At 37.1% G+C, this 72,089-nt stretch overlaps 4 protein-coding genes and 1 pseudogene across 8 annotated transcripts; all 5 read right to left on the bottom strand.

The window, feature by feature from the left end:
- Positions 1-24,831: 24,831 nt before the first annotated feature.
- On the bottom strand, positions 24,832-28,297 carry LOC132273337 (tryptophan aminotransferase-related protein 3-like; annotated as a pseudogene).
- A 3,196-nt stretch (positions 28,298-31,493) lies between these two features.
- Positions 31,494-37,647, bottom strand: LOC132274290 (tryptophan aminotransferase-related protein 4-like). Its single transcript, XM_059775541.1, has 5 exons — positions 37,344-37,647; positions 34,284-34,578; positions 33,906-34,198; positions 33,426-33,706; positions 31,494-32,130 (listed from the first exon to the last, which is right to left on the bottom strand). Exons 1-5 carry the CDS (start codon positions 37,634-37,636, stop codon positions 31,916-31,918), a joined length of 1,377 nt encoding a protein of 458 aa, XP_059631524.1. The 5' UTR covers positions 37,637-37,647; the 3' UTR covers positions 31,494-31,915.
- Positions 37,648-41,609: 3,962 nt separating this feature from the next.
- LOC132274289 (tryptophan aminotransferase-related protein 4-like) lies at positions 41,610-45,217 on the bottom strand. 2 transcript variants are annotated; one of them, XM_059775538.1, is made up of 5 exons: positions 44,701-45,217; positions 43,700-43,994; positions 43,324-43,616; positions 42,935-43,215; positions 41,610-41,995 (listed from the first exon to the last, which is right to left on the bottom strand). In XM_059775538.1, exons 1-5 carry the CDS (start codon positions 44,988-44,990, stop codon positions 41,784-41,786), a joined length of 1,371 nt encoding a protein of 456 aa, XP_059631521.1. In that variant the 5' UTR covers positions 44,991-45,217; the 3' UTR covers positions 41,610-41,783. The 2 variants fall into 2 exon arrangements, with proteins under 2 accessions (XP_059631521.1, XP_059631523.1); XM_059775540.1 differs by having other exon boundaries at positions 44,705-44,849.
- A 4,009-nt stretch (positions 45,218-49,226) lies between these two features.
- On the bottom strand, positions 49,227-53,423 carry LOC132274288 (uncharacterized). Of its 2 annotated transcripts, XM_059775536.1 has the most exons (5): positions 53,046-53,423; positions 51,125-52,085; positions 50,192-51,001; positions 49,955-50,073; positions 49,227-49,855 (listed from the first exon to the last, which is right to left on the bottom strand). In XM_059775536.1, the coding sequence occupies exons 2-5, from the start codon at positions 52,068-52,070 to the stop codon at positions 49,394-49,396; spliced, it is 2,337 nt and encodes a 778-aa protein (XP_059631519.1). In that variant the 5' UTR covers positions 52,071-52,085; positions 53,046-53,423; the 3' UTR covers positions 49,227-49,393. The 2 variants fall into 2 exon arrangements, with proteins under 2 accessions (XP_059631519.1, XP_059631520.1); XM_059775537.1 differs by lacking the exon at positions 53,046-53,423 and having other exon boundaries at positions 51,125-52,712.
- A 5,729-nt stretch (positions 53,424-59,152) lies between these two features.
- On the bottom strand, positions 59,153-70,945 carry LOC132274286 (S-adenosylmethionine carrier 1, chloroplastic/mitochondrial-like). Of its 3 annotated transcripts, XM_059775534.1 has the most exons (15): positions 70,881-70,945; positions 70,550-70,587; positions 70,024-70,070; positions 69,310-69,417; positions 67,779-67,865; positions 65,564-65,636; positions 64,149-64,239; positions 63,513-63,566; positions 63,326-63,421; positions 63,018-63,107; positions 62,182-62,233; positions 60,645-60,706; positions 60,456-60,536; positions 59,890-59,954; positions 59,153-59,720 (listed from the first exon to the last, which is right to left on the bottom strand). In XM_059775534.1, exons 2-15 carry the CDS (start codon positions 70,564-70,566, stop codon positions 59,693-59,695), a joined length of 951 nt encoding a protein of 316 aa, XP_059631517.1. In that variant the 5' UTR covers positions 70,567-70,587; positions 70,881-70,945; the 3' UTR covers positions 59,153-59,692. The 3 variants fall into 3 exon arrangements, with proteins under 3 accessions (XP_059631517.1, XP_059631516.1, XP_059631518.1); XM_059775533.1 differs by lacking the exon at positions 59,890-59,954; XM_059775535.1 differs by lacking the exons at positions 59,890-59,954; positions 70,024-70,070 and having other exon boundaries at positions 70,881-70,928.
- Between the last annotated feature and the right edge of the window lie 1,144 nt (positions 70,946-72,089).

Below are 72,089 nucleotides of genomic sequence, written 5' to 3'. Positions count from 1 at the left end.
GTGGCATACTAGGGACGGTTTAGCTCAAAATGCTAATACCTAACCTATCGGATGAAAGGGATGGATTGTAAAATATTGAATCCTAAACCTTGTTTAGTCAGATCGACTGATTAAGTTGAAAGACTATCTGGATTAATTATGTTTGTGTGTAGTCGGATCGACTGATTAAGTTGAATGACTACCTGGATTAAATGTTGGTTGTGTTTAAGTCAGATCGACTGATTAAGTTGAATGACTAAACTGGATTAAAATTCTTATGTCAATTCAATAAACAATAAAATGGCATACCTTGGGTTAGACGGACTTTATATATATGTTATGGCACCACGATATGGGCATCAGTCTCAGAGTCGTTGGTTAGGGAGCGTATATGCATTGGGATGCATAGCTGGATATGATGGTTGAGGTGTACCCTGTTAGGTCTAGGTATTCATGCCCACCTTTGGGTACGTTTTTGCATGTTGCCTTCTACTCAGGTTGAGACCCCATTATAGTCCAGTGAAGGTCCTCTAGTGTGGATATATTTGTGTATGGACTAGATAGATATTATGAGGTATTTAGGTATATCTGCGTATCGGGTCACTGTATGGATTGCAGTTAGATTAGAACTTGTTCGTGGGCCTGACCCACTCTTATTTTTCAGGTATCGGACGGTTCCAGTCTTAGGCTTGATCGTGCTATGCAGGGATTATCATTCATTCTACCGACGACGTAGGATGTCCTTCCATATTTTAGTATTTGGTTTTATGTCAGTTGTTTACGTTTCAGTTGAGATTTTTATTTAGGGGTCCACTAGATGGATTCCCGAGTTGTAATTTATGGAAGTTTTGGAAGTTGGATTTTATTAAGTTTTATCAGGCTATTGAGGATTTTATATTAGTATTCTGTTCAGCTTTTAATAGTTATTCTTATTTCATTTTTTCATCTGTGTTCGTTTTAAAATACTTTAATTGTTTGATTTCCCTCGGGTTTGGGCCTTGGCCTGATCAACCCATGTCTCAGATCCGAGGGGTATCACAAGTTGTTAGCTGAAGGAACAATTAAATGTTCCTTGTACCTCAATCCTCCATCCGTACCCATGGAATAAAAAGAAACATCTTCTGAAGCTAACTCCAAAACACGAATAATACACTGTTGATCAGTGAGTTGAGCTTTAATGACCTGGTGAATGATAGAAGGAGTTACTACCACACATGCCATAAAAGCTTCTGTTAACTCATCAGCAGCCTTCAAAGCATCCCACTCTGTTGTAAACAAAGCTGAAAGGCTGACATAGGGTCGGCGGTTGAGTGCATCTACTACTACATTCGCTTTCCCTGGATGATATTGAATAGAGAAGTGATAATCTTTCACGAACTCTAACCATCTGCACTGTCTCATATTCAGTTCCCTCTGTGTGAACAAATATTATAAACTCTTATGATCACTAAACAATCGAAAAGTCTCCCCTAAAAGATAATGCCTCCATGTACGCAAGGCAAAAACCACTGCTGCTAACTCCAAATCGTGAGTTGGGTAATTAAGCTCATAAGGCTTAAGCTTCCAGGATCCATAAGAAACTGGTCACTCTTCTTGCATCAACACACAACCCAAACCCTTCAGAGAAGCGTCGGTATATACTAAATCCTCGATTCCGCTCTGAGGTGTGACTAAGACAGGTGCAGAAGTTAACTTACTCTTCAATTCAGTAAAAGCAGACTGACAAGAATTATCCCACACAAATGGTACATTCTTCTTGGTCAAATGAGTAAGTGGACCCGCAATTTTGGAAAATCCCTGGATGAACCTGCGGTAATACCCCGCCAATCCCAGAAAACTGCGAATCTCTGTCGCTGAAGTAGGCTGTCCCCATTCCATAACTGCCGCAACCTTGGCTGGATCTACTGTTAATCCTTCTTCTGATACTACATGGCCTAGAAATTTGACCTCTTTCTGCCAAAATTCACACTTCTCAAACTTTGCAAACAACTGATGTTTGCGAAGTGTCTGCAAGACGGTGCGTAAATGTCTGGCATGGTCCTTCTCCGACTTAGAGTAAACCAGAATATCATCGATGAACACAATGACAAACTGATCAAAGTACTTTCTGAATACTCTGTTCATCAGGTCCATAAAGACAGCTGGGGCATTAGTTAAGCCGAAAGGCATAACACAAAACTCATAAGATCCGTACCTTGTGAGAAATGCTGTCTTTGGAACATCTTATTCTCTGACTCGTAGCTGATGATAACCAGATCTCAAATCGATCTTCGAGAAGTAAGTAGCTCCCTTCAACTGATCAAACAGGTCATCAATTCTGGGCAACGAGTACTTGTTGCGAATAGTGACCTTGTTCAGTTCTCTGTAATCAATATAAAGACGAAGAGATCCATCCTTCTTTTTAACAAACAATACTGGTGCTCCCCATGGTGAAGTACTTCTGCGAATAAATCCCTGGCTGAGCAACTACTGAATTTGATCTTTCAACTCTCGCATCTCCACTGGTGCCATTCTATATGGCGCCTTAGCAATAGGCATAGTGCCTAGAGCTAAATCAATGACGAAGTCTATCTCCCGACTCGGTGGCAAGTCTGGAATTTCCTGGAATACATCCTAAAATTCCTGCACTACCGGAATACTATCAAGAGATACCGCAGTCTCTTCCTGTGAGTCTTCCTCAATAAAGAATAAATAAGTGCTAGGCTCTCTATCAGATTGTGGTACAACAATAAGATATATCTCCTGTCCTGGTATAGCAAATACAATAGACTTTTCGTAACAGTTAACCTGAGCATGGTACTGAGATAACCAGTCCATCCCAAGTATAACATCACAAAAATGCATATCCAACAATAACAAATTTGCAAGAAATCAAAGGTGGCCCATATCTATGAGGATATCACCGCTACACTCTCGTAAAATTGCACCAACTCCCAATGGTGTATAAATATTGAGAGGTTGGTCACAAAACTGAGTCGCCATACCAGATAAGATAACAAAAGATCTAGACACAAAAGAATGTGATGCACCAGTGTCAAACAGTATACGAGCAGATCTACCATGTATAGAAAACATACCCTCAATAGCCTGAGGAGACTGCACATTATATGGCATGACGTTATATACCCTGCCATGCTGCAACTGTTGTGGAGGTTGTCCCTGAGGAAGTGGTGGTGTTGGACGTGTCGGAAAATTCTGAACTTGGCCACGTGGTATTTGTGGGGCTGGTAAAGGAAATGGCTGATTAGGTCTCGGCTGCCCATACTGTCCCTACTTAGCTTTGGGACACATCTTGGCTGGATGCCCAATCTCGCGACAGTGATAACAACGTCCCTGAAAAGGACCTGTCTGCCTCCTCTATTGATTTCCCGAAAACTGTTCCTGTCTCGTCTGAGGTACCCCAACTTGCCTACCCTGATTAGGAACCCCATCTCTCTGCACCTCTATGTTTCCTTTGTTTTTCTTCCAAGGTTGATGTCCTTGAACTCTGCCCCGGTCATTAAACTTGGTACCACTACTGCTTCCCTTCTCCACTGTCTGGTGAGTGAAGTCTCGATCAGCCCGCTTTTCTCCCTTGGATTTCCGGTAATCACTCCTTATCTGGCAGTGCTGTAAAGCGGCATTAACCACCTGTATATAAGTAGTATATGCAGGATTACCTACGATTACCATTTTAATTGGCCATATTAACCCCTTAACAAAATGGTCTCTCTTCTTTTCTTCAATATTCACCTCCTCTGGTGCGAATAAAGACAAATTGATGAACTTTTGTTCATATTCGGCCACGGTCATATCCCCCTGCTGTAGATCCAGAAATTCGGTCTTCATTGCTAATCTTACTGACAAGGGAAAATACTTGCTATCAAAACGAGTCTGAAATTCAGCATATGTCAATCTGGTCCTCTCTTTAATGGTGGTGATAGACTCCCACCACTGCAACGCATTGCCTATCAACATAAAAGTAGCTAGCATCTGTTTCTGTACTTTGGTACAGACTACCATCCGAAGATGACGTTCGCTCTCCTGTTTCCACTGATATACTAACATGACATATGTGGACCCTGCAAATGATGGTGGATTCCCTCTGATGAACGAGTGATGAGTTTTGTCCCATGACATTGGCTGTACTACCGGTTCAGGAGCAGGTGCCATCTGAGGAGGTTGCTGGTTTCGTAGAGCAGATGTTACTCCTACTGCTACAGCTCATGCAATGATATCAGCAACTTGCGGAGAAAATTCCCGATTCTCATCTTGATTTAGGGAAATACTGCGATTTCTGTTCGCATTCCTTGTCCCACGTCTAACCATTTTTCTGTCGAACTAGAAAAATCTAACGTCAGTACATTATAATGGACCGAGTAAAAGAGTACAAAAAACCCTAATACTTAGGCTCTAATTATCAGAATACACAACGCGGAAGTATAGTAACCACAGATCCCTAAAACACTCGAATCTGGAATGCTCTGATACCAACTGTGATACCCCCACATTTTCTACGCATAAGTTGAACAGGCTTATACACAAAAAATGAGAGATATCAAAAACAATTGGTAATATACAAGCATATAATACAAAATGAAATGTCCATCCATCATTTATTTAATACAATACTCCTTTATACATACTTGGAAATCCTATATCAAGGATTCCTCAATACAAACCCGAAAGATCAACATCTGAAGTAAATAAAACTGAAATCAAAATAGTACATAAAACTTCTACCCTGAACAAGACCGTAAGAGTAGATGAGTTCGGATGGTGGTCCCACACTGCTAAGCCTCAACCTTGAAACGGGTACTGACCGTGTCCTGAAATATCAAGAATGATGGGTTAACCCCACGAGCAAGTCCTCTCTACTATGACCCAAATCAGATAATCAAATAAATTAATAATTAGGGTGTATACATGTATACACCCTAATGAAACTACACCATGTATTATATGACCTCAACCAGAATAGACGGTGATCACTTAGACTCACACGAGGTGGTTAAGTGTCTCCTTTCCCTATCTGGGAAATCAGCTATTAATACAGGGTGCACGGTACTGACAACATAGACTATAAGTCCTACACAGTGGTAACACATCTCAAGGTACTAATGAAGATACTGAGCATATCACTTAGGTAGCACATGCCAATAATATTAAACCACATACCCCGACAGCCACACATCTGTCTATGGCAACGAATGCATAAGGTATAAATGAGTCTCAACTTATTAGTCAGCTCACATGGTTCTATATGGCAACACATCCATATAATATAAATGCGACATAATTTATTTTGCAGTCCATTTACCTCTTGAAATGCACACAGCATAATAATAATGATTTGTATATCATTAACAACATAAATAATCCTGTAATGTATAACGGACAATTTATATGAATCAAATCATGTAATCATTTCATTTAACATTAAATAATAACACAATTAATATTCAAATATGTCATTACATTAATTACAACTATACCATAGCGATCCAAACTGTAAACGATATACTTAATGTTTAGAAATATTAATCAGACATCATAATAATTAACGGGTAATAAAATAATAATTTAATGTCCCGTTAATCCCAAAAATATCAACGCGAGGCCCAAAAATGCAAGTTGAAGGTTCTAGAAATTACAAATCAGTCCCTAAGGGTATTCTGGACTTTTCCAGCTGCTGCAGAGACCCTACACTCGCCCTCACGTGCCTCCCAGAGCTTCTCACACGCGCCGCTACCTTCTTCACACGCGCACGCGCTTACACGCACCCCTACGCGCGTCTGGCAACTGCCACGCACGTGCACGCGCTGCCACGCGCGCACTAATGGTTCCTGCTGACGTGGCGCGTTCTGGTTGGTTGGTTGTACCACATCTCTGCGGGCGTGCTACACTGGATTGATCCAATGATCATCATTTAATCCAACGGTTACTGATCCGGATGTATTGCAGTAACATGGACTACGATGCACCGGATCAATCTGATTCTCCCAATGGCCAGGATGCGCGCGCACACTAACCTACATCCGTGTGAGAATTCAGAGCAGTCAGGACCACCATAGCAGGTGTTGCACTCACAAACTGGTTTTCCATCAACAACCAAGCCATCCAAGTAGGCTCTTCCATGGCCTGAGCATGACACTGATGCCACTGCCTCAGCTTCTGCTGCAGCTCCTTGGCTCCAACTCAGCTGCTACTTCCACTTGCCACCCACATACAGATTTGTGATGAACAACACATTCAGAATCACAGAAAACACTAGAAACACAGAATTTTTGGAGCTTTGGGTTTTATCCATTTTAGATTCTCTCTATTACCTACCAGAAACGGCCTTTGTTTTTAGTACTTAAGATACATAAAACCGAGCTTGGGGTAATGGGTGTCAGGTGATGTTTTCTTGCCAAATGGCCCAGGTTCGATTTCCCATCCTATATATGTCAGTTGCTTTAACTTTAAAAAAAAAATGATTTGCCAGCCACAGTTGTACCCCCTTTTGAATTTTTTTTTTTAGCTTGTGGATGCTTTGCTTTGTTTTGTTAATTTGTCAGCAGTGACATCAATATACTGGTTTTTTGGTCAATCAGATCTGTGGTAGGATGCGTGTTAAGGTCTTAATCCAGCTATTAAAGGCCTATAGATTAAGTATTAAACAATGTTTAGTTGATAGCACACCTTGAATTATATATTGGTGACTTTTATCTATATTAATAAAGTCAGTCTGTTTTTTTTCCGTTGAATAAGTCCAAGTTCAATAGCTCATTAATGACACATAATAAAAGAAAATGTTACTTGAAACAAGAAAAACTAGATATTTTTTTACAAGGAGAATAAAGAAAATGATTGAAAATAAAGAAGTACGATTCTCCAAAGACATAAAGTAATGACAATAAAAATACAGAAAATGATTGAAAATAGGTTCCTCCTGTCCTCCATATGAGTATCTCAAAATAATTTCCATATCCACATCATCTTCTATTTTTGGCATTCTCTTATGTGTGTAATATTCAAGAGTGAACCAATAATTCGTGAATTCGCGAATTTGATTCGATCCAATTCGATTTGTGCCGATTGAATTGAATTACTGCACCCACAGATTAGTAACAGATTCAAAAAATTCAAATCCGTAACTCACGAATTGGGTTATTAAAAATCCGATCCGATTCAATGCGTGAAATATATATATATATATATATATATATATATATATATATTCAAAGAATATATTAGTTAATTTATTTAGTTAATGATAATTTAATAGACTCTCAAGATGTATTAGTTAATAATTATTTGTATATATAAATTAATATTAATAAGTTTAAATTTTATTTATTGGGTTATGGTTAAAAGATAAATAAATAATAAATAATATTAATAATAATGGATAATTTAGATAAAACTCCATCCGCATATCCTATCTGATCCGATTCGTGGGATAACAAATTAGTAGTGAATTAAGATTTATCTAATCCGTTAAGAACTAATCGAATAAAGATTGATGCCAAATTCGATTCGATCTGTGACCACCCCTAATATCTCAATTTATTAACATCCACATGCCTTTATGGCAAGGTTTTGCTTTCTTTTGCACATGTCACAACACAACAATTTGCCAACTGAAACAATAAACGAGTGTAGATAATTTGACACGAGATGAGACCTTGTAGCTACAATAAACCAGGTTAACAAACAACTTATTACGTCAATTAAATCATAATTGTATGATCAACATATAATCAACATATGTTGATTATCATTATATTACATGATCTTCACATAATTTTAATGTTGTCACCTTCCTGTATATGACTAATATAATCAACACAATGTTAATTATATGATCTTCACATAATTTTAGTAACATAATTGTATGTGAAGTCTCTTGATGAGGCTGAGGCGCACATACCGACTCTCAGCACCATATTGCTTACCATTGCGGCCAATTATACCGGCTGCTCGGAGGACTGAAGCACAATCTTCATCCTCAGGCCTCTCACATTTCAACCATGCATAAGCTGCAATGAGTATAAAGTGGTTAAAATCGAAATTTTGGCATATATATAAATATATATATATATAGATAGATAGAAAATATTCAACATTTTATCTTATGTTTATATATAAACTAAAATAATTTGATTCCAAATGAAAAAAGGAAATAATAACTCCAAATGTAAGTGAGATTACAAGTTACTTCCTCTCCATTTTTGGATAGATAATGAAAAGCAAGAGATTATAAAACTTCAATTTATGATTTTTTTTTTTATTTTTTTATTTTGAGTTTTAATATGTTACTGAAATTGAATGTTACTTGGATCATTCTAATACTAATTTCATTTTGAATTTGTGACTACGAAACCCAATGCCAATCCTCTGTTTTAGTCCTGTCTGCCTTTCACTATAAAGTTGTTCAAATTGGAAGTTTGGCATATAAAAGACTAGCTTGCTTATAAATAGCATGCTTCTTTCAAGCAGGAAGTATTCAATTTCTCATATATATATATATATATATATATACATGTATCAACTAAATCTTATTTGGTTGCAAAAGAAAGAAAGAACCAGAAAAGAAAAAGGAATGCAAATTTCACAGCCATCCCAAATCCAAATAGTAGCAAGATAACAAATTCATTCCTTTATTCTCTTGACCACGAAACTGAAGAGCTACTGTAATACTCCTAATTTTCAAAAGATAGTCTCGGTATTTTAATTATTGTTTTCTTGTATTTTGTGTGCCTATTTGTTTATTTGATTAAGTGTTTAATTGTTTTACTTTTTTAATTGAGTTAATTGTGATTTAATTGTTTAATTGTGGAAATTAAATTGCATTAATTGTTTCTTGTGTTCTTTAATTGAATTGTTTTGTTTTATTTAAAATGTCTTTGGTATTTTCTTTAATTGGATTAAGTTATTTATTATTAATTTTAATGTAACTAAGTTAATTGAGTTTTAGGTTACGTTAATAAATTATTTAGGATTTCTGTTAGAAGTCCACTTAGCAGACAAGGGTTATAATGTGGGTTTTATATTATGGGCCGATTAGGGTTTAACTTGGATTAGGATTTCTGTCTTGGATTACCATTAAAATTAGGTTATATTTGTGCTTATATATACACGGTTATAGTCTGTAGGAAGGGTTGGAAAAACCCTATTCACGTATCAAAGCTACAGAGAGATACAGAGTGAGGTTTTGAGAGAATAGAGCATGTTCAGTGAGGGATTCTGTAACGACCCAAATGGATACCAAAATAATAATAAAAATCTATAAAAATTTCGACATGACCTCCGCAGAAAATGTTTCTAAACAACCTGTTGAAATACAAAAAATAAATACAATGGCCTCACTGGGCCTTAAATCCAACATATCCTGTCCCAACGCAATATACATATATTATATCACATCTCCAAAGTGACTACATACATACAAAATCCCATTCCTCCATCTCATCCAACAAGGAACATACTTTGGTTACATCAAGTTACAGTCCAAAAAGCGTGGTTAGAATTTAAAAGTCCATGGCTTACAACATTATACTAATTAAACTAAAGTTTTACGAGTTAATTAATATTACATTTACAAAATATTAGAGAGTTTTAATACAAAAGATAGCAAAAAATAAAATAAAATAGGTCTCCGTGCTCGTCTAAAATCGTGGTGGATCGTCGTCCGCCACTCTTTTCCATATCCTGAAAAATGTTAGAAATAATGGGGTGAACATAAACTCAGTAGGAAGTGTCTAAGACACACTTCTTATATCCCCGTGAATCCATACAATGAATAGATAAAAAAGTGAAAGGGATCATGCTATAAGGAAACACACACTCTCAAATACAATAACAAGTATGTAACAAATACCACCCAATCACAAGTTTACCACAATGTCATGAAGTGCAATATGCAAATGTTACTCCCCATTTTCCGAAACATTTCCGTTTCAACTTCCAAAACTGTTAGTGTAATCCGACCCAAGGCACCTCCAAGGCGTCACGAATGGAGGGTTGACTAACTATCCACGACCACAAGGCACCTCCAAAGCGTCGCATCCGGCCTAGTTAGCTCAACCATGATCCCTTCTAGACTACACTAACACCACGGACCGCTAAGCGCCTCCTAGGCGTCCGGTTTTCGCAAACTCCTTTAAAAAAATATTTTCTCCAAAATAATTTCGTTTGTTCAAAAAAAACATTTTTTTTTCCCCCTTTCTCTTTCCCAATGAATGCATGAATGCGCATGCTTCAATTAATCAATTCAACCATAGGCTTTCATACATTCCATTTACATCATCATCACAATTTAATAGAAATTTATAAGCATTCATTTCTTTTATTTATTGACCATAGCATCATTTTCTTTCAAAGTAATAAATAAATAAATAAATACATAATCTTAGGACATACAACATGTCAACACCAAACATGCTCAATCACCGTAATAAATCTAGTCATATATATGAATTCAAATAATACATGGAACACATTTAGCATTTTAGATAAACATGCTTCAACCACAAACTAGATAATCAAAATTAGCATGCTTAGGATCAAATTTAAGGGGCAAAATTCACAAAAAGAGCTAAGAAGTTGTAGATTAGAACACCCCTACCTCAAATTGATGAAAACCCCCAATTTGAGCCCAAGAACCCTAGAATTTTGAACTCCCCAGAGTGCACCAAATGATGATTGGCTCCTATCAAATTAACGGGCTCGACGAGGTCAACAACTTTGCTTCACAATGTTCTACCAAAATCCAATTGGTGAAGATGAGATCAAAGCTTAAAATTATAAAAAGTGAAAAAGAAAAGAGATGCCGAGAGAAGGCCGGAAGCAGAGAGAGAGAGAGAAATATATGTCTGCATAATGGCCTTATGGCCTTTAGTCATGTTTTTAAGTTATTGGTAGGGCCCACCTACTTTTGAAAAAAAATCTTAACTTTAATATATATACATATACATATATATAAGCATAACTATTACATTTTCCCTAACTTTAAAAGATTTCGTCCCCGAAATCAAGTCATACCAGAGGAAGAAAACAATTCTGGATACTTGGAGCGAACCTCCTGTTCAAGCTCCCAAGTAGCCTCCTCAACTCCATGATGCCTCCAAAGAACCTTTACCAATGGTATCGTCTTTTTCCTCAACACCTTCTGCTGTGTGTCAAGGATCTGAACTGGTCCCTCCTCATAAGAAACATCCTCATCAATGTCTACATCAACCCAACTCAAAATGTGAGACGGATCAGGCTCGTACTTCCGTAGCATTGATACATGAAAGACATTATGAACTTTGTCCATCTGCGGTGGCAAAGCAAGTCTGTAGGCAACCTCTCCTACACGGTCCAAGATCTCAAAAGGCCCAATGAATCGTGGCGACAACTTGCCACTCTTTTCGAACCTTATCAACCCTTTCTGTGGAGAAACCCGAAGAAAAACGTGATCTCCCACCTCGAAGGATAACGGTCACCTCCGCCTATCTGCATAGCTCTTCTGTCGGCTCTGAGCCGTGAGCAGCCTCTGTCTAATCAACTTAATTTTCTCGGTAGTCTCGAGTACAATGTCGGGTCCTAAGGCGGCTGTCTCGCCCACCTCAGTCCAACAGACAAGAGACTTACAAGGTCTACCATACAACACCTCAAATGGAGCCATCTGAATACTTGCCTGATAACTGCTGTTGTAGGCAAACTCAATAAGTGAAAGGTGATCCTCCCAACTACCACCCAAGTCAAGTACACAGGCCCGAAGCATATCCTCCAAGATCTGGATAGTACGCTCCGACTGGCCGTCTGTCTGTGGATGGAATGCCGTGCTAAGGTACAACGCTGAGCCAAACGCTGCTTGAAGTCCTTCCCAGAACTTCGAGGTGAACTTGGCATCTCTATCCGACACAATAGTCACTGGAACTCCGTGCAATCTCACAATCTCCTTCACATAAAGTACACCAAGTGCCTCTGCATCATTTGTTGCCTTAATAGGAAAAAAGTGAGCAGTCTTGGTCAACCTATCAATAATGACCCATACGGCTTCATTTCCCCTCCGTGACCTAGGAAGACCTGTCACAAAATCCATGGCAATCTCCTCCCATTTCCACTGCGCTACCGGCAATGGTTGTAATGAACCAGCTGGTCTTTGGTGCTCGGCCTTCACCTGCTGACAGGTAAGGCACTTAGCCACAAATTGTGCAACATCCTTCTTCATTCCACTCCACCAATACTGACGTCTTAGATTGTGATACATTTTGGTACCACCCGGATGAACTGCAAAGCGGGAAGTATGAAACTCCCGTAAGACGTCCTCAAGACAAACTGTAGGAACAACCAACAAACCCCTAAACCGTAGACCTCCATCTGCATGTAAGGTCCAATCCTTCACGATCTCGCCACTGGAGATCAAAGTGTAAATGGCATCCAAATCTGAATCCTGTCTCTGTGACTCAATCACCCATCTAACAAGAGTGGGTTAAGCCACGAGACTAAACAAGAATGCTGACTCACTGCCATCATCATCATCATCAAAACAATACAATCCCATTTCAGCCAAATTTTCCAGCATTTTCCATTTCCAGATGGCTAAACTAGCCAAAGTCCCACGAGATTTCCGGCTTAAAGCATCAGCTACCACATTTGCCTTGCCAAGATGATACTGCAAATCAAAGTTATAGTCTTCTAAAAATTCAACCCATCACCTCTGTCTGTTGTTCAAGTCCTTTTGGGAGAAAAGGTACTTGAGACTCTTGTGGTCCAAGAACACCTCAAATCTCTCACCATACAAATAGTGTCTCCAACACTTCAAAGCAAATACAACTGCCGCTAACTCTAAGTCATGAGTAGGGTAGTTAAGCTCATGAGTCTTCAACTGTCGAAACCCATAAGCCACTACTCTATCATCTTGCATCAGTACACAACCCAAACCATCACGTGAGGCGTCACAATAGATCACATAACCCAAGCCACGCTCAGGTATCACCAACACCGAAGCCGTAGTCAACCTTATTTTCAACTCTTGAAAGGATGACTCACAGGCCTCATTCCATGCAAACTTGATCCCTTTCCTGGTCAATCTGGTCATAGGAGCTGCCAAACGGGAAAAATCCTTCACAAATCTCCGATAATAACCCGCTAGGCCAAGGAAACTCCGGATCTCAAAGACATTCTTGGGTTGCTCCCAACTCAAAACTGCCTCTATTTTTGAAGGATCAAATGAAACCCCACCTTCCGAGACAACATGTCCCAAAAATTTCACCTCTTGTAGCCAAAACTCACACTTTTCATACTTGGCGTACAAACGGTGCTCCCGTAGAATCTGCAACACTATACCCAAATGGACCTCGTGCTCTTCCCGAGTCCGTGAATACACAAGAATATCATCCACAAAAACTACCATAAACTGATCCAAGTAATCGTGGAAGACATGGTTCATTAAATCCATGAATGCCACCGGCGCATTGGTTAAACCAAAAGGCATAACAAGAAACTCGTAATGTCCATACAGCGTACGAAACGCGGTCTTTGGAATATCCTCCTCTCTAACCCGTAACTGATAATAGCCTAACCTCAAGTCAATCTTCGAAAAACAACTGGCTCCCCTCACTTGATCAAATAAATCATCTATCCTTGGTAAATGATACTTGTTCTTGATGGTGGCATGATTCAACTTTCGGTAATTAATGCACAACCTCAAAGAACCATCTTTCTTCTTAGCGAACAAGACCGGTGCACCCCACGGTGACACACTCGATCGAATAAAGCCTTTCATCCTCAAATCATCAAGTTGCTTCTTCAATTCTTCTAATTCAATCGGTGCCATACGATACGGTGCCATAGAGATTGGTGCGGTACCAGGCATCAAATCAATAGCAAATTCCACCTCTCGGTGTGGAGGCAACTCAGTCAAGTCCTACGGAAACACATCCAGAAAATCACGCACAACTGCTGGATAATCAACCCCATAAAACTCAACGTTATCATCGGCGAAAAGACTAGCCAAGAAGAATGTCTGCCAATCTCGACCCCTAACACCATAAAATGAATGAGTGAGAGGATCACACCGATCTCCCACAAAATAGAAACAATCCCCATCCGGGGTACACACTGAAACTCTGCCCCTGAAACAATCAATGACAGCTCTGAAGGATGACAACCAGTCTATCCCAAGAATGACATCAAATCCCGTCATCTCGAGAAGGATAAGATCGAACTCAAGAACACGTCCAGCAATTGTGATGGAACAACTCCTACAAACTCTACTAAGAGCAACTGAACCCCCGATAAGCGTGTCAACACAAAGCGGTCTGTCTAACTGACTGACCTCTAAACCCAATGCCGGTGCAAATGATGAAGCAATGAATGAATAAGAAGCACCAGAATCAAACAATACACGAGCTCAAGAATGGGACACAAGAAACATACCCCTAACAACTGAAGGACTGAATGGTGACTCGACTGGAGTGAGTGCAAACATGCGACCCTGGTTCCTCTGCCCCTGGGAACTACCTGCCTGATAGCCAGACTGCTGAGTAGGTGCACTCGAAGAAGCTCCCCTACCAGGTCGAGAACTCTGGGCTGACATAGCTGGCTGAGACGGCTGAGGTGGTGGTAGTGGTCGAAACCCTGACTGAACTGTGGCAGACTGCATCTGCCTCTACTGTGAACCTCCATCTCTGCCCAAACCACTGCCCCGCTGTGGACAATTTTTCACCCTATGGCCCTGCTGGCCACACCCGAAACATCCACCAGACGCCACCTGAATCTGAGTACACTGGGACTTGTGATACCCTGGCTGCCCACACTTGAAACAAATCATCCAAGCTATCTGTGTCTGAGTGCATTGGGACTTGTAATGTCCCAACTGCCCGCATCTGAAACAAGTAACATTCGGTCTAGAAGACCCCATGGACACTGAAGCTGTGGGTGCATATCTAACTGGCTGCCGTCCCCTGAACCCTGACTGCTCATGCTTCTGCTTCTTACTTGATTGACCTTCGGAGAAAGTACTCATACCCCTGTTATGCTTATAGGACTCCCTGATAGCCTTGTTGTCCTTACTCTCAGCCTCAACCACTAAAGCCTTTCGCACTGCTTTTGCATACTCTGTCGGTTCTGAAGCAGCTACAATTGGCCTAATGGTAAGATCAAGGCCATCAACAAATTTCGCTATCTTTCCTTCTTCATCATTAGCAATTCCCGGTGCAAACCTCAAAAGTGATGTAAACTTGTTTTCATACTCTGTAACTGTCATACTTCCTTGCTTTAACCCATCAAACTCCTTCTTTAGTTCCCTCCGCTTAGGCGCTGGAAAGTACTTCTCATAATACAACTTCTTGAATGTAGCATATGTCATAGTATCCAGATTATAGGTGTGAGAAACGGTCTTCCACCAAATCTCAGCATCGCCCACAAAATTGTAAGTCGCCAATGTGATCTTCAACTTGTCCGTTGCCAAATTCATGGCATTAATATGCTTCTCCACCCTATCCAGGAAACCGTCCGCAACAAGCGGATCTGGACCACCCTCAAACAAGGTTGGCATCAACTTCACGAACCTGGCAATGTGAGAAAGAGTATCATCTAGCTCATTTGTCTTCGAAGGTGGTGGTGGTGGAGCCGGTGGTGGCACAAACTGTGACGATGACGCACCTATTGGTCGATATGCATCAAAAATAGCCTCTTGAATGGCTAACCTAATTTGTTCCCTATTCATCTGAAAAGGTGGATCAACAGTCCCCCTCGCTTGTCCCCCTCTTGGTGGGACCAAATCACGCAATAAGATATCTTCCTCAACTTGCTCCTGATCCCTTTCCACGGGATTGGAGCTAGAGCTTTCCCCGGGATCCCTTCGTGTTGCCATGACGCTATAAGAAAAAGGAAACAGATCAAAAACGATGACACTAAAATACGCACGAGAATGAAGTCCTCACACGAATGACTTGACAAGAATGGAAACACATAAGCACCTTTCATAGTCCCAGAATACCCAACTAATGATAAACATGATCATGCTAATCATATACAACAACATTAAACACTTAGCACGTAGTCATATAAGCAGTTAAACAAATAAGCACGTCTTTCAAATAATTAAGCACCTTAACACATAAGCATATAAGCATGCCATCACGTAAACAATTAAGCAAGTAAGCAAATAACTCAACTCCCCATGCAATCCTAGGTAAGCCTCTACCCGTCGTCCTAATGGTATTCGAACCATGGCTCTGATACCAAATTTGTAACGACCCAAATGGATACCAAAATAATAATAAAAATCTATAAAAATTTCGGCATGACCTCCGTAGAAAATGTCTCTAAACAACCTGTTGAAATACAAAAAATAAATACAATGGCCTCACTGGGCCTTAAATCTAACATATCCTGTCCCAACGCAATATACATATATTATATCACATCTCCAAAGTGACTACATACATACAAAATCCCATTCCTCCATCTCATCCAACAAGGAACATACTTTGATTACATCAAGTTACAGTCCAAAAAGCGTGGTTAGAATTTAAAAGTCCATGGCTTACAACATTATACTAATTAAACTAAAGTTTTACGAGTTAGTTAATATTACATTTACAAAATATTAGAGAGTTTTAATACAAAAGATAGCAAAAAATAAAAATAAAAAAATAGGTCTCCGTGCTCGTCTAAAATCGTGGTGGATCGTCGTCCGCCACCTCTTTTCCATGTCCTGAAAAATGTTAGAAATAATGGGGTGAGCATAAGCTCAATAGGAAGTGTCTAAGACACACTTCTTATATCCCCATGAATCCATACAATGAATAGATAAAAAAGTGAAAGGGATCATGCTATAAGGAAACACACACTCCCAAATACAATAACAAGTATGTAACAAATACCACCCAATCACAAGTTTACCACAATGTCATGAAGTGCAATATGCAAATGTTACTCCCCATTTTCCGAAACATTTCCGTTTCAACTTCCAAAACCGTTAGTGTAATCCAACCCAAGGCACCTCCAAGGCGTCACGAATGGAGGGTTGACTAACTATCCACGACCACAAGGCACCTCCAAGGCGTCGCATCTGGCCTAGTTAGCTCAACCATGATCCCTTCTAGACTACACTAACACCACGGACCACTAGGCGCCTCCTAGGTGTCCGGTTTTCGCAAACTCCTTTAAAAAAATATTTTCTCCAAAATAATTTCGTTTGTTCAAAAAAAACATTTTTTTTTCCCCCTTTCTCTTTCCCAATGAATGCATGAATGCGCATGCTTCAATTAATCAATTCAACCATAGGCTTTCATACATTCCATTTACATCATCATCACAATTTAATAGAAATTTATAAGCATTCATTTCTTTTATTTATTGACCATAGCATCATTTTCTTTCAAAGCAATAAATAAATAAATAAATACATAATCTTAGGACATACAACATGTCAACACCAAACATGCTCAATCACCGTAATAAATCTAGTCATATATATGAATTCAAATAATACATGGAACACATTTAGCATTTTAGATAAATATGCTTCAACCACAAACTAGATAATCAAAATTAGCATGCTTAGGATCAAATTTAAGGGGTAAAATTCACAAAAAGAGCTAAGAAGTTGTAGATTAGAACACCTCTACCTCAAATTGATGAAAACCCCCAATTTGAGCCCAAGAACTCTAGAATTTTGAACTCCCCAGAGTGCACCAAATGATGATTGGCTCCTATCAAATTAACGGGCTCAACGAGCTCAATAACTTTGCTTCACAATGTTCTACCAAAATCCAATTGGTGAATATGAGATCAAAGCTTAAAATTACAAAAAGAGAAAAAGAAAAAAGATGCCGAGAGAAGGCCGGAAGCAGAGAGAGAGAGAGAAATATATGTCTGCATAATGGCCTTATGGCCTTTAGTCATGTTTTTAAGTTATTGGTGGGGCCCACCTACTTTTGAAAAAAAATCTTAACTTTAATATATATACATATACATATATATAAGCATAACTATTACAGATTCGACTGAGGCTTCAAGGTCGGACCAAGGAGAAGGGAAGAGCACAAGTAAGAGGAGGCTAGACAGTAGCTCAGTGTTGCCGAAATAGTGGACACGACGCCGAGATTTCATAACTGAAATCACAGGCAAGTTCTTTTCTTCCTCCTTCCCGTTGGCCTGTGTTCTGTGCACCTAGATAGTCTCTAGGGTTTAATTAATCATTAACTGAGTGTTATATGTATATTAGATGCTATATTGATGATCTGTATGTGTTGAAATCTGTTCAATTATAGTTCGTGCATGTCTGATTTCAGTAGTGTTCTTAAAGCATGATTAGTTTGTAGAACTTGTAGTCTCTGTATTTGATTTCAACTGCTGTAAACACACCATGGGGATTATACTGGACACAGTTAGGACTCTTAGGAACAATTTAAAACCAAATAAACAGGTTGGGAGCGACCGGAGAAGAACCAGAAGGTCGCAAAAGTTGCAGAGGTTGAAGACGGCTCTCAGAGGAGGTTAGAGCCGGCGCCATAGAAGTGGGAGCTGGCTCCCATGCATATAGAGCCAGCCCCAAAGTCCTTAGAGCCGGCTCCAGGCTTAATAGAGCTTGCTCCCAAAGTCATGGAGCAGGCTCTCTCTCAAATTTGATTTCTGATGGTTTTTTTGACGCACTGTTTTGAACTGTGCGAGGCTTAAACTGTTCTAATGGTTTTGGGACTTTACAGAGGACTTAAGAAGATGGTTTTAGGTATCATTAAGACCTTAAATTGATTAAAATTGAATTCTAAGTACATGGGACAAACAGTATCTGATTTGTGTAATTGTGTTAAACTGTTACCGGAAGAAAGGGATTAATTGCTTAAACTAAATTTTAGCAATTTAATGGGAAACAACATGATTATAAAACTTGTTCCAAGTGCATTATTGGGTCAGTGATGTATTGAATTTGATCTATGCATGCTTTGGAGGCTAATTGTTGAAATATTAAATCTTTTTCTACAATTACATGGATTAGTGTTTGGATTTAAATTGCTAGAATATTATATATTGTTTTGCAATTAGTTGGATAATGGTTTAGACTGTAAGTTGCTAAAATGTTATTTAATTGTTGTAATTTACATGGATATGGAGGTTTGTATGCACCGGTATGGGACGGTGGCATACTAGGGACGGTTTAGCTTCAAAACGCTAAGACCTAACCTATTTAATTGTGTTTAAGTCAGATAAACTGACTAAGTTGAGTGACTTCCTGGATTTGTTGGTTGTAGTTAAGTCATATCAGCTGAATAAGTTGAGTGACTATCTGGACTGCATTTTGTATGTCTCCTTAATGAAAAATTGAATGACATACTCTGGATTTGGACGGACTTTAGATATATGGTTATGATACCTCGAGATGAGCTTGAGTCTCAGGCTCGTTGGTTAGGGTGCGTATATGCAGTGTTGCGTAGTTGGATATAGTAAGAAGGTGTACCCTGTTAGGTCTAGGTACTCATGCCCACCTTTGGGTGCGTTTTCGCATGTTGTCTTTTATTCAAGTTGAGACCCCTATTACAGTCCAGTGAATGTCCTTAGTGTGGATATATATATGTATGGACTAAATAGATATTGTAAGGTATCTAGGGTGTATCTGCGTATCGGGTCACTGTATGGATTACAGTTATAGGTATAGGACGGTTCCAGCCTTAGAGCTTAATCGTGCTGTTCGAGGACAATTTCCCATTTATCAGATTACGTAGGACTTCTCTCGATGTTTTAATTTAATTTACTTTCAATTATTTCAGTTCAGTTGGGATTTATAGGGGTCCACTAGATGGATTCCCGAGTTGTACTCTTGGAGGTTTTGGAGATGTGGATTCGCTTTATTCATGATGCTTTTAAAGGATTTGATAATGGATATTGTTGATAGCTTTATTCTATTCCTTATTTCATTTAATACTTTGTGTTCGCTTTAAAATACTTTAATTGTTTGATATTTCCCTCGGGTTTGGGCCTAGACCTGATCAACCTGTGTTTCGGATCCGAGGGGTATCACAGTTGGTATCAGAGCACTCCAGGTTCAAGTGTCTCTAGGATGTTTCGTATTCAGACTTCCGCGTAGCGTTTTCTCTTGATTAGAGCTTAAGTTTAGGATTCATTGTATTCTTTTACAGTTCTTTTAAACTCGTACTGATATCTGTCTTTCTTTGTTAACAGCATAGTTAACGCTAGAAGAGGACAGATGAACATTCGACAGAGGAGAGTGGCACGTGGCTAACAAGAACGCCTGTGGCGTCAGGAAGAGCATCATTTGCCAGAGTTTCAGGATGATGGTCAGTTCCATGAAGAGCATGAGGACGTTCAGCAGACTCGGGATCATGGAGGAGATCTAGAGTATCCTCCTTACATCAACAACCTCATTGCTCGGGCTATAGAAGCAGGGGTAACAACTGCACTTCAGAATCAGCCTCAGGTATAGCCAACACCATTACCAGCACCGGTTGTTCAGACTGATACTTGGGAGAAGGCAAGGAGTTCTTTCACAAAGGGGAGCCCACCTGAGTTCACCGGCTCCACCGATGCGAAAGCAGCTCATCAGTGGAAACAGGACATCGAGCGACATCTTCGCTTAGTTCATTGCACGGAGGTTCAGAAGCAGATGCTTGCTACCTTCAAGCTAGTTGGGGATGCACTACAATGGTGAGAGTCAGTTACCACCACAGAGGAGAGGATGGCATTGACTTATAATCAGTTCAGTGCACGCTTTAAAGAGAAATATTTTCCTTATGCAGTCATAAGCAGCAGTTCACGCGCTTAGCTCTTTTTGCACCGGAGGAGGTGGATACAGAAGAGAAGAAGCGCAACAGTTTTGTTAAGGGACTGATGTGGTCTATCAAGAGAGCTATTACAGACAGTCCAGCTTATATACATATGCTCAGGTGGTAGACGCTGCTCTACAGCAATATCAATTGACCGTGGACTTCAGACAGGCCAAGGGTGAGAAGCGGGGTGACAGAGACACTGCTAATCAGTCAGCTGAGAAAGGGAATGAGAACGGACACCGACAGAATGACAAGGGCAAGTTCCAGGGACAGCAGCCTTGGAAGAAGCACAAGGGTGGTTCAGATGCTCCTAGGGATGTGGCACCTATTCAACGACAGCAGAATTAGGGACCACAGGCAGGACAGGGTCAGCTACAGGCTAACCGACAGAGGAGGCCATTTGGTACTTTCCAGGGTAGTTGTTACACTTGTGGAGAGTATAGTCATACTTTCAGGCAGTGTCCTAAAGCAAGACAGGGACAGCATGTGCAGCAGGGGCAGAGGGCGCCAGTGCATTTACCAGCTCCACAAGTTCCACGAATTCAGGGACAGGCGTATCCAGCTTTACCGGCACCGACGCAGCCTCAGGGACAGGCACCGCAGTAGTTACATTATGGCAGGGTGTACAACCCCATGCCACAGGATATGCATGCACCTCAGGCTGTTGAGGGTAAGTTTCCTATTCATGGTTTACATGGACACGTTTTTTTGATATGGTTGCTACACACTCATTTGTAGCTAAATCTTTTGTTGCTTTGTCTGGGATAACGACTCAGGTATGCAGTAGACCACAGGGTATTTCTACACCGTTAGGTAATATAGCCATTCTTCATGAGAGTGATGGGCCTGTGACACTAGATATTGGTAGACTTAGATTTCTAGCCAATTTTTTGGTCCTGGACATGCACACTTATAATGTGATATTTGGGATGGATTGGTTATCGCATTACCATGCCCAAATTGATTGTTATGATAGGTCTGTTGTTTTCACCATACCTGGTCAGGATATATACGTCGTCGCTATGCCGTGTTCTAGCGGGGTCACTAGCACCTATTTGTTCCATGTGGAGGAGGAAATGGAGGAGGGGACTACTGTAGCATTAGATAACATACCAATTGTACAAGATTTCCCGGATGTATTTCAGGAGATTCCAGGGTTGCCACCTAGTCGCGAGATCGACTTTGTGATAGACTTAGCTTCAAGCACTACGCCTATTGCTAGGGCATCATATAGGATGGCACCAGTGGAGATGCGAGAGCTGAGGGATCAGATTCAGCAGCTATAGAGCCAGGGTTTTATATGCAGGAGTACTTCACCCTGGGGAGCACCGATTTTGTTTGTAAAGAAGAAGGACGATTCACTTCAGCTATGTATAGATTACAGGGAGTTGAACAAAGTTACTATTTGTAACAAGTATCCATTACCCATGATTGATGATCAGTTGAAGGGAGCTACCTATTTCTCTAAGATGATCTGCGGTCTAGATATCATCAACTTCGGGTTTGGGAGCAGGATGTTTTGAAGACGATGTTTCTCACAAGATACGGATCTTATGAGTTTCGAGTGATGCCGTTTGGGTTGACTAATGCACCAGAAGTCTTTATGGATTTAATGAACAGGGTCTTCAGGGCCTATTTGGATCAGTTTGTCATTATTTTCATTGATGATATCCTAATCTATTCTAGGTCAGAGGATGATCATGCTAGACATCTACGGATTGTGTTACAGACGTGGCGTGAACACTAGTTATATGCCAAGTTTGAGAAATGTGAATTTTGGCAACAGGAGGAGAAGTTTCTGGGTCACATTGTGTTAGAAAGAGGAATAGTGGTGGATCCAGCCAAAGTGTCAACAGTGGTTGAGTGAGGATAGCCTACTTCACCTATCGAGATTCGGAGTTTTCTCAGATTGGCAGGATATTACAGGAGGTTATCCAGAAGTTCTGAAAGATAGCGGGACCACTCACTCATCTGACTAAAAAGGGTGTACGGTTCGTGTGGGATAAACATTGTCAGAAAACTTTTGATGAGCTGAAGACTAAGTTGACTTCTACACCGGTTTTTTCTACCCCATAGAGCAGGATAAAGTATCTTGTCTACATGGATGCTTCTTTGCAGGGTCATGGATGTGTTTTGATGCAGGAGGAGCGACCGATTTCGTATGGATCTCGGAAGCTTAAGCCTCATGAGCTTAATTACCCAACACATGATTTGGAGTTGGCAGCTATGGTTTTTGCTTTACGTATCTGGAGGCATTATCTGTTGGGTGAGTCCTTAGGTTATTTAGCGATCACAAGAGCCTACAATATTTGTTCACTCAGTGGGAGCTGAACATGAGACAGCGCAAATGGTTGGAGTTTGTGAAAAACTATCATTTTTCTATACAGTACCATCCAGGGAAAGCGAATATGGTGGCGGATGCACTGAGTCACCGACCTGTTGGTAGTCTTTCCGCTCTATTCACTACTGAGTGGAATGCTATGAAGAAGGTGGATGAATTGTCGGATGCTTTCATGGCTTGCATGGTGGTTACACCTTATATCATTCACAAGGTTTTGAAGGCATAACTCACAGATCAACAGTGCATTGACAAAGTTGCAGAGATAGCTTCCGGGGAGGTTCCATTCTACTATGTTGCGGCTGATGAAGGTTTGTGGTACAAGGGACGGTTAGTGGTACCTTCTGCTGATGAGTTGAGGAAGGATGTGATGACTGAGACTCACCACTCTGAGTTTTCTGTCCATCCAAGAGGAGACAAGATGTATCAGGATATGAAGCGGCAGTTTTGGTAAGCAGGTATGAAGAAAAACATTGCTATTTTTGTCTCTCGGTGTAGTACTTATCAGATGGTCAAGATTGATCATCAGAGGCCGCCAGGAGCTCTACAGCCACTGCCGATACCGGAGTGGAAATGGGAGAGCATTTCTATGGATTTTGTGGAAGGGTTTCCAAATTCCTTCAAAGATCACAATTCCAATTGGGTCATCGTGGACAGATTGACGAAATTAGCTCATTTATTGCCTATTCGCACTGACTTCACTTCAGAGCAGTTGGCGAGACTTTATATTTCCGAGATTGTAAAGCTGCATAGAATTTCATTATCTATTCTATCGGACAGGGATTCAAGTTTTGTGTCCGGATTCTGGAAGAGTTTTTAGCAGGCTTTGGGTACTGAATTACACCTTAGTACTGCTTATCATCCTCAGACTGATGGGCAGATTGAGAAGGTTAATCAGATTATGGAGGATATGTTTCGGTCCTGTGTTCTTGATTTCAAGGGCCACTGGGAGGATTACCTACCGCTTGTGAAGTTTACTTGTAACAATAGTTTCCAGAAGACTATTGGGATGGCACCATTTGAGGTTTTATACGGCCGACTGTGTCGATCACCTGTTTGTTGGATGGAGGTTAGTGAGAGCAGATTCTTGGGTCCTGAGTTTATCAAAGATATTTCTGAGAAGATAGCTCTTATTAGGGATCGCATAAGACTGCCCAGAGTAGGCAGAAAAGTTATACGGATCGTCGTACACGTGCTTTGGAGTTTCAGGTTGGGGATCAGGTTCTACTCAAAGTGTCACCTATGAAGGGAGTAATGCGCTTTGGAAAGAAATAGAAGTTGTCACCGCGGTTTGTCGGTTCCGTTCATAATTACGGATCGAGTTGGAGCTGTCGCTTATCGGTTAGCACTTCCGGATAATTTGGATCGCGTCCACAACATGTTCCATGTTTCCATGTTGCAGAAATTTCGGCAACATGAGGATCAGTATCAGCATATCGATGTTGGGAAGATTGACTTTGACTAATTCATAAATTTATACGAGCCTACACAAGCTTATGTTTACGGATGTGTTTCTGAGCTTATGCTCATGAACGCAGACATAAGCTTATACAAGTCAACCCTAACATTGGAATTGGCTTATTTACCAAAGAAGGTTAAAAAATGAGCTTAAATTTGGTTCGTTTACTTAATGAACGAGTCTGAATTAAAAATTAAAAACAAACATAAACAATTCGTTTCATTTGCAGCGTTAGAATTCGTGAAGAGGCTTCAATTATCAGAAGAAAATGTGCATCACATGTTGTCAAACTCAGTTAAATGCTAACTCACAAATTCAAAATAAATAAATAAAAATAAAAAAGTGAACAGATTTTTGGAGAAACTTGCAACATTATGCTTGTATAAAAAATTTACAGGTGAGGATAATTAGATATGGTTTTTGAGAGTTAAAATGTAACATGAACTCTTCTTATGATGTCGATAATCATTGGCTAAAATATGACTACATAGTCATATATACCGGCCAATCTTAGTTATAATCAATAGATGATTGATTATAACAACCTTCACATAGTTTCAATTCCATCATCTTCTTCAGAGACTAATTTGTTTATCCAATGCAGCAGTAAGTCGAATTCGTCGTTGCTCTTGAGGAGGCTGAGTCGTGCATACCGATTTTCTGCAGTAAACATGCTACATTCGCGGCTAATTATGTTAGCTGCTCGGAGAACTGCAGTGCAATCTTTATCTTCTTCACGCTCACATTTCAACCATACATAGGCTGCAACGAAAATGAATAATGTTAGCATTGAAATGTTGGCCTATTAATAGTATCTTACTTTTTAATAGCTTCTTTGTCACTATAGTTAGAAGTGAATGAGCAATAAAATGAGAATCACTTGGAGAAGGTTTTCGGACTTTTTGGAAAAATTTGCAGTATTGAGGTTCAAGATCCTGGATGGAAAAACGTTTCGACATTGATAAGGTCTAGCTCAATCTTTCCCAACGGTCCTACATTGTTTCGTATGCAAAATCAAATATTTCCTGTCCATCTCCTCCTAAAATTACTTTCAGAAGTTTCAGAGCTCTTAACTGAGTATCGCGTGAGATGCCCAATTCTGAAATCATTATATAAGTTACCATTCTTTGGTATACAACCTCATCCTTTACCAATGCCCACTTGGAGAAGGAACAACAATGTGATGACTTGAAAAATATACTAGAATTATTATTATTATTATTATTATTTTAAAATTTGAACACATTGAAGAACATCAATAACTAAACATAGCACCAACTGTGTGTTTTGATAATCAAATATTGCATAAGCATGTAATGAAAAATTTCTTACCCGAATCTACTGCCAGCATGACCGGTAAGCTTAGAAATTGTAAAAATCATCAAATCTTAATCTGCCGGAGCCGGGATTGGTGTAAAATGTGGCCAGTAATAAGCATGATCATGAATTGCCTTAGCAGAAGGGCCTTGAAGAACCGCCTTCTTCAAATGACCATCAGGATTGTTCAGTGAAGTTATGAATTCAATTACATTTGTGGGGTTATATGAAGTGTTCTTCCACAATGATGTATCTCCAAAAAACTCAAAATCGACTGATCTGAAGAAGTCTGTTTGCATTTTGTAAACCTGTGAAAAATTTAGTTTCAAACTTGTACATATATATCTGATTATAAATTTGAAGAAAAAAAACAAAAATTAGATACTAGGACTAGCTGGATAATACGGGATTGATGCAACAACTCTTGCAGGTGACGATGAATTTTCCAGGGAAAGGGCATGAACTGCAGCATTAAGGAAATGGGTTAAGCCAGCACCAAAAACAATGTATCTTCCAGCAGTAACTGCATTTTTGGCTATGGCGTGTACTTTGCGTAAATGCTTCTCGAGCTCTTGTGAGATTAAAGATTTGTCACTAAATCTATAGCTCATTCGATGCCACCCTGCAACTACGAGTGCACTACTAGCTGCATGTTGCATCCAGAAAGGCTCTAAGAATAATGGATCACCACTGCATTTGATAAACAATATATGAATAACACTTGGTAGTGACAATGAAGCAAATTGTGATAATTAATTAAGTTGACATTACTGATGATCTGATGATAATTAAATTAAACATACTACTCGGACTTTGAAAAAACTGTTTTCATCTCTTGATTAGTCCCAATTGTTCATCCCAATTCCAAGAACACTTGTATGCCCGATACAATTATGGTTGCATACCAATGGGAGAAAAGTAATTGAGTGCCAAAAGGGAGTAGTTGTTTACTCAAACTTGCAGAGGGAATGACATCTTGTACCATGTAGAAATAGATTAAAACAAGTGTCTAACTTTAGGTTGTTTGAGATCAAGGTTATTCAGAAAAACATTAAAAATTCGGCAAAGACAATTTTTAATAGTCGAAAAAATATATACAAAAAATGACCATTGAACTTCGACAGTTCAAAACATCACTGTTTTTATTTATTTATTTATTTTTAATTTGTCGAACAATGTGATTTGGTAGAAACATGATGCCCGGGTTCAAACTTGAAAAGTTTAATATTCATGATCTCCATACTAATAATTATGTTTTGGAAAGTAGTCTTGAGATCAACATGCTTTTACGTTTCCTTCACCTACTATTTTCCAGGTCTACAAATGACACCTCGGAGAATTCAAGTTCTAATATTTTTTAGTGAACCCCAAATTTTTATTTTTATTTTTATTTTTCCCTCTCTCGTGTGTTGAACTAGACAAATTAATTATAATTTCATCCTATCTTGTGTTTTGAACTGATTAATTAATAATAATCGCACCATCTCCCATGTTTTGGACCGACTAATTAATTATAATTTCGAAAGTTCGTGCTAGTCCTGCACATAGAAGTGGATGTCACATAAATAATTAACAATTGAAAACCTATACTCAATCAACAATTCAAGATCTAGTTAGTGCATTAGGTTTAGCAGTTGTGTGAACTTATGCATCCATTCAATATGGTTCAAATTGTTTGCTTACATCTATTGTTATGCATACTTATCAATAACAATTGCACGTAAATCACACATATCATTTAAATACAGGTGTTTTTGCATCAATTGAGAGTCAGAACAAAAAAGTCCGAGTTTAGTGTTTGTTTTAAAAAATTGATCAAACAACTGTACAAATATTAGTGGCATTTCGGAACTATATATACTAAATTCGAAGTATCTAGTAATACCCTTGAGATCTTGCTTGCTGACCTCTAAATTGGACCTACTTTCACAATCTTTACCTACCAAATGAAAAAAAAAAAAAAAAAAAAAAAAAAAAACCTCTAAACTTTATGCAAATTACCAATACTTGAGTTTCACTTCAGCAATGCAATTTTGCCGTATTTTTGGGATCAAATGAAATGAAAGTTCTTAAATGGAATCCCCAGTCTTGGGTTGTCTGTGTGTGTGTGTGTGTGAGAGAGAGGGGGCAAACCTATCTGCATCAGCAGGACATCCATGTGAGAATTGAGAACAGTCAGGACCACCATAGCAGGTGTTGCACTCACAAACTGGTTTTCCATCAAGAACCAAACCATTCAAGTAGGCTCTTCCATGACTTGAGCATGACACTGATGCCACTGCCTCAGCTTCTGCTGCAGCTCCTTGGCTCCAACTCAGCCGCTGCTTCCACTTGCCACCCACAAACAGATTTATGATGAACAACACATTCAGAATCACAGAAAACACCAGAAACACCCAATTTTTGGAGCTTTGGGTTTTAACCATTTTAGACACACTCTCTCTCATCTCTATTACTAGAAATTATAACCTCTCTTTTAAGTACACAAGGTATATAAAAACAAAACATATCATAAAGCTTAAGGTATCAGGAGATGTTTACGAGCAATGCTTGGATCCTGCCCTATCAGGACAAGCTTTGTCCTCCATATGATGTGACCCTACAAAAACTTGACACCTGTTTAAATATTGTATAATATTAAAAATAAAAGTATTGCTAAAGCTTTGGCTTATCCTCACTAACCAACACGCAGAGTCCTCTCCATGTACCATCCCTCTCCTCTGCCACAAGTGGTGCTGCCTTTCCACCCTCCACCCCAAAATTGCGTCACCGCCGTCAAAGTATTTCCTTCATCGCGCTTGGCCACCGGAAAATCGCTGTCAACCGTGCTCGCCGTTCGTTGTAGCCGGCAAATTCAGTGCACTGACAACCTTGCTTCCGCCGGTGTTTTACTGGGTTTGACTCTATTTAGCTTCAACGAAACATTTTAGGAACCTGGGTCTATGTTTTTGGGTTCAAAGCCCTTATTATGATTATGATGAAGAAGAAGAGTAATTACAGACCTGCACAGTGCATATCACATGGATTTCGGCTCAATTTACAAATTGGCAAAGAAGTAATGACAAATTCCTCTAGTTCTTCCATTTGTGGAAGAGAAAAAAAATAAATAAATTGCTAAAAAAAAAAAAAAAAAAAGACCCAGTTGTAGCTCTGCGTTGGGGGATATATATATATATATTGTATACGTATATGTATACGTATCTGTACTTTCATGGGTTCTGTAATTGTTGTATAAAAATCGAGAATGAATTTGTCACGACCCTAACTGATGCCAAAAATTTTAAAAAAAATTCGGCATAACCTCCCTTAAAACTGGTCCTTCAACAACCTGTCCCAATACACAAAATACATAGTATAATCCAGCATCCCATTCATCCGTTCATTATACCTCAACATAGTTTCTCTCATGGTGGAACATCCACACACCAGTTAATTTAACTTATCATAATTACAGTCCCAAAATACATGGTTAAGATCTAAAGTCCCTGTCTTAAAACGTCTTAAAACGTTACATGATACAATTGCATGGAAATATATACCACAAGTCCATTAGTTTCATTTACATCAAACAAAAGATAAATTCGTTCTTAAGTTATAAGGCCATGAATACTAACTTAGTTACATTTCCACAACTATGACTATACATAGAATGGTCAAAATACAAAATAGCAAACAACCTTCTAACAACTTTCAAGCTTGAGGTGGATTGTCGTCCACCGGTTCATTTCCAAGACCTGAAAAAAATAATATAAATAGTAGGGTGAGCAAATATGCTCAGTAGGTAACGCCTAAGACGCACCTCTTGAAACCCCGTGAATCCAAACAAAGCATAGACCAATGGGGATAGGGATCATACAACGTAGGGGAAGGATACAACATGGTTACCAATCTCAACACAAATGACAAGATGCAATGGAGATGCAAATGCATGTCGATGTCGCTCCCTATTTTCAAATTCAAGATCATCACTTTCAAACTGTTAATACAGCCCACCCTTTGGTGACCCCACAGCGACACGAGAGGAGGATTGGCTAGTGTCCCTGACCCTTGGTAACCCCGCAGCGTCATTATGGGGCCCAGCTAGCTCAACCACACTAGGGCGACTACCTAGTCCCCTCTAGGCTATATTAACCTCCAGCTCGTTGGTAACCTCGCAGTGACCGGGTTTGCATAAAACCATTTCATCAAAAACACATTCCCAAAATTCCCCGTTTCTATTTCAAAACATTTTTCCATCATGCAACCCCATGATTCACATGTATAGCTCATGCCTTTAATGTTAAATCAATGAGGGATTATCATAAAACACACTAGAGCATGCTTTCCTACATCATTTATAGCATAAGAACATTACAATACGCATAAACTCATGGTACAACATGTTTCTCATATAACAACATTAAAACAAGCTTCCACATATTCACATAGGTACTAATCATGACATTCAAAACAACAACTAACACAATTAAGCATGCTATATCACATATAAAGTAGAAAACTCACAAGGGTGTAAGAAAAATGTGAATTAGGAAGCCCCTACCTCAAGATTGCACAAAACCCTTGAAATGGGTCTTGAATTTCGAAATCCAAAGGGTGCACAAAAACTGAAATTGACGGTATGGATGCGTAGAGCTCGTCGTGGGCTTCGTTTTGCCTCAAACAACACCTTAATCCGATAAGAGATGAGGGATTAATCAAGACTTGAATTTGTAAACTAAAAAAAAAAAAACAAAAAGCCGAGAGAGATACAGACAGAGACGGGAGATGAGAGAATGAGATTACAGAGCTTTCAAAAACGTGGTCTTATGACCACTTAAACATTGGTGGGTCCCACCTTTTTTTTTTTTTCTTTTCTCTTTTTCTTTTTCTTTTAAATTACAGACATTATAGAATTTTGGTGGGATTTGTGGGTATGTTTGGATTGATGGAATCGTGAGGTTTGAAGTTGGGGTCACTGCAATTATTGTTTACATATTAGTACTTTTGCCGCAGTTGGAGCTTTTGGCACCTGCAATTTAATGTTTGGTGTTGGACGCTGAACAACAGCGAGCATGGATGACTGCGATTTTCCGGTAGCGATGCGCGATGAAGGAAATACTTTGACGGCAGTGACATGATGTTGTGTTTGGTTTCAATGTTTCTCTTTTTGGCCTTAGAAGTAAGTAGCGAAGAAGAGAGAGGAAGAACTGAAGGAGAGAGAAAATGGGTTTGTCTGATGGATTTCTACCCGGTAACCAATTTGATCCAATATTGAAGAAGAGACAGGTGTCAAGTTTTTATAGGGCCACATCAAGACGGAGGACAAAACTTGTCCTGATAAGGCAGGATCCAATCATTGCTCCATGTTTATTATGGTGTGATTCCACTAATATAATAATTTATAATTATTGTTTCCACCTTGGGATGTCACCACTCAGCCACTCACCAGTGACATCAACAATGCTACGGCAGGATGGTTGTCAAGGCCTTAATCCACCTATTAAAGGGGTCCTAAACATAGTTTAGTAAATGGCCCACCTTGAATTATTTATTAATTTTATCTATAAATTAAAAATCCAAGTACAATAGTTTAGTTAAGGGCTTTTTATTTTATTTTATTTTTATTTTCCTTTCCTATCAAATAAATAAATTGTATTGATTCAAGAAATTTATCAGCAGCAGCCATGACAGAAATAAGTGCATACTCTTGTCTTTATATTATATAATCAAATGGAGAGAATGCAACTCTCAATAAATTGCTGAGATCACAATAAATAAAATGAGATTATTTGGTCTATTCTCTTCCTTCAAATATACCACAGTATGGTTTTTCTCAATTTTATGACCTATGTTAATATATATATATTACACAAATTTGCAGAAACTTCCAGCAGTATGCTGCCTAAGCTGTTTACAGCTGAGGATAATTAAGCATGGGACCTTATAGGTACAAGTAATGAATCCAGTGACAGTTCTTTACTACTTGAGAGGTTAATATATATTAACCCTTCTTAGGATGTTTACAATTATTACATTGGATAAAGAATGTCTTCATGCCCATCTTAGTAATGATCAGCAGATGATTGATTATAATCTTCACATAGTTTCAATTCCAGTATCTTCTTCAGAGACTAACTTGTTTATCCAATGCAGCAATAAGTCGAAGTCGTCATTGCTCTTGAGAAGGCTGAGACGTGCATAGCGATTTTCTGCTGTAAACATGCTACCTTCGCGGCTAATTATGTTAGCTGCTCGGAGAACTGCAGTGCAATCTTTGTCTTCTTCACGCTCACATTTCAACCATACATAGGCTGCAATGAAAATGAATAATGTTAGCATATAAATTTTGGCCTATGAATAGAATCTTACTTTTTAATAGCTTCTTTGTCACTATATTTTGGAACTTACTAGTCTGTTCGAATTTTAGAAATAGAAACATAACAAGAATTAAAAGTTTGAAATTTTACAATTTTTTCCTACTCCAGATAGTTATTAAAAATGGAGAAATTAAGCATTTTAGTCATTTAGCATCGACGTAGATAGCTATTTTTTTCTTGAATTAATCATTAATAACAAAACTTAATGTTTCTTCTTAACATTGCCAGTGCTAATTAGAGACCCCACAATAGCTTCTTGTCAATTAAACTAGTAGTTTTAGCACCTCCACACTTCCTACCAACTTATAATTTTGTGATGTAGACTCATAATACTATTTAAGGTAAAGAATCTAGTAATCTGAAATAACTATAACTTTGTTGTTTGAAATAGTGACCATATTGTCCATTTAGGTGTTACCAGTTGTACAAATAAAACCATTTGAATATCTGGTATGAGGACGGAAAATTAACGAATTAAGAGTAAGAAGGTGAATTTAAGAGGACAAATCATGCCTTCTTCAAGTGATAAAATTGAAGGAACAACATATGACCTACGCATTAAGGTTTTGTGAAAGTACGTTTTTTTTAGAAATATATATAATACTGAGAAATTAATCTGGTGCACCAGAAGAGATGTGATGGAAGGAGTCCTTTGATTCAAGGAATGGAGACATGAAGAAACTGCTAATGGACGTTTAGTTATATGCCAGAGAGGGAGGGCAAGAATAATTTTTAATCTTGAAATATTTGAAATCTAAAGTTCGAAGAGGAGAAAAGATATTCATACAAATTCCAAGAACTTTGAAGCAATTTGAGGTTCCAAGAGAATTGATTTGATGGTTTGGAGAAAGAAATGGGACCAAAACACCGAACTATAAATGGAATTTGAGTAAAGGGATTTTATCATTCCCAAAGGGGTTCAAAACAAATTAGACACATTACTGAATAGGGGCAGCATCTATGGACAGTCGCGATTATCCAAAGCATTCCTCAGGGGAATAATTAATCAACAATGATGACGATGATGGTGAAAATTGTCAATACTAATCAACAAATGATGGTTCTTTATACTTCTTATGTATCTATAATTTCAACTATAATGCAAATTTTCTTTTCAATACTATCATTCAGCTACCATACTTGATTGACTATTAATACCATAATCAAATCATGAAAAGAAGCATAAATTTCATATTTAGAAATGAATGAGCATTAAAAATGAGGACCACCTGGAGAAAGTTTTCTGACTTTTTGGAAAAAGTTGCAGTATTGAGGTGCAAGATCCTGGATGGAAAAACGTTTTGACTTTGATAAGGTCTGGATCAACCTTTCCCAACGGTCCCTCATTGTTTCATATGCAAAATCAAATATTTCCCTTCCATCTCTTGATGAAATTACTTTCAGAAGTTTCAGAGCTCTTAACTGAGTATCACGTGAGACGCCCATTTCTGAAAAGGTCATATAAGTTACCATTCTTTGGTATACAGCCTCATCCTTTACCAATACCCACCTGGAGAAGGAACAACAATGTGGTGACTTGAAAAATATACTTAAATTTTATTTTATTTATTATTATTTTTTTAAATTTGAACACATTGAAAACATCAATCACTATACATAGCACCAAGTTGAATTCTTGAAAAATATACTAGAAAATCTATGTTTTGATAGTTAAATATGGCATAAGCATGTGATGAATTTTTTCTTACCCGAATCTACTGCCAGCATGACCGGTAAGCTTAGAAATTGTAAAAATCATCAGATCTTCATCTGCTGGAGCTGGGATTGGTGTAAAATGTGGCCAGTAATAAGCATGATCATGAATTGCCTTAACAGAAGGGCCTTGAAGAACTGCCTTCTTCAATTGACCATCAGGATTGTTTGGTGAAGTTACGAATTCAATTACATTTGTGGCGTTATCTGAGGTGTTCTTCCACAATGATGTATCTCCAATAAACTCAAAATCGACTGATCTGAAGAAGTCTGTTTGCATTTTATACACCTGTCAAAAATTTAGTATCAAACTTCTACCTCTAGATACATATATAAATTTGAACAAAAACCAAAAACTAGGTACTAGGACTAACCGGGTAATAAGGGATTGAAGCAACAACTCTTGCAGGTGAGGATGAATTTTCCGGGGAAAGGGCATGAACTGCAGCATTAAGGAGTTGGGTTGAGCCAGCACCAAAAACAATGTATTTTCCAGCAGTAACTGCATTTTTGGTTATGGCGTGTACTTTGCGTATATGCTTCTCGAGCTCTTGTGAGATGAAAGATTTGTCACCAAATATATAGCTCATTCGATGCCACCCTGCTACTACGATTGCACTACTAGCTGCATGTTGCATCCAGAAGGGCTCCAAGAATAATGGATCCCCACTGCATGTGATAAGCAATATATGAATAACACTTGGTAGGAATAATGAAGCAAATTTTTATAATTAAATTGACATTATTGATGATCTGATGATGGAGTATGGATTGAGGAGAGTTATGTGTTTATACTTCAGATTGATTTTAGCTATAAGTGTCACGTCGCACTTATTTGCACGCAGGCGAGGGCTCAGAAGGACTCTGCATATATGGCATGAGTAGTGTGAAATTCTAAAGTCTTCCAGATTGATGTGGAGATTTTGGAGTATGGCATAGAGTTATAAGATTCTAGAATGTTGGAAAGGTTTTTGATCTGTGTAGAGAGTGGAGATATTTTTAGAAGATTAGTAGGTTTTATAGAATTGTTGATAGAGAGTTTGAGAGTGTAGATATGATGCCTATAAATAAAGTGAGGGTGTCATTTGCATCCAACAAGGTACTAGAGTGAGAAGCAAGTTGTGTAATCTCTAACTCGTAATAGAAGTGTTATTTTCTTACCAAGCAAGAGGCTAAGTGTGTGTGAGTGTGCAGACTGAGTGAGTGAGAGGGACACTACAACACTAGCAGACTACTCGAACATTGAAATTACTGTTTTTCTATCTAGGATAGTCGCCAATTATTTCAATACAGTTATGGTGAAGGAATAGATGATTTGTAACTGTTATTCGAGTACCATTTTATAAAGCTAATTAACAAATGCTCGTTGTTTACCTTTGATTTGAAATTAGGTTTTGAATTGAAAATTTGGCAAATAAATTTTTAAAATTATGAAAGAAATAATGAATATTTACATTTAATTCAAAATATAACTGTTAAATGGTGAAATGTATATAATATTCGAATTTGTCAAACAATGTGTTTTGGAAGGAACATTATGTTCAAGTTCAAAGTTGAAAATCTTGATATTTATGATTTATTCTAATGATTTTGCTGAGATAACATAGTTTTACTTTTCCAAGTCTACAAACAACTTACAAATCATGAAAGAAATATTTTTTTTTTAAAGAAACAAAAAAAATGACTATTAAACTTTGACAATTCAAGACATCTTCATCTTTAATTCAAAACATCACGTGCAGTTAAATGTTAATTGGTGAAATATATGTAAGTTTTTTGTTTTTTCCTTCAATAATTCAAATATATGTAAGCTTTAAATTTGTCAAACAATCTGATTTAGTAGTAGCATGATCTCAAATTTCAAACTTCACAACTTTATATTCAAGATCTCTATACTAATAATTTTGTCTTGAAAAATTAGTCTTGAAATAACATTCTTTAACTTTTCCTTCACCCACTCCTTTCCAAAGACCACAATTTTTTTCCTATCTCGTTGTTTTGAAAAGTAGTTTTGGAGATAACATACTTGTTTTTTTTCTTCACCCACTCTTTTCCAACTCTACAAATAACACTGTTCTGGGAAATTAAGTTCTAATACCTTTCAGTTAACTCTAATTTTTTTTTTTTTTTTTTCCTATCTTGTGTTTTGAACTGACTAGTAGTTACTTATGGTTTCACAAGTTGGTGCTGGTCCTACAAGGAAAAGTCGATGGTATATATCCTGGATTTTTCTCTGATAGTGATCTCAAGAATGGGATGTAAGATTATACTAAAAACAAGGTGCCCAACTGAAAGAAAATATCTTTGGCAGCTCCATATTTGGAAATATTATAAATGTGTGGCTAGGAACTTTTGTGGGTACTTGATAGATATTCAAAACTATTATCTATTATCGATCAAGATTTAGCTTGTACATTAAATTTATCAGTTGTGTGGACAGTGACGGACCCAAAAAATTTCGTAAGGGGACGGCATTTTAATTTGTGGGGGCAAACTTATATAGTGGGGTCTTTTGTAATTTTAGTGGGTCATCTTCATAAATTCTCAAAATTTTGAAGTATAAAGTGCAAAACAAATAAAATCCAATGGGGGCGAACTGTAATTTTAGTGGGGGCGAACTTATATAGTGGGTCTATTTTTGTAATTTTAGTGGGTCATCTTTTTAAATTCTCAAAATTTTAAAGTGTAAAGTGCAAAACAAATAAAATCCAATGAGAGCAAACTGTAATAATTTTAGTGGGGGCATCTTCATAAATTTTCAGTGTGAAACTTACGCACTCATTCAATATGATGCAAATTGATGGTCTCCAACTACATCTCATGTGATGAGCATTCATCAACAATGCACTTTCATAAAATATTCTTGAAGACGGTCGAGGTTTAGTTATCTTTGTAACGGTAAAATAAGTGTGTGAGTTTCTTGCCAAGTAAAAAATAAATAAAATATTATCATAACAATAATAAAAACAACTTTCCCCAATAGCACACCAATCGGTATCTCTCATCCCAAAGGAGAGGTTGAATGTTGGAGCCCTACTAAGACAATATTGAAGGTGTGTGTTTGCTTGAAATTTTGACAAAAAAATAAAAATAAAAATAAAACTTTCCCCAATAGCACAGACAACTCATAGTGATTATACAGTTATATAAAAATCAATGGCATTTGGGAACTTTATATACTAAATTTAAAGTATCTAGTAATGCCTTTGTCACCATCATGCTTGGTGACCTCTAAATTGGACCCACTCTCACAATCTTTACCTACCAATGAAAAAAAAAAAAAAAAACCCCTCTAAACTTTATGCAAATTGCCAATTCCAGAGTTTCACAAATGGGATTCACTTCAGCAGTGCAATTTTTCTTAAATGGAATCCCTAGTCTGGGATTGTGTGTGTGTGTGTGTGAGAGAGAGAGAGAGAGAGGGGGGGGCAAACCTGTCTGCATCAGCAGGACATCCATGTGAGAATTCAGAGCAGTCAGGACCACCATAGCAGGTGTTGCACTCACAAACTGGTTTTCCATCAACAACCAAACCATCCAAGTAGGCTCTTCCATGGCCTGAGCATGACACTGATGCCACTGCCTCAGATTCTGCTGCAGCTCCTTGGCTCCAACTCAGCTGCTGCTTCCACTTGCCACCCACATACAGATTTGTGATGAACAACACATTCAGAATCACAGAAAACACTAGAAACACAGAATTTTTGGAGGTTTGGGTTTTATCCATTTTAGATTCTCTCTATTACCAACCAGAAACAGCCTTTGTTTTTAGTACTTGAAGATACATAAAACAGAGCATAGTGTCACGGAGTGATTCCTAAGACGCTTGGAGGATGGAAGACACGCATGCTGGTTGGCAAAGAGCAGAGTTTGACTGGGAATGGTTCCAGGGAAGGGGCGTGCAGGATCACAGGATGGTACCTCTTCAGAGTTCAGGCAGGTCGACTCGGTTCAGTTCGAGGTGCTTGTCGCTGGTCGTGGACTTGACTATGAAGAAGGGAGTTGGCCATCCCTGCACAAACTGGTCGGGAGCTGGAGCCGTTCCCCTGACGAGGCCATGGCAGGCCGAAACCAGTCAGCATGTATCCTTGGGAGGGCAGGTCGTGGTGGCTGACCAGGGCGCTTGCGCGAGCTGAAGCAACGCCTTGGTGCCGCACGAGCCGTGCCGCTGCGCCAAATCTCTAGGCCCGTGACAAATGGTATCAGAGCAGGACTTGGGGTAAAGCACGGTGGGGTGCCCCCTTGTCGGTCCGGGAGGGGTCAGAGAATGAAGACAGTGCATTGAAGTTGCGTCGGTGTGGAGGAATCAATGCAGTTGGGGGGGGAGCCTCCATCTCCCCAGGAAGAGGCGTCCGTTGAAGTTGCGCTTTGAAGGGCCGGAGGGCCGCGCGCACCAAAGTTCGTGCTTAGTCCTTGGGTGATGCAAACCATGGTGAAGGGCGAGCATCAAGTCGGCAGAAGCCATTGCTTGCTCGGGATGCCGCGGAGGCGGCATAACGGAGAAGAGTCACGTCCTTGAGGAGTGGACGTCCCCTTGGTCCGAGGCCTATCATTGGGCGAGTGCAGTGCAGGGAGCTGCACAAGGAAGCGATGGTGGGAAGGCGAGCATACCGCATGGAAGCAGACTTTGGAAGGGAGTGGACGCAGTAGTGAAGCGCCGCACTGCGACGAGGACGTCGCAGGATTTGGGTGGGGGAGAATGTCACGGAGTGATTCCTAAGACGCTTGGAGGATGGAAGACACGCATGCTGGTTGGCAAAGAGCAGAGTTTGATTGGGAATGGTTCCAGGGAAGGGGCGTACAGGATCACAGGATGGTACCTCTTCAGAGTTCAGGCAGGTCGACTCGGTTCAGTTCGAGGTGCTTGTCGCTGGTCGTGGACTTGACTATGAAGAAGGGAGTTGGCCATCCCTGCACAAACTGGTCGGGAGCTGGAGCCGTTCCCCTGACGAGGCCATGGCAGGCCGAAACCAGTCAGCATGTATCCTTGGGAGGGCAGGTCGTGGTGACTGACCAGGGCGCTTGCGCGAGCTGAAGCAACGCCTTGGTGCCACACGGGCCGTGCCGCTGCGCCAAATCTCTAGGCCCGTGACAAATAGTCACGAAGTGATTCCTAAGACGCTTGGAGGATGGAAGACACGCATGCTGGTTGGCAAAGAGCAGAGTTTGACTGGGAATGGTTCCAGGGAAGGGGCGTGCAGGAGCACAGGATGGTACCTCTTCAGAGTTCAGGCAGGTCGACTCGGTTCAGTTCGAGGTGCTTGTCGCTGGTCGTGGACTTGACTATGAAGAAGGGAGTTGGCCATCCCTGCACAAACTGGTCAGGAGCTGGAGCCGTTCCCCTGACGAGGCCATGGCAGGCCGAAACCAGTCAGCATGTATCCTTGGGAGGGCAGGTCGTGGTGGCTAACCAGGGCGCTTGCGCGAGCTGAAGCAACGCCTTGGTGCCGCACGGGCCGTGCCGCTGCGCCAAATCTCTAGGCCCGTGACAAATGGTATCAGAGCAGGACTTGGGGCAAAGCACGGTGGGGTGCCCCCTTGTCGGTCCGGGAGGGGTCAGAGAATGAAGACGGTGCATTGAAGTTGCGTCGATGAGGAGGAATCAATGCAGTTGGGGGGGGAGAGCCTCCATCTCCCCAGGAAGAAGCGTCCGTTGAAGTTGCGCATTGAAGGGCCGGAGGGCCGCGCGCACCAAAGTTCGTGCTTAGTCCTTGGGTGATGCAAACCATGGTGAAGGGCGAGCATCAAGTCGGCAGAAGGCCATTGCTTGCTCGGGATGTCGCGGAGGCGGCATGACGGAGAAGAGTCACGTCCTTGAGGAGTGGACGTCCCCTTGGTCTGAGGCCTATCATTGGGCGAGTGCAGTGCAGGGAGCTGCACAAGGAAGCGATGGTGGGAAGGCGAGCATACCGCATGGAGGCAGACTTTGGAAGGGAGTGGACGCAGTAGTGAAGCGCCGCACTGCGACGAGGACGTCGCAGGATTTGGGTGGGGGAGAATGTCACGAAGTGATTCCTAAGACGCTTGGAGGATGGAAGACACGCATGCTGGTTGGCAAAGAGCAGAGTTTGACTGGGAATGGTTCCAGGGAAGGGGCGTGCAGGAGCACAGGATGGTACCTCTTCAGAGTTCAGGCAGGTCGACTCGGTTCAGTTTGAGGTGCTTGTCGCTGGTCGTGGACTTGACTATGAAGAAGGGAGTTGGCCATCCCTGCACAAACTGGTCGGGAGCTGGAGCCGTTCCCCTGACGAGGCCATGGCAGGCCGAAACCAGTCAGCATGTATCCTTGGGAGGGCAGGTCGTGGTGGCTGACCAGGGCGCTTGCGCGAGCTGAAGCAACGCCTTGGTGCCGCACGGGCCGTGCCGCTGCGCCAAATCTCTAGGCCCGTGACAATAGGCTAATGGGTATCAGGAGATGTATTTTATGTTGGCTACCACTGACACGTGTCATTTGATGATTTGCCAGCCAGAATTGCACCCTTTTTTATTTTATTATTTATTTTTTTTCTAGCTTGTGGATGTTTGCTTTGTTCTGTTAATTTGTCAGCAGTTACATCGATGACTGGTTGTTTGGTCGATCAGTGCTGTAGCAGGATAGTTGTAAAGGCCTTAATCCACCTATTAAAGGGCTATGGATTCAGTATTAAACAATGTTTAGTTGAGAGCCCACCTTGAATTAATGGTCACTTTTATCTATATTGATAAAGTCAATGCCCTTTTTTCTTTTTTTTTTCTTTTTTTCTTTTTTTTTTGTTAGAGTTGAACAAGTCTAGTTGATAGCCCACCTAGAATTAATGGTCACTTTTATCTATATTAATAACGTCAATGTCGATTTTTTTTTTTTTTTTTTTTTTTTTTTTTGAGTTTAACAAGTCGAAGTTCAATGGCTCATTAATGACACATAATAGAAGAAAATGTAACATAAAACAAGAAAAACTAGATATTTCTTTACAAGGAAAATAAAGAAAGATGATTCTCCAAAGACATAAAGTAATGACAAGAAAAATACAGAAAATGATTGAAAATAGGTTCCTCCTGTCCTCCATATGAGTATCTCAAAATAATTTCCATACCCACACCATCTTCTATTTTTTGCCTTTTACTTTTATTTTTATTTTTTTTTCTCCTGTTAGATGAGGAGATTTGAAAGTAGTTAAATTGAATTTTGAGGATGGATAACATGAAATATGGAGAGAAGAATCTTAAATTTCATGGAAATCATGTGATTTCATATAATATCATGGAATTACATTTTTTATTATATTACACTTTTTTCTTTTCTTTTTTTCCTTCTCTTTTAAAGTAAAACACACTCAACTCGCAGAGAGTGTGTGTGTGTATATATATATGTGTTTTACATCGACAAAAAATACAGTCATTTACTCATGTGTAGACTTGAACCCTCAACGTCCTACGATAAAAAAGCAAACTTCTGATACACCACAGGTTAAATAATCAACCTTTCGTGCGTCCATTGTGTGCTCTGTACATGCTTGCTTGAGAGTACTTTCTTATGATTAGTCAATAATTGCACTTAGTAGCAATCTAAACATGTGTAATATCTCAATTTATTAACATCCACATGCCTTTATGGAAACGTTTTGCTTTCTTCTGCACATGTCAGTATGATGTCACAACATTTTGCTAACTGAAACAACATACAAGTGTAGATAATTAGATGAGATGAGACCTTGTAGCTACAATAAACCAGGTTAACAAACAACTTATTACATCAATTAAATCATAATTGTATGATCAACATATAATCAACATATGTTGATTATCATCATATTACATGATCTTCACACAATTTTAATATTGTCACGTTCCTGTCTATAACAAATATAATCAACACAATGTTGATTATACGATCTTCACATAATTTTAGTACCTCCTTCCTGCATTACTAGTTCTTTGATCCGCTGCAACAGTAAGTCGAAGTCATCTTGTCTCTTGATGAGGCTGAGGCGCACATACCGACTCTCAGCACCATATTGCTTACCATTGCGGCCAATTATACCGGCTGCTCCGAGGACTGAAGCACAATCTTCATCCTTTGGCCTCTCACATTTCAACCATGCATAAGCTGCAATGAGTATAAAGTTGTTAAAATCGAAATTTTGGCATATATATAAATAAATAAATAACTAGATAGAAATATTCAACATTTTATGTTATTTTTATTTATAAACTAAAATAATTTGATTCCAAATGAAAAAAGGAAATAACAACTCCAAATGTAAGTGAGATTACAAGTTACTTCCTCTCCTTCATTTTTGGATGGAGAATGAAAAGTAAGAGATTATAAAACTTCAATTTATGATTTTTTATTTTATTTTTTATTTTTTATTTTTTTGAGTTTTAATATGTTACTGAAATTGAATGTTACTTGATCATTCTAATACTAATTTAATTTTGAATTTTGTCACTATGAAATCCAATGCCAATCCTCTGTTTTAGTCCTGTCTGCCTTTCACTATAAACTATAAAGCTGTTCAAATTGGAAGTTTGGCATATAAAGGACTAGCTTGCTTATTATATATAGCATGCTTCTTTCAAGTAGTAAGTATTCAATTTCTCTAACACAGACACACACATATATACACACACACACACACACATACATATATCAACTAAATCTTATTTGGTTTCAAAAGAAAGAAAGAACCAGAAAAGAAAAAGGAATGCAAATTTCAAAGCCACCCCAACTCCAAATAGTAGCAAGATTACAAACTCATTCCTTTGTTCTCTTGACTACAAAAATGAAGTTACAGATAACAAAACTTCATTTTTCAGTGTATCAATTTCATTTTGAACCTTCAATATGTTAGTAATAAATGGTATTGAATCATTTTAGTACGAATTTCATTTTTAACTCATAACCTAAATTATGCAGTTGCTATTAACCCCAATGCCAATTACTCTGTTTTTGTCCTGCATTTGCATCGCAACAACTTTTATTGCCAATTTATCAGCATTTGAGATTTAGTTGAGTCAAGTGAGTGAAACTTAAAATGAGAATCACCTGGAGAAGGTCCTCTGACTTTTTGGTAGAAGGTGCAGTATTGAGGCAAAATTTCCTGGATAGAGAAGTGCCTTGACACCGACAAGGCCTTGCTCAAATTCTCCCATCGGTTCCTCATTGTTTCGTATCCAAAATCAAATATCTCCCTTCCTTTCCCTTCAAGAACTGCTTTTAGCAGCTTCAAAGCTCTCAACTGAGTGTCCCGCGAAACTCCAAATGAATTTTCACTAGTATACTCTAACATACTCTGGTACAAAGCCTCATCCTTTACCAATGCCCACCTAGAATAGGAATACCAATGTGAAAATATATATATATGTAATATGTGTATATTTATGAATGTGTGTTTGTGTGTGTGTGTCTTGTCAATTGAATGGCTTGGTTGTTACCCAAATCTTGCTCCTGCATGACCAGTGAGCTTAGAAAGTGTGAACATCATGAGATCTTCATCTGATGGGGCTGGTATTGCAGTGAAATGTGGCCAATAATACGCGTGATCGTGAATTGCTTTGGCGTTTGGGCCTTGAAGAACCGGCTTTTTCAACTGACCATCAGGATTGTTTGGTGAAGTTACAAACTCAATGACATTCATGCGGACATCTGAAGTGTTCTTCCACAAAGATGCATCTCCAAGAAATTCATAATCCACTGACCGGAAGAATGCTGTCTGCTCTTTATAGGCCTGTGAAATTTTATGTTCAAATTCACATTCCTCTAATGTAATTTACAAATTGAATGAAAACTCAAATTAGGTACTAGAACAACCGGATAAAAAGGGACCGAAGCTACAACTCCTGTAGGTGAGGATGAGTTGATAGTGGAAAGGGCATGGACTGCTGCATTAAGCAGTTGGGTTGAGCCGGTACCAAAAACAATGAATCTCCCGGCTGTAACTGCATTCTGAACGACGGAATGTAATCTCCGGATATGCTTCTCGAGCTCTTTTGAGATGTAAGTGTGGTCAGTGAATGCATAGCTCATTCTATGCCACCCTGCCACAACAACCGCGCTACTAGCTGCATTTTGCATCCAAAAGGGCTCCAAAAACAGTGGATCCCCACTGCAACAAACAATACATGACTCAAACTATAAGAATTGAAAATTTTAGGATGGAACTCCCAATAATCAACATAAAACTAATTTGGTCATATAGTTCTTCAAATACTATATTCATCAAATATACAAGTACTAACACAAATGCTGCAAACATAACATGTTTCTTCACATGCCCCTTAAAGTTTCTAGTCAATTCAATTTCTGAACACTTAATCTTGGTGTGGGTGTGCGTGTGTGTGTGTGTGTGTGTGTGTGAGAGAGAGAGAAATCATGATGCAAACTTTAAGAATTGAAAATTTTAGGATGGAACTCCCAATAATGAACATAAAACTAACTTGGGCAGAATGTTCTCCAAATACTAATTTACACATACAAGTTCTAATCATGATGAAAACTATAAGAATGGAAAATTTTAGGGATGGGACTGTCAATAATGAACATAAAACCAATTTGGTCATAAAGTTCTTCAAATACCAGAGTTTATAAATACACAAGTCCTAACACAAGTAAACATCTATTATAGTGCTACAAACATAACATGTTTCTTCACATGCCTCCTAAAACTTTTTAGTCAACTCAATTTCTGAACACTTAATCTTGATGCTCAATATGACGTTTTCCTAAAAAGGGTGCATAGATTCACACACACACACACACAGTCACAGAGAGAGAGAGAGAGAGAGAGAGAGAGAGAGAGAGGGAGCACATACCTACCTACATCTGCAGGGCATCCAGGTGAGAATTGTGAGCAATCAGAGCCTCCAAAGCATGTATTGCACTCACAAACTGGTTTCCCATAGAGAACCAAGCCATCCAAATAGGCTCTTCCATGGCCTGAGCATGAGAGTGATGCCACAGCTTCAGCTTCTGCTGCAGCTCTTCTGCTCCAACTCAGCTTCCACTTGGAAACAAAAAACAGATTAAACAACAAGAATATATTCAGAGTTATGGAGGACACCAAAAACACTGCACACTTGTAGTTCTCAATCTTAGAAGCCATGCTTTCAAACGCTAGAATAAAAAAAAGTATTGGTCCTTGAAGAATGTATGGTTCTCTTTCAATACATGTGCCTGTTAAGCCCTAGAGGTTCAAGAATATATTTTCATTTTTGCAAAGTGAATTTTGAATTGATTCTCTCATTTGTGTGTGTTTTTGTTGTGGTTTGGCTAATTAATAGTGTTTTTTAGGTGTACAAACTTGATTTTAGCTGTGTTCGATGACATAGAAAACACTTTTCGATGGTAGATAGTCAAAAAGTGGTTGGAAACTCAACTTTGATGCTTTTTAAATTTGTTCACTAGTGCGGGCAATTTATGAAGAAAATGTATGTACAGATGGAGTAAATTTATAGAATTGTTTTGATCAACTCAATACTGTACAACCTTGGGCACATTTTGTTTTATTAACCACATTCCTTAGTGTGAAACAAGAACTTTATTTAATGGAAATTGCCAGAAAAGAAAGGAAAATGAAAATTTTTGAATGCTTTAGAAGTTTGGTTAACAGAGAAAAAAAAAAAACTTTCTTATGAAATTTTACTACAAAAAACACAGTAATTTTTTTATTTCTTAAGAAAGTTTAATACAATAATCCATTTTTTTAATGGTAATTTTTCGGCCATTCAAACCATAAAATGGTAAGTTTTCTGCATGTCTTGAAATCTTTTCATGCTAAACAATAATTTTTCTTTCGAACACTAGTCTTTTTTTTACTCTCTCTTTCCACAATTAATTTCAAAATAGGGATACCCTTTGAGTTGTGGCAGAATTGTCTTTTGGCTTGGGTTGTGTCACATATCATCCATCAACGAAAACAGGGCCATGTGTGAATTTTTTTTTTTTTTTTTTTTACACGTTTTGACTGAATTTTTATTTTATATTGCAACTCTTTATATGAAGGTGTTAGGGTTTGCTTTGTTAAGTAAAATAAACTAAAAATTTGAAATATATATTTAAAAAAATTTTAAACCTCTCTATTCAGTATGGAAATTTTTTTTTATCAGAAATCATAATATATATTGTTTGGAGTATATAAATAAGACAAAGAGATTGACCTCAAGTTCACGCACATTAATTTTCATTTTGCAGTGGTTTGGAGGAGACTTTGAATGGAAATATCTTTTAGATTCTTCATCCATACACTCACAGATTCTGACAATTGACAGTGAAAGGACCTACAGGCCCACCTCTTTGATAGAGAAAATGATTCCTGGGCTCAAACCCATTGGTTGAGTGGGTTGATTGACATTCATGACAAAAGATCAAAATTAGAAAATTCAAAGTGGATAATTTTTTTTTTTTTTAACATATGTCTTTGCCTACAAATTTATTAGTGATTAATTTTTAAAAAATTATTGATTTATAGTGCTGACTAATCACTAATCGACACACAAATAAAAAATTTAATAAAATCATCATATTTATTTGAGTGTCACTCATATTTCGTTTAACATGCGTTTTGTTTTTGAACTGCTATCGTGTCAATTTTGACAACAAAAGTATGTTTAGTGTGGTCTTATTTTATTTTATATAATATTAAAACACTTCATAAATAGTGATTCAAAATTAAAATACCAAAAAATTGATTTTTTTTTTTTTTGGACAATTATTTATTTTCAAAATTATAACAATAGCGCAGCACGAGTCAAAAACAAAATACCTAAAATATCACTTCTCGACTTGTTTTCGATTTTGTTTTAAAATATTCCTACAACAAAAATACTGTTTTTGTTTTATTCAAAAATAAAACGTCCAAAATAAAAATGCCAAACGGGCCCTTATTACCAAAAGTAGTTAATGAGAAAGGGCCCTTATTACTAAAAGTAGTTAATGGGAAAGATTTTCTTCTTGTGCAAAGATATTTCCAAAGGGAGAGAATGACCTATCACTATCAATGTCAGCAAAGAATATGATGCAAGGAACTTTTATATACAATAAATAAGTGCCTATTGGTCACGTGTCAATTTGTGTTTGTACTCATTCATAATCTATTTTCTTGGCGCGTGGCAATGAGGAAAAAGAAAAACAATGCAAAATAAATTATTTTTTCTTATATCGTTACTGGAATAAGGAATAATTTTTTAATTTACATGCAATTTCTCCTTTTTTTTTTTTTTTTTTTTGTCGTAATCCTAAACCTTCACTGAATAACTTGAATTTCTCATCAAGTTGGCCCATTAAATTTATTACATGCGTAGGTATAATATTTAAAACAATTACTTTGTGCCCCATTTGAATTTTTTTTCCCTCAAAAACAGCCTTGGAAATGAATTTATTTTTATACATATAAGCCATATAATTTATGAATTATTATTTTGTACCGCCTGAACCTAAATCCTGACTCTGTCCCTGTTTGAGTAGTACAAAATGCATACTTAACTTAACAATAATCACTTTTTACAAAATAGTTCTCCCTCTCTCTCACTCAAAATACATGTTTATGTTGATATTTGTGACTATCAACGTGGACAACTATTTTGAGAGTGAGTACCAAAATGATCAACTTTTCTTTTCAATACTCCATGCAAGTACTCAGTTCTAAAAAGATTTTCTTTAAGATTTGATTTTTTTTTTTTTTTTTTTTTTTTTGCACCACAGACCATATTAAAATATTGGTTGCTTTTAAGTAAGATTAAGAACAAGTAAAAATAAGTTAATTTTATTTATTATTAGGGTAAAATGCAAAAAACTCCTCCTGAACTTTACTCTCTCACCCTAAAAACCCCCCTGAACTATTTTTTCTACAATAAACCTCCTGAACTATCAATTTTTTGCAAAAAGTACCCAATGATGAAGTTCCGTTTGATTTCTCTGGCCAATTGGGCGCGTGATGCACACATGCCAGAAATATATCTTTAAAATGACAAAGCTACCCTTATACTATTAAATGTATAAAATTAAAATTGAAAAATAAAAAAAATTCCTAAATTAAAACCAAACTCTATCTGAATTTCACCACCGCCCCTCAGCCACATTTTCTCTCCCAATATCGCCGTCGCGACCTCGTCACCACTGTGAACCTGCTGTTGCCGCTACCGCCACCGCTGCGAACTTGCCTGCAGCGCGCATCTCTATCTCCGGTGTCGTGCTCTCACCTTAAATCTCGACCAAGACACCGTTGCTTCAGCTATGGTTGGAATATCACCAAGTAGCAGTCAAGTACGAAGTTGATGGCGATGGCGATAACTGTGAGAATATTGTGATGGTGTTTCGACGACGACAAGACCCACCGACGTGACGTCTGTTGCAGCGGGAAGTTTTATTTATAATATGGGTTTGGCCATTAGTTGAGAATTTTACAATTGGGCTTGGTGAGTTTGTTACTGTCGAAACGGCCTGTTGAGGAGTCAACGAAGATGGGAATTTTGCAATTGGGTTTGGTGAGTCTGTTAGTTCGGAATTGGATTGGAAGATGAGAGTAGAAGGGAAGATGAGTGAATACGAAAGAAGAGGCGACAATGCCGGGGAAGAAGATGATGTTGGGGTGGGAGGGGGTTTACCTAGCACCGACGATTTGACTCTTCTTTCCCTGAAATTGATACCCCAAAGCCATCTCTTTAATCATTCCATCTTGACAACCACCTTCGTTCCGTCACAACTTTCACTGAAAAGTGAACCCAATTTTTGGTGGAGAGGCTTAGTTTGACACGGTGGTGAAGAACAGAGCAATAATATGTATTTTATATGTAATACATATATATCTAATATATACAATATACTATATAGCAATGAGGGCTTGATGGCTTATGCAATTGATGGATGTTGAAGGCTTGGCTGGTGAGAACTTATGCATATACATAGTTCAATACAAGAGTGATGTATATATTGTACAAGAGTGATGCGTGTGTATATATATATATATACAAAGACGAGGATGCAAATTTACCCAGAGAGGAATTGGATTTTTGTTCTTCTTATTCTTTTTATTTCACTAAATATTTGGATCTTTTTTAATATCAAAATACAATCCCATTTATAATGATAGATGATTCAACCATTGAGGGTTTCAAATTGCAGAGCATCCCATTATCTCATAGTTGTTAAAGGCTCAAGGCACACAAAAGCGCAAATGCCTCCTGGAGCCTGAGGCGCAAGGCGCAAGGCGAGGCGCGCGCCCGACTGAAGCAAGGCGCACGTTGGAAAAAAAAAAAAACAAAACTCACCCAATAAGTATTAAAGATGCAATAATATATACAAAGATATAAAAGTCAACTAAATGAATTATTTAAGTTAAATATTCAACATAAAGATGCCAAAACTAATTAAATCAAGTACTTGAGTTCAAAACAGTGAATAATCAAACATATTAACATAAAGATGCGAAAGTCAACTAAGGAGAAGTATAAAATAAAACTAAAACAAACATAAACATCATTTCTTCCTAAGAAGACAACACCAATGAATCTAAATATCATCCTCGTCATCAATAAGCATAACATCATTTTGATCGTCACTAAATGATTCATAATTCTCAGGATCCTCTTCTATCTCATCTGAATCATCCTCATCCTCATCCTCATCCACAAGTCGAACTGAAGAACTTCCTGCTCCCTTTGTTGGTAACCGTGAACTAGAACTAGATTTTGATCTAGTAGACCGTTGCGGCCTGCTAGCCTCTCCAATACCAGCAAAATTAGCAACATCACCCCATGTCAAGGAATCATCTTCATAGACTAGATCATGTTCTACATCAGAATCATCCATCCTCCCCGTTAACCACTCGTTGCTCTCATCAATGTCATCGAGTAAAATGGGATCAAGAGTGTCACGCATATTATATCGACGCTTCAATGCTCTATTATATTTGATGAACACTAAATCATTCAAAGTTGTTTGAGCGAGCCTATTTCTTTTCTTGTTATGAAGCTGCAATAAATTCAACCTTAACTAATAAGTATAAAAAATTAAAATTTTAACTTTCAACAATTAAATTACAAACCTAGTTAGTAGATAGTATATACTTACATGCTCAAACACGCTCCAATTTCGTTCACAACCAGAAGAACTGCAAGTAAGGCTTAAAACCTTTATAGCAAACTTTTGGAGAAGTTTTGTTGACTTGCCATAAGCTTCCCACCAATTAGCTATTAAAAAAAATTAATAATGATGTTTAGCAACTTTAGCTTCATCTTTCTATCGACTCTATTGTCAAAATAATTTTAACACTTAGCTATACTAACTTAATATACTTTACCACTTTACCTGGTCCTCGTGTATTTCTCTGTCTAATAGCAAAGGGATTACCAAAGAGGCCCTCAGCTTTAGAATATAAGGACAGCTCCTCAGTAATTTTGTCTTGGTCTTTGATATCTGGGATTAACCTTGCAATGCATGCATACAAACCCTTTGCAATCTCTTCATCTTCTTCAATTTTCGGATTTGAATAAAAGTATTCTGGGTTCAAATAATAACCTGCTGCATGCAAAGGGCGATGAAGTTGAACATTCCACCTCTTATCAATTATTTCAAAGATATCCTTGTATTTGTCTTCTACTTCCCCAAATGATTTTGCAATGGCTTCTTTAGCCCTATCCATAGCCGCATAAATGTATCCCATGGGAGGCTTTTTCTCGCCATCAACTAATCTCAAAACCGGAATAAGAGGACCGGAAACCTTAAGGCTAAAGACAATGTTGTTCCAAAAGGAAGGCATCAAAACATAAGAAGCAACTCTTTTACCAGCTTCCTCTTTCGCCCATTTACTACGATTCCATTCTTCTGAAGTAAACATCTTTCTCAAGTTATTCTTTTGCTTGTGAATACTTGATAATGTGATGAAACATGTAGCAAATCGAGTCTTAGCGGGCCTAAGCAACTCCTTTTTAGAAGTAAAGTTCCTCATAATGTTCAACAACTTTGGACGCATATAGATATAACTATTCAACTCCACCGCCCTCTGCATTGTTCTGGAGATGGACGGTATTTTCCCAATGTCTTCTAACATCAAGTCTAAGCAATGAGCAGCACATGGTGTCCAATACAAATGTGGGTGTTCTTTCTCTAACATCCTCCCTATTTGAAACCAAACGGAAAAAAGAAAAAATGATATAAATTATATATTAATCAAAAAAGATTTAAATTATATATGTAAAGAATTTACATACTCTTGAAGTTATAAACATTGAACATTCTTACCGGCAGACTTATTGCTTGATTCACTATCTGTGACGACTTGAACGACATTTGCTACTCCAATGCGGTTCACAAATTTATTAAGTAAGTCAAACATCTTTGCACCATCCTTTGAAAAAGAAGAAGTATCTATCGATTCAATAAACATGGTTCCCCTTGGACTATTTACTAGGAAATTAAGCAATGTTCTCCCTCTCTTGTCTATCCACCCATCTGCCATTAATGAGCATCCAAATTTTGACCACTCCTCTCTGTGGTCATTCATCAAAGCATTGGTATTATCCAATTCCTTCCTAAGCAAAGGAACTCTCACCTCGTGATAACTAGGTGGTTTCATGCCGGGACCATATTGTCCAATAGCTTCAACAACCTCGGCAAAGCTATCATACTTAACAGCATTGAATGCAATTCCTGCATCATACATCCACCTTGCAAAAGCAGCACACACTCTTCCTCTCAACTCTTTCTTGCATGCATCATTAATGGTTGTCTGTTTTCCCCCCTCCTTTCTTTTTTGTACCACAATTTCTGGTCTGGGAATGAAATATAAATCAATCGGTCCTTTTTGCTTTTGCATCTTTGAGGAATTGACACTAGCACTGCCACTACCCGCACTAGCTACCCTTTTTCCCCGATTGTTAGCTTCCATAACATCATCCTCATCCTCTCCATCAAGAAAATTAATTTCATCACTAGGTAATAAATTCATTTGCTCTTTTTCTTCCTTTTTCTTACTCATGTACTCTTTGATTTCTTCTCTAACACTAGATGGGCATCTTGTGCATGCACTCACATTTCTATACCCTCCAGCTATGTGTTGCTTAGCCCGATAAATACCTCCTTTTGTAACTTTTGCACAAAAGTTACAAGTGACGGCATTTGTATCTTTCGGATTCTCCAAATGTGAGTAATTCCATGCCGGATCCTTTCTTGAACCATCACTAGGCATCTTTTAAAGTACAAACTACAATCAAATTCAAGATAACAAAATAATAACATGATTAGCATCATGTAATCAGTGTCTACAACAACTCTGACAAAAAAAAAAAAATTACAGAGCTTCAAAGAATCAAAGGCATATATGGACACTGCATGATAAATTCTATATGAGATTTATCAACTATATGAGATGTAATATATATGCATATATGGACTGCATGATACCATATAGGCATATACCAACTGATATGTATACTACAATTTATTCCAGCAGCACAGAATTGTAAAGTTGTAAACTACAATTTATTCCAGCTCAGAATTGTAAAGTTGTGAACTACAATTTATTCTAGCAGCAGAGAATTGTAAAGTTGTAAACTACAATTTATTCCAGCACAAAATTGTAAAGTTGTAAACTACAATTTATTCCAGCAACTCAGATTATAAAAAAATAAAAAACAAAAATAAAAGAAGAGGTTGAAGAGCAGAAGGCTAGAAGCAGAGAGAGCCGAGAAGAAGAATAGAAAGAAAAAAAAAAATTTTAAAAAAGGTCAGAGAGAGCCGAGAAGAAGAATAGAAAGAAAAAAAAAATTAAAAAAAAAAATAAGAAAAAAAAATTAGAGAGAGGGTGAGAGCCGAGAGAAGAAGAATAGAGGGCAAAAATAAAAAAATAAAAAAAATAAAAAAAATAAAAAAAAAAAAGGAAAGGAAAAATAAAAATAAAAAGAGCCGAGAAGAAAAAAAAAAAAAAAGAAAAAAAAGAAAAAAGAGCCGAGACTCGGCTCAAAGAAAAGAAATAAAATAAAATAAAAAAATAAAAAAGCAAGACTCTAGACTTCTAGAGTCTAGGAGAGCCGAGAGAAGAGACGAGAGAAGAGAACTGAAGAAAAGAAGAAGAAGAAAAAAAAAAAAGAAAAAAGAAAAAAAAAAAAACAGAGGAGAAGAAGAAGTAAGAAGGAGAGAAGAAGAAGCAAGGAGAAGAACTTACAGGCGCTTTGCAGATCCGGGCTTCGCAGACAGCAGATCCGATCATCCGACGAGCTTCCGGCTTGTACTTCTCTCTCTCTTCTCTGTCTCTTACTCTCTTCTTCCCTTTTCCTTCTGCTTTTTGCTTCCGGCTTTTTTTTTTTTTTTTTTGACAACTGATAAAAGCTTAAAGTAACTGTGACATATCTGAGATTCTGAATATATCACGTGGCTCTGTTACAATTCACAAGACTTGCAATCAAAATAATCAAAAAAAAATCAAAAAAAAAAACTTTTCAAACAGGCGCGCCTGTAGCCCTGCGCCTAAGCCCCAAAAGCGCACGCCTATTACAAGGCCCTCGCCCTAAGCCTTTCAAGGCGCCAAGGTGGCGCCTGGAGGCGCCTGGCGCCTCAGGCGCGCGCCTTCGGCACCTTTAACAACTATGCATTATCTTATTCTATTGAAGATAGAAAGAGGAAAATGGGTTTTAAATGGGTTAACCTATTCATAGCTCCGAAGAACGAGTGGCGACCGGCGATGGTGATGGCGATGGCAATGGATTGTCTTCACCTTCCTACTTTAAATGGCGATGGATTTTTATTTGGGGTTAGGGTTGAACTGGTAGATTGGGTTTCAAATTGGTGTTCTGAGGAAGTTTAGGTTTAGGAAATTGGGAAGCCGATAGGATTCCGGCGAAACTCCTCATCGTCGCTCCGCTGTTGCCTACTGGTGTGCTGTGATTGTTCCCGGAAGAGCGCAAAATAGGTGGTCGTTGCACTGGTCGTGTTTGGTTGTACAAAAATGAGGGGAGGGGGGGGAGGGTTGATAAGATAATGTGTTGTACAATTCTAATTGGTTCTTGAGATTTTGCCTGACACATCAGCAACACAAATTTGTTAAGTACTAAAACAGTGTCGTTTCACCCGAGGGTATATTCGTAATTTTCTATTTCCGGTACCAGAGATCTCATCATTGTCCTCAACTGCAACTTTTTAATAGTTCAGGGGGACACTTGTTAAATCAAGGGGGTTTGTGCAATTGCCTGATAGTTCAGGGAGATTTTGTGCACTTTACCCTTATTATTATTATTATTTTATCTTGACATGTAAAATATTCACGCATTCACTTTATCACTGTAATAAGTTCATGATTCGCAGTATTGGTCGTGGTCGTGGTATTCGTCGCAGTTATAATATAATAGACTCGGACAAAGTCAGTATAAACTGGCCGGTACGAATCGCGTATCGGACTTTAAAAAAATGTCGCGTATCGAACGATACAGCAGACCATACAACTTGAACCCCAATCTTTTACTTTGAAAAGTGAGTAAGTACCAATCATTGGTGTCTCTATTTTTCCATAGATAAATACTTGATCAGGTACACCCACAAAACTGGACTAATTCTCTCTCTCTCTTTCATTTTTAAATTTTTGTATAACAAACTTGTTATCATATTGGCACTTTTTCTTTTTAAAATTCTTAACATATACATATAAGATCAGCAGTGACAAAATCTTATGCAATTAAACATAGATCTGTATATGCCATTCTAAAAATACAGTTGCTTTCTATCAGCTTTAACCTTTAAAAAAGAAAATTACCTTTTAGCCAAGTAGTATAAATAATAATAATAATAATAATTCTTAGAAAGAATGCAAGGGAAAATATAATTTTATGGAGCTAATATCATATTTGTTTATGTAAATAAACCCTTGCGCACAAATAAATGGTTCACAGAGTGTCCAAGTTTAAAATGGACCATTGATTGCAACATGACTCAACCCCAGGTGGTCCATGAAATTTGGGACGAAGGTATGCTTTTGTGTACCTTTCCCACTTTTATTTTGATACTGACCAAAACCCAATCCACCATCAAGATTCCACGAATTACATAACAAAAAGTCATGAAATATAACAAAAAGTCATGAAATAAAAATTAGAAATATATATATATATATATATATATCTCCAATTCGAGAAAGTGAAGTTTGTTGAAATAAAACCTTCCTAATTTTATTTAATTTTTTCATTGCATTTATAAAGAAATGATAGAGAATTCAAGTATTGTCACAAAAGTGATTTCGATTATCAAAAAAAATAAAAAATCAAAAAATGTGAAACATGCTTTGAAGGCAACCTAAGCAGCAAGAGTAATTAACATAAACATGTGCTAATTATAATAATATCCTCACCCTTTTTTTTTTAGTGATTAGCAATTTTTTGAAAGGAAAAAAAAAAAATTATTTAGAAGTGCTAAAATTTCACTTATTTATAATATGGTACATGACATAAAATTATATGCAAGGTAACTCTTGACCAATATTGATTGAACATTAGCTATGGTACAATATTTGTCTTTGTAAGTTAAATTTTGGGCCTACAAGTTGTTTTGGTTATCTTTTTTTGTAAAAATAATTGTTTTGTCAATGCAATAAAGAAGTAGCACAAATGGATAGTCATTGCAGTAGGAGATCTAATTATAGTTTTATTATGTTTGTTATGTTATTTGAGGTTGAGAAAACTCGGGATAAAGAGTGATTAGTGATTATAATTAAATTACTTTTTTTTTTGGCTCCAATAAGATTTTAATCATTAAATGTTTTACCTTTTGTCTAAATCCAATGGATAGAAATCGAAGGTATCGTAGTTAAGGACGGATCTAAAAAAGTATGTGAGAAGGGGCGATCTTTAACATAAAATGTTGAGGAGGGTAATACAAATAAAAAAACCATTTTTGCTTATAAAAATTATTTACTTTCAGTTGGTCAGAGACTCAGAATTCTGAGTATTTCTTTAAAATTCAACCAATATTTTATTGTGCAAATAATTGGACTCCAACAAATACTCTGGTAGAGATATCAGGGGAAATTTTCATGACTTTAAATCAATAAAATATAAATAATCTGCTGCCAAGCTCTCTTATAAACATGACAATGCATTATCCACTATTCATTAGGTGTTTTTCATGACTTTTAATCTTTAATATTATTTTGCACCAATAATTGCTTTCAAACTCAAATGATTGAAATTATTTTATAAATGTTTTCTTCTATGTTCAAAGTAAGGATAGATGGTGGATAGCTTGGTTTAAGGTTAAAGAAGCATGGTTCATCGTATTAGTCGGTTCGTAATCATTTTTTAAGGGTCCGATACTGTTACATACATTCATAAACTGAGCAGTTCAATTGATTTTTTCTGAGTCCGGTACACTGCGATCGCGCTAAAAACATCTACCGAAAGTTAGAGAGGTTTTGGTGGCAAATATGGACTTTCAGATAGGTAATGGGAGACCAAACAAACTTTTTTTAGACCCTTGGTGGTGGAAGGAGCAAATTTTAATTCAGGCATTTGGTCATAGAGTGGTGAGGAAATTTTGGGTCACAAAAATGGCTTTTTTTAGTGATCGATCTGATTCTGAATGAATGTTGGACTAGACCTGCTTGGCTTGATCAAGAGGAAACATGGCGGTGTGAGTTTTAAGGCCTTTTTGGAAGGACTGTAGGAGAAGTCAGAAAGTGAAATTGGCGTAGCAGAAGGTAAGGGTTACTATGATATGAATTACTATGCTGTACATAGATTTATAAATAAGAAACTCACAGCATAAAGAAACTGCTCAAAAATATAAAAAAAATTCTCCAAAAATTCTGTAAAAAATAAGGTAAGAAACCTAATTGCTGAAAACTCAAAATTGGAAAAACATAATTCTCGAGCCCTATACTTTGAATTTGAACGAAAAGCATCCTACCTCAGTAGTTATGAATTTTGTCAGTTCTGGTTAGATTAGGGTCTTTTAGGATCAAAACGGATTCGTCAAAATTATATCAAAAAAACTGTGTCAATCCACCCATTTAATATTTTAACGATCCGGGCTCCAAAATCATCAGTAATATGTTCTACATCTGGGACGGATAGAGTATTTTCAAACAATTTATTATTATCATATTCAAACAGACTTATTAATTCAAATCTTTATCATTGCATTTATGGATCCAATGAAAGTAAGTGGATGCCGCAGAGAGTGTGACATATATAACATCTTTAAAATTCAATATTCAAATGATCACGTATATTCAAATGGGATGCGTGCCTCTCAAATGGTGTTTGTACCTGTTATGAATCTTACGTTGATACTTAAATTTTGGTGGTTGCTTATGTCAATATATATATGAAGTGAGAACGCTAGCAACTTTATTATGTGCTTGAGTATTGCTTTTACTATGTAGCTCATCAATTCAAATCTTAATTTGTAGTGGTTGCTTAAAATTGTTTTTGCCTCTTTTGTCATTATGGTGATAGATAAAGAAAAAGGAAAAACAAATTTAGAATAAAATAAATTTAAAACTCTAAAAGAAAGATGATTGAGAAAATGAGAAAATGACATAAAAATTAAACATTTTTTCATTTTTTTTTAAACATTTTTTTTGGAGAATAACCCGTTAAGTAGTAAGTTTATCTATAAAATTGATTCAAAAAATCACAGAAATCAGTTATAGCAATGGTAGGTAATGGTAGAAGGTACAATTCACACGAAAATAAAAATCTCGTACAACATAACTAATTTCCCTCAATTATTCTTATTTTTGTAAAAATATTAACTATTACAAGTTAAATATACACCCCACCCGTTCTGCCTCACCCAGAACTTGTCAATATTGAAACTTGGTGTTTAGGTATAGCACACCCACCTATATTTATATAGTCTTGATGTCTAATCTCTCTTTCTATATTTAACTTTTTTGTGTTCTAAAATATTTCCTCACCCTACGTATATCTAAAATCACTTCAATATCTTAAAATCTTACAACACTCTCCAACACTCCACAATCTTCTAAAAAATTTTAGAAATTCACTGTAGTCTTCTATTGTTCAATTTCAAGTCTTTAGCTATCAAACATGTGAGAGATGTGTGAGTCTCTTGTTCGACCATCTCTTCTATTGTCTCTCAGGTGTGAATCATGTCTTAACGATGATTATTTTCTTACTTTTTCGAATTAATTTGTGATATTCTAATCACAAAATACAAAGCAAACATCAACAACGTTAAAAAAAAAAAAATTCACAAGATATTAATATATTTTTTTATCAGTGTTCAACAACAACTAATAGATTCTTTAATAACTTCTGTTATATATTCGAGTTTGTAAATCATTTAAGAATTTAAAGTGGCTAGTGAATTTGAAAAAAAAAAAAAAAAAATGGGTCCATCTTCCTTGTTTTTCAGACTGTATAATGCTTGGTCTAGCTAAATTTGATTAATTCTTCATCTTTAGTCATCGTACTATCTTTTTATTGCATGCACATTCTTTTACAACATTTCTAAATATATTTAAGCTCATTTGTGGAGCTTTAATTCACTTTTTATGCCTGGCATGTGGTAATATTTCTTTCTAGAATCTACGTCCTTGTTTTTCTAGATTCTTTCTAGAATCTAGGTCGGTGAATCTGTTACACGTATGGAAATAATAGTATTTCTTTTTAGAATTTACTTCCTTATTTTTCTAGATTCTCTGGTCGGTGAATCTGTTACACGTATAGAAATAGTTGTGAGATGTAACTTTATAATTGATAAATTTTGGTGTTAAAATTAATCCGATTAAATTGTAATTTTAAAATTTATTCTTTGTCTCAATACCGAAGCGGTATCAAATAATTGGACAAAGTGCAAGCATAGGATTGAAGAGCACATCATAATAGTCAAGGTATATGACGATGAAACTTTGTACTTCATTTTTTGTTAAAAAAAAACTTTAAAAAAATTGAGTTATCTATTATGTCTGCGAAAAATGGCAAGGTGGCATGTGATGCATTATTTCATGAAATTTGTTTCGGTCAAAAATGGACGGGTCCATTTATTCCTCCTCTTTTTTATTAGATTTTAAGGAGATGTTTTTGCACTAAGAAAGCAAACCCTGATAATATATTTGAGTAATTAACTAATCACAATGTTGAAAGCCAGAGAACTACGAATTACTATCATAAAATTGGACCCTTTTAGTACCCTGGCATTACCTAGTCCTCCATTAACAGAAAAGACTACAGTCCCACTGTTTGTATTCGTTTCTGGCATCAATTAAATTAAATCAAAGGGCAAATTTGTAATATGATGCCAACATAGTGATCCATATGATTCCAACAAAGCAATCATAGAAAATGTCATCAATAGTACAAAGACTTCTCAATTTTAACAGAATGTGTTGCTTGAAGCACCGGTGGGGCAACAAATAGGGTAATGAATCCATTAGTTGGATACAATAAGAAAAATAAAGGATGGTGCTTCAAAAGTAGGGCTCGTGCTGGAGGAAAAAACCGACATGAAGCACCCATTCTTTTTAACTGCAACGAATACCTAAAACCTTAGGTTTCAATAGATTATGAGGTTGTCATTCAAAACGGCATGTAACAAAGGAGTAAAACGTAGAAGGGTAGATATAAAGCTCCTATTTTCCTCCTGTGATAGATTGCAAGCAGGGAGGGACATAGAAAAACAAATTTGAAGACTACTGCTGAAATCGAGGGTAGGTAGAGGAAAACGAATTCGAACATAAAATCATCTAAATATGATTTTAATTCAACTTGACAGAATTTGAGTTCCGAGGCACAGGACTTCTCTGGCCAAGCACCTGCTTTGTCCTTTCAAGAACACCAAAGAAAATTGAACCTCCAATACCTATCCACAGGACTCTCGGCCCCATTCCCTGCAGTACAATAGCCAAAAACAATTAAATTAGAATGCTAATTTTCTAGAGGTCCCGAATCTATTTTCCAATTTGATTTTTCTTGATTAACTGTTACAAATTCTCTCAATTTTTAGTTTCAAGTTGATGGCCATATTGGGCCACAACTTGTTACTTCGCAGTGTGTAACCTTAAGAAGCTATATTGTTCCGATTCCAATTCCGATTCCGACAAGCACCAAGCACCAAGCACCATCTTCATGCAAAACCGGAAAAAAAAAAAAAAATGCAGAATCACAGGAATCTGTTTGCAAGTTACAGATTGATAGTACGAGTATGCTACCTGCATTACACTACATGTATCAATATTTAGGAGGTAGAAAAAATAAGGGGCGTGTAGCTTGCTATCATGTCAAAATTTAAAGACTATCTTTCCAGAAAATTTGTTCAATTTCTTGTAATCTAACCAAATTACTAAAACTGCGAGGCAAAGCAAGAACATGGTAACATCAACATGATTTTGAAGAACTGATACAAGTCACATAACCATGTAAGTCAATTCCTATTCAAATATGACCGTCATTGTCCGTAAGTTAGAAATGCTATCTATCTTAACAAAATCAGGACATTTTTCTTAATAGTTTCCCATGCTATCATGTAAATTGAAAAGAGCAACGAGAGAAAAGAACACAAAGAATGATTACTGTACTTTGAATTGCATCTTATGGGATAAAAGGCGTAGCGTGGAAGAGCATACCTTTAGAAGAGCAGGAGTCCCTTCTTCTCTAATGATAGTCCTAACACAATCAAATATACCTTTGTACTGGTTTGCTGACCCCTGCAAAGGTTGAAAAGATGAAATGAAGAAGGAATTTGCATTACTCCCCCTTCTATGAAAAAGATTAAGACAGAAAGAAAAGTAAGAAAAAAGATCCATTATCTGTACCTGAACCATTAATCTAGTTTTTATGACATCAAGAGGAGTTGTTATAGCTCCAGTGATTGCACCTGAAAATATACAAGATTTGATTTTAAGAGATCCTCAACAAGTAGGGCACTAAATTGAAGCACGTTTTACATTAGTAAGAGTCAGTAACATACATGGTTGTCAAAGTTACGATTTGAATCAGAGGATCATACGATCCTACCTGTTTGATTTTTATTTATTTTTCCTCTCTTCTTAAAATTTGTTGGGCCTTCAGCTTATTGTTATATGGTTTTATGGACTTGTTCGGCTATTTTAGGTATAAGGCCCACCATTTTAAGCTCACTTGCTACTTTAAAAAAAATAAAAAATAAAAAAACAGAAACTTGAGTGCTCTTTCGGTTCTTCCCTTTGTTCGGTTTTTCCCCTAACTAATCTATGTTTAAGCCCTACAGTAGAATCAATATCAGTTTTTGTTCTTTTTATGAATAAAAAAACAGAACTTCAAATGCATCAATTTTTGTTCTTTTACTCAATAAGAAACAGAGTTCTGTGTCTTTGTAATTTGAAATTTTCAATTATTGTATGTTAATTGCTTTGCTGGGCTGTTATTACAATGATGTTGAAGTGTTTGAATACAAATGTTGGTGTGAAAGCTCTACCTCTTGAGCTACTTCTCTTATATATGTGTATGAACTCATCCCTAGATGGTGGTACTTCTATATGTTTTTTTCCCCTTTTTTTTTTTTTTTTTTTTTTTCTGTCTTTGTAATTTGAAATTTTGAATTATTGTATGTTAATTGCTTTGCTGGGCTGTTATTATAATGATGTTGAAGTGTTTGAATACAAATGTTGGTGTGATAGCTCTACCTCTTGAGCTACTTCTCTTATATATGTGTATGAACTCATCCCTAGATAGTGGTACTTCAATATGTTTTTTTCCTTTTTTTTTTTTTTTTTTTGCTTATTATCTATTTATTTTAGAGATAATCTTATTTATTAAGTTAGTTTCTGTTGTTATTCTACTAGTCTTATAGGATCTTACAATCCTCGATCCGATCCTACGATCCCAATCCCACTGACCCCCCTATCAACATAAGATCCTGATCTTGACAACCTTGGTAACATATATTCCGTAAGTATGAAATAAAAAAATATCATTGGTTACATTAAATACAACAGAATTAGGAAAGAAGGAGTGTTACTACTGTTGATTGGGGCGAGAAATAATTGTAATTTAATATAGGTTGAAGACCATTATTAGGAACAACGCAATCTTATATATGTTCCCCATCTGAGAATTGAAGTATTGTTTTGTCGCTACTCTCATGACCAAAACATGAGCAGGTGTTTTCCAACCCATCCCCAGCATGACACTAGCAATAACAATGACTACAGTAACATTCAGCACTAAATTCTCAAGGGAAAAAAATAATTCTGAAACATATACAGACTATATCCCACGGTAAATTCTGAAAGGAGTGAAGAATTGTAATTGAAACAATCCCCATTCCCCCGAAATATTAAAAATTGAAAGTCTTTTAGGATGTATAATTACCTGCAAAAGCACCAATCATAGCAGTCTCAGAATCATTGAGATCCCTTCGTGCCTGCAGAGAGAAAAATGCAATTATTTCTTCATAATTCCTTGCATATAATATCTAACAAAGTACAACAGATGTAAGGACTTTCTTTTATTTTATCCTGACATGAGTATTCCTTATTTGGTCATCCATCAAGCGATAAAATTAAGGCCTTTCCACTCGCTGGCCTTGCAATTCCTATGCCAATTTTATGATTTCCAGTTGTGACATTGGCCAAAACACTTGAATACAGAGGCCGATGACTTAGCACAAATGAAATCGTGAACTTCTACACTGACCTAGTAACAAAGTTACCAGCAATCATGCATAGTGGCTCAAATGCAGTGTAAGACCATTACATAGTGTTGGTCCCACCATCACAGGTTGTTGATGGGGTGGACCGAAAATAGAATTAACCCTTGCATGTAAAATTCACAAAGTAGTTGCTAACAAATCTAACTTAGCAGCACAAGCTTTTACCATTACACCAAGCACTTGTCCCTTGCCTAGTGACCCCTTGCAGTCTATAAAAATAAAGAATAAAAGAAGTCACAGAAATTTCTTCCAAGCATCACTCAGTGGCCTCTTGGCTAAAGAACTTCACGCCTTCAAGGCAATGATCTTTCTCCTTTGTATGATGGTTGGGCTTTGGTATCATACATAGACTAATTTGGATTATTGTAGTGGGTCCTTCAAACTCTCTCTTATAGCAGTTGTAACCCTGTAATTTGCCCCTTCTCCCAAGGAAGGAAATCGATCAAGTGTGCTTTTTGCATGTATAAAAATCAAATATAGGCAAAAGTAAGCTCACCGCTAGCTTATACCCCATCCGGAGTTGTTCATATAAGCAAAACTGGATAGCATCAAAAGGCAAATCTCGCAGTAAAAAGGAGCCATATCCCTACAAAATCAAAAGAGAAAGGAGCCATGCCATGAATACTGACTTCCAGAAAGCTCATCAAGAAAGTAATAAATTAATAATACTTCTCCTCCAGAAAGCAACACCAAAGCTAATTTCCAAAACAAGAAATCTTTGCACTCCTCTGGGAGGACACAAGACTATATTACGGTACCTGGAAGTTGAAACTTGAAAACTCAGTAAAGGTAAACATCACATACCGCATAAAGGCCTTTGAAACCCTCCTTGGCAACAATGAGGCGGACAGCATGTGGGGCCGAAGAAAATTCTGCAGTCTGCATCCTTTGCTTAACAACCTGAGAAGTGTTGAAAACAAAAAAAGTGAGTCCTGAGAAGCAACGTCAGAAGGTGGGGTGGTGGCGGGGGGGCCACAAAGAAGTAAACTACCTCCGTTGGTACACGAACAATAGAAGAAGCAGCCCCTCCAACAGCACCTGCAGTCTAAATGAAGGTAAGAAAGCTTTAAAAAATAACAAATAAAGCCTCTAGCAAACTACATTGGAAGTTTTGAGAGAAAAGAGGACTCGTAATAAGATAGAAAAGTTCATAGTCAATTTGTCACCCTGGAGAGAAAATTGAAGCAACTATAAAATCAAGTCAGTAAATAACAGAAGAACTCACGAAGAACAGTTAATATGGTTTCCTTAATTTTTCGAGGCTGCTGAAAGCATTTACCTTATCTAGATTTAAGGCTTCTAAGCTGAGCAAGTACTAAAGAAACAATGAAGGCGTGAACTTTTAAATCCGTTCCTGTTGTCATAATTTTCCAACTTACTTTCATCAAGTCGCATCCTATGAGTATCCCTAAGTAAAGGTGATAATGACATGATGAAAAAGGGAATCAAAAAATTCAAAAAAATAGCACAGTAAAAACGATTTATCAAATTCCGCAAGGGATTTAAAGTGGTATTAAGAAAATCCAAACCTGGATTGTAATAATGCAGTTCAAATTAAGAACTCGAGTACAAATGTACAATTAAAACGAATATTGTCACTTCATATCAGCTTGGTGAAGAAACTTACCAAATGAGCCAAGGCACTTAAGTTTTCAGGGAAGCTCTTCAGCAATTTCTGCTTTGTGGGTTCATATACACCAACAAATATGGCCGATGCACTGTGAATAATAAGAAAGTTCATCAACAACATGTCTTCTAATTAAACAAATTAGAGGATTTATATGAAGTAGAAATATAAAGAATTGTAAGGGGCTCAACGAAAGATAAAGAGAGGTGGATGCCTCTGAGGGAACCCAGTTTTTTTTTTTTGCCAGGTGACTACTAATCTATATAAGACCACCTTATTTGGTTTCATAATAAAATCAATCTGTGCAGCAAAATTATATAGCCTCGTGCACTTCCTTGTCCCTGAAGGACCTTCTCTGCCATGCGACTACTAGTTTATATAGACTACTGTCCTCTCTAAACTTCGAATTCAAATTTTTCAAAATTTTAATATTACCTTATGCCCATTTTTTTTACCCTTTTCTTTCAGAGGTTGTCACACAACATGCCTTGCTTGGGTACTGTGACTACCTTTCTGCATTGTCCTGTATCAGGCTGGTCTGATTTTATGTCTCACTGACTGCAATTATAGAAGCTGAACCTGCTATGTGCATCTTTTCTAATGTTGATACAATATCTGCTCTTTGTGCTGTTTCGTTAGTTGATGGCATATTTAAGATTACTTGATTTTAAACTGGGGAATATGCCTGCCTTAGCTTTTGTATATTCCTCTGAATTAAATTTTCATATACACACCAAAAAGAAAATGTCTAACAGGAAGCCCGATCACTTTTTCATGTTGTTAGGTTTGCTAGTAGGCGTATATTAACCACCAAGACAGTTGAGGGAAACGAAAGGATGTGATTGGTAAAAAAATGGTCCTGGATATTTAAGATATTGCCAAGAACAATATGGTCTTAATTGCATTCCCATATCTCATCCTGAAAGGCAGTGAGCACAAGGATTTTTAGTGTTTTAATCTATGTTACAAGTTGATTCAATTGGGAAGCCTCTATGCACAAGACCAAGACACTCTTCTGCATCCTTGCTAAATAGCTTCTAATATAAGGATGTTCTCTGTCAGCAGCTCTCCCTTCACATTCCATTGTTATGGGTCAAAAAAGAGAACCCAGATAATTAAAAGAAGTATTGGCATTCCCCGGAATTAATAAAGTTTCTGAGATAGTCAAACTCATCCATGGCAGTGTCAAACTCGTCCATTGCAGTGGGAATGTAAGACTTTGTTGAGTTCAGTTTATCTGGCATCGTAGAGTCTATTGAGCTTTGAACCCAAACTTAGGAATCATAATGAAATATACATGAAAAAGTAAATCACACATAAATAATTTATATAATGCACAACCTGCAATCATACTAATAGCTCATATATTAATTCCCGACATATGAAAAGAAATATCTGCGATGAAGAGAACTTACGGTAAGACCCCAGCAAGATTTCCAGCCAATCCAGAATAGAGACCCTTCAATATAATTTTCCCCCCACCACGAACTGCCTAACGTGGAATTAAGGACATTAATCACAATAATTCTATGAAACCAAAAGGAAATCATGAGTTCTTGAATTTAGAAGAAAACTTATTCTAGTAAATATCACACAAACACATCAATTATAAGAATCATTATGTGAGTAATATGAGAAGAATAGGATTAAAATGTATATAGAGTAACTTATTATAGACTTGATCCAACATCCCATCTCATTCTCTTGACTCCTCAATAGTCCTCATAGAAGCTAAGACCATTCAGGTGATAGCTCAATTCTTCATCTAGCCATATATGTCAAACTTAATATAATAGAGGAAGTCTTCTCTCGTTGGTGTTATGTACTTCATCCAAAATGTGAAAACATATTATGAAATGAACGACTGTGAAAAGTCTTTTACACACTCTGATTATCCAATTGATGATGAACAGCACCACAAACTATTATAATAAAGCCTCATACAATTGATTTTTTAGTGGCCTTTGGTTATGGAAAGACTTGCAGTCAAGGTTCTTATAAGAATCAAAAAGGCTGTAGGCATGAGGGATGGTTAGGGAGTTGAAATTACATATAAAAATAAAAAATAAAATAAAATAAAAAATTTGGTGGTGACGGTCTCGGAAGTGTTTGGTTGCTAGAAATTTAAGAAAAAGCATGCAACAATTTCTAGGCAGCAACATCTTTTAGGCTATCAAGTGTTAGGAGAAGGCTTATATCGTAGCAAATAATTTAGGTTACAAAGGTATGGCTTTAGGATAGAAATTCAAAGAAATTGGTGGTTGTTTTCGAACTGCAAACCGTAATTTGTGACCAGTGACTACGGTCTGATTGGCTTTTGGGTGGGTGAGTGATTGATTGGTAAGAGGGAAAGGTTGAGGCTTGTCAATTAGATTTTTTTGGTTGGAGAAGGTGCTGGTTACAGATTAACTCAGTGACTATATAAAGGAAAACAATGAGAAAGTAGTAGAACAAGCAGTATAAGAAGTTGGGTAACCATGCACATTAACTACAGGTTAAATCACATTTCACAATTCCCAAAAGTGTTTCAAATCCTTCTGAAAATTCCCTAAAATGCTTTACCATGTAGGCTGCTAAACTACGATTTCTGACTTGAAAATTAGAAATTAAAGACTTCGATCAATAAAACCGATCAGGCCCAACTAATGACTGTATAAAACAAGACCCAAAAACATGACCTCAAATATGACTGATGGACGTTTACTACAGCCCATGTCAGACAGATTTGAAATTGCCAAAATACCCCTGGCCCCTAAAATGTAAGAAAAAATAAATGAACATAAACCAAAAACAAATTAAACTAAAGAAAGCATAAGAAAAAAATCAACACGAGTTAAAACTTGACTCTAAAGTGGGCCTGCCCTTGAAATTGAACCTATATTCAGAAAGGCCCTGTTCTTTAAATTTGATCTTCCATGAACTTATTGTAGATTGCATCACTTTAGCAGCAATAATAATGATGTTCATAGAACTAGGAGAAAATATTAAATACCCCGGGGTCATCCAAGCCATTGGATGTGGTGGGGCCCACCACCGCATCCATGATCCAACGGCTCCCACTAGCCCGGGTACCATACCTCCGGGGTATTTAATACTTTCTCTAGAACTAGGACCAAACTCTGCAACAATATGATTCAGAATCTAGCTGCCACTACTATTTAGAATTTGATGAAAATGCAAATTAAATTTAACAGTCACAAGAAAACTCTGTATATCACAATAAATGTGATTGATTTTATCATAAACAAGTTCAGTTCGTAAATGATTCTAGAAGTACGCAGAGAGCAAGGTCCAGCAAGAGTCACTATTACAGAAAGTATCAAGAGAATAAGGTTGACCAATAGGACACCCTTGCAAGGCACAAGTGATGCCTGGGCAAGACAGGGGAACTCACAGGAGCCAAATCAAGAAAGTGAACAGCCGAAGAGCCTTTAAACAACAATAGCTTCAGAAGTGTAACTAGCGAGAAGTGGACAAGTAAAATCACAATTACAAAAGTAGGGAAAACTCTGTATATCACAATAAATGTGATTGACTTTATCATAAACAAATTCAGTTCGTAAATGATTTTAGAGAACTTTGGAATTGGCAAGCGAGAGCAATAAATAGACAATACTAATATTCAGTAACCTGATTGAAGTCGAGTTTTTATCGTATCGATTGGATATAAAGCTGCTTCGACAACAACACCAGCAGCACCTCCGGCTACAGCACCCTCTGCAAACCCACAACAAAAGATTTAGAAACAGAGGATGTTAAACGGCTTAAAATTCTGCTTTACCTAGTAGTTTACATTGAATTTGTCAAGAAGTAAAAAGTAAAAATATATGGTTCCAAATATGCTTGAGCTCATGCATGCATGCACATGTTCACAAGAAAGAGGCTGATTGAGTTTATCTGGGATATATTTAAATTTGAATGTGTAATCATACGATGGCATACTCTATGTAATTAGTAATCATAATAGTTGCATTGGTAAGAAACTAAGTTTAGGTGGGTCATTATTGCAGTGGCACTGTAGCAACTATTATAGCAGTCTCAGAAGCTCACACTCTTCTAAAAAGGAGCCATGTCCATGTCATCCACATGCAGATACTAACACTTTTCAGAAACTCTCAAACACATGTTCAATACACCTTTGACGTGTCCACTAGTTAAAAATAGAGAAGATTTAGTTTCAGATACATAAGTGATGTTTTCAGGACACTTACCAATAGGGATAATAAACCTTAGACATTAGATATAATTTTGTTTTAGCATGGAAGAAAATTATAATAGTTCAAAAATAATAAAAACATAAAATTGGAGGTTTATATAACATTATAAAACTTGCTGGTCCTTGAACTCCAAACCTCTCTAAACTGAAATCTCCCATTTCTTTTCCTATCATATAATATACAGAGGTCATAGATTATAGTTATCAACTATTCGACTCACTAGCATTGTTAAATGCACTTCAGATGATACGAAATCCAGTCACTTTTCCACCCAATTTATATTTCTTAGTAAAAAACATTAGACATAACATAATTAAAATAAGTTGACCTACAAGGAGTTAAAGATATTTTTATAAGATTCCTTTATATTTAGAGCTCCAACTTTATCCTCCATTACACATTTTTTGTTAAGTTTTTTATTGTTGTTCTTTTCTAGACCTTTGCCTGCAAATGTGTAACACACTAACACACATACAGTAGCCTCACCATTTATAATAAAGAATGAAATCTAGAAAAGGAAAAATAAAAAGCATTCCATTTAACATTTAATTACTAAAATAATGCTCTGGAATTAATTTTTTTTAAAAATAATAATAATGCTCTGAAATTGACAAACTATAACTCAATCAAAGTTTATACTTAATCCAATTCAACAAATTATCGTCAATTCCCTAAGCCAAGTTGTCGCAATGAAGATTAACTATATGTTTATTTGCTCAAACTGGATGAGAATTGTCTTCTGTGCAAATAAAACTCACACCCTTCATTTATAAGAGCACAATGTATTCCGTTGTTTGGATGTAATTTATATATTGCATCATAAAATTTTCGCATAGAATTTGATCCACAGAACAGGCCAAGTTCACCATCAAATCACTTGATTATTAGAGTCTAATGCCTGCTTCTATCTTGATTCTGTCTTCAACAATAATAATACAACTTACCAAATAAAACACGTAAAAAATCGAAAGGCTTTTCATCTCGGGCACTGGCCGATGCAAGAATCTTGTTTGGCTCGTCTTCAGAACTATACATTTTATACCTCAAAGACTCTGTAAAACACACCAATGTTCAAAACGAACAATAGCAAAATGAAATTTTTTGAGAAAATAAATAATGTTGCACCAGCATCAACAGAGATGATTAAATAAAAAATAAGTTTCTTATCAAGGGAAATAAATTAATAACAAAAGATGATATGCACTTAACTGAAAATTGCAATAATAGTATCAAAGGACGACATGCCAATCACAACTTTTAAAATGACTTAACTCTCAAGTAAGACTAATTATGTTTCTGTAATTTACAGGCAGATGCAGATCATCAATCAAGTAATACTCCCGTTAAAACTTCACAAAACTTCACTATTCCTTTCCAAATCAGATTCTATGATCACTCATCCTGATAGATGCAAATCATGTGTGCACTTCATAATTATGTAAAAGTATAAAGTCACAACATTTTCCAAGCTTTTAGTGAATAACATATCCAATATGTATCATTTACACTTTACCCCTTCAAGGATATCTGATATATTCAAAAGACATGGAGATGATTAGCGTGGCACATGAACACGGGTGATGCATACAATAGGAAAGGACGATTGGTCTGTGTAGAAAATAAGAGACAGAGGTCAGAATGAAGTGATAAGAAAATACCAATGGGCCAGTGGCCTAGCGGTATCAGCGGCGTGTGTGAGTACCAACTGGGAACAAAAAAAAAAAAAAAAAAAAAAAAAAAAAAAAAAAAGTGATAAGAAATGGTTTTTAAAAATTAAATCAAATAGGATTAGCAGCTTATGATTGAAAAAATAAAATTCATGTGACTGAGCATGTTCATACGGGATAAAGGCAAAGATGATGATATAAGATATGCATCTACAACAGCATATTGGACATGCACTAGCCTTCGAAAAAACATAGGAAACTTTTAGTTAATTTGTACCTATGCAACCCAAATTGTACTAATGTGGGTTCTCTACTTAAATAAAAAATAATAAAAATAAATAAAAATAAAAAGATCTCCAAAACTTTTCGTTAATCAAGTATAGAGATTTACTAAATAATTAGAGTTGCAATATTCCAATTAAAATTACTAATTAATAAAAAGCAATCATAAGCACACTCAATTCAATAAACAAACAAATTTCTATCAACATTAAGTTGTAAAATAACAGAAAATTACCAGGTGGAACTGTGCATTCATCAACAATGTTGTTTCAGCTGCAAAAAATTAGTTGAAGAAATTAGAAACTAAACTTGGATAACCCAAAAAGAAAAAAAACTCGTTAAATTCAATCAACTTCCTTACCATCGAATTATTGATACATCGAATACATTAGAATCTATAACCATGTGTGAATTGATCTGATGAAATAACATTGCGATTCTATACATTTTTAATTATTACATTCTGTAGTCAAATCTAGGATTTCTTAGCAACTTAAAACCCTAATTCACGACATTAAGACGGAGAATATATGTATATGTATAGACGGAGAAAGAGAGTACGGTACCTCTGGGTCCGGGCACAGCCTTGAAGTTGGTTTCTCGCTGTGTGCGTAGAAATCTCTACTTTGTGTTAGCTCACGAGAACGACAACTTTTAATAGGGTTTTAGAGTGTTTTAAGTAAAATTACCAGACCACCCTTCGTGTGTTAATGATGCCAAATTTGCCAATTGTCATGTTTCAAATCAGGGGCAAATTTGGAATGTTAATGATAGAATGGTTTTGTACTTTAAATTTCATCATTTAAAAAAAAAAAAAAATTAATGAGAATTTTATGTTGGTGATATTTTATTTTGGGGTGACAAATTACGACACGACTCGCCAATACTATTCGAACAAGATAAGCAGGTTTTTGTTAACTTTAAATAGGTTTGGATCATAAACGAGTTGACACGATTAACCCGTTTATTTAACCGTGTCGGATCAAGGTTGAAGGGTTCAACCCGTTTATGCTCGTTTAACTCAACATGTCATAATCGTGAATATGACTTAGGTATTATGTTACCTATTTAAATCCAATTACTATGGACAGTTAGGACATTTCAACATTAACTTTGACTGCGTCTTATGAATTTTCTTCATATTTTGAATATTTGGGTTAATTGTGACAAATTTTTTTTAGTATTTATTATTTGATTTAATATTAAATTTCTCGTTTTAATAAACAGGTCATTAAACGGTTAATGAACAGGTCGGGTTAGTGTTGAGGGTTCTTGACACGATTATTAAATGAGTCAGATTTAGATTTACCTATTTAGTATAATACCCTTATATCGACAAAATACGATTATAACCCACAAACAAAAATTGCCACCACTAATTTTATTGCTCAAAATTGGTAAAATTTCACTATTACGCTAAAAATTTTATAAGAAATTCAATGATTTTACATGGCAAGAAACCACAAAAAAAATAATGGTAAATAATAAATAATAATAAGTGTATCGTTTAATTCAGTCCCACATGATTTTCAATTCTATTTTGGTAGTTTAACAGAGTTGGTCACGAATACGGTTATTCGATACATCCGCTATGGTTATTTCATATTTCTTTTCTTTTCATAGGATTTTGATTACTGGCAGTGCTAACGTACCATGGATGATCCACATCTCAAGATTAGGCGATAATGAATACATTGATGTGATGGCCCTGGTTTTTTAATGCAGTGCGTCCTATGATGAACTGAAGATTGACCCGATAACGGATCCAAATGCAG

The sequence above is a fragment of the Cornus florida genome, unplaced genomic scaffold (assembly GCF_030987335.1).
Source record: "Cornus florida cultivar Cherokee Brave unplaced genomic scaffold, ASM3098733v1 CherokeeBrave_3.0.0_Hap2_Chr09, whole genome shotgun sequence".
NCBI lineage: Eukaryota > Viridiplantae > Streptophyta > Magnoliopsida > Cornales > Cornaceae > Cornus > Cornus florida.
This window is presented reverse-complemented; position numbering and strand designations above follow the sequence as displayed.

What these genes read in the sequence shown, in the direction of transcription:
- LOC132274290 (XM_059775541.1), bottom strand. Translation starts at nt 37,636, where the DNA reads ATGGATAAAACCCAAACCTCCAAAAATTCTGTGTTTCTAGTGTTTTCT. An exon ending in TGTCCTGCTGATGCAGACAG is followed by an intron (nt 34,579 to 37,343) that starts GTTTGCCCCCCC and finishes TATCACATGCAG; the next exon opens with TGGGGATCCATTATTCTTGG. An exon ending in CATGCTGGCAGTAGATTCGG is followed by an intron (nt 33,707 to 33,905) that starts GTAAGAAAAAAT and finishes TTCCTTCTCCAG; the next exon opens with GTGGGTATTGGTAAAGGATG.
- LOC132274289 (XM_059775538.1), bottom strand. Translation starts at nt 44,990, where the DNA reads ATGGCTTCTAAGATTGAGAACTACAAGTGTGCAGTGTTTTTGGTGTCC. An exon ending in TGCCCTGCAGATGTAGGTAG is followed by an intron (nt 43,995 to 44,700) that starts GTATGTGCTCCC and finishes TGTTTGTTGCAG; the next exon opens with TGGGGATCCACTGTTTTTGG. An exon ending in CATGCAGGAGCAAGATTTGG is followed by an intron (nt 43,216 to 43,323) that starts GTAACAACCAAG and finishes TTCCTATTCTAG; the next exon opens with GTGGGCATTGGTAAAGGATG.
- LOC132274288 (XM_059775536.1), bottom strand. Translation starts at nt 52,070, where the DNA reads ATGCCTAGTGATGGTTCAAGAAAGGATCCGGCATGGAATTACTCACAT. An exon ending in ATCAAGCAATAAGTCTGCCG is followed by an intron (nt 51,002 to 51,124) that starts GTAAGAATGTTC and finishes GGTTTCAAATAG; the next exon opens with GGAGGATGTTAGAGAAAGAA. An exon ending in ATTGGAGCGTGTTTGAGCAT is followed by an intron (nt 49,856 to 49,954) that starts GTAAGTATATAC and finishes AATTTATTGCAG; the next exon opens with CTTCATAACAAGAAAAGAAA.
- LOC132274286 (XM_059775533.1), bottom strand. An exon ending in TAAGTGCCTTGGCTCATTTG is followed by an intron (nt 63,567 to 64,148) that starts GTAAGTTTCTTC and finishes ACCTTCATTTAG; the next exon opens with ACTGCAGGTGCTGTTGGAGG. An exon ending in GGACTCCTGCTCTTCTAAAG is followed by an intron (nt 59,721 to 60,455) that starts GTATGCTCTTCC and finishes ATTGTACTGCAG; the next exon opens with GGAATGGGGCCGAGAGTCCT.